The 65,201-nt window shown below is 33.7% G+C and overlaps 2 protein-coding genes across 3 annotated transcripts; both read left to right on the top strand.

Moving 5' to 3' along the window:
* Positions 1-29,082: 29,082 nt before the first annotated feature.
* Positions 29,083-38,297, top strand: LOC126972794 (chitin deacetylase 1). The gene is made up of 5 exons (XM_050819847.1): positions 29,083-29,222; positions 35,248-35,411; positions 35,660-35,909; positions 36,655-36,976; positions 37,146-38,297. Exons 1-5 carry the CDS (start codon positions 29,168-29,170, stop codon positions 37,972-37,974), a joined length of 1,620 nt encoding a protein of 539 aa, XP_050675804.1. The 5' UTR covers positions 29,083-29,167; the 3' UTR covers positions 37,975-38,297.
* A 21,312-nt stretch (positions 38,298-59,609) lies between these two features.
* LOC126972793 (chitin deacetylase 1) lies at positions 59,610-64,997 on the top strand. 2 transcript variants are annotated; one of them, XM_050819846.1, is made up of 5 exons: positions 59,610-59,797; positions 60,513-60,651; positions 61,828-61,940; positions 63,088-63,237; positions 63,528-64,997. In XM_050819846.1, exons 1-5 carry the CDS (start codon positions 59,746-59,748, stop codon positions 64,685-64,687), a joined length of 1,614 nt encoding a protein of 537 aa, XP_050675803.1. In that variant the 5' UTR covers positions 59,610-59,745; the 3' UTR covers positions 64,688-64,997. The 2 variants fall into 2 exon arrangements, with proteins under 2 accessions (XP_050675803.1, XP_050675802.1); XM_050819845.1 differs by lacking the exon at positions 61,828-61,940 and adding an exon at positions 61,533-61,663 and having other exon boundaries at positions 59,611-59,797.
* The last annotated feature ends 204 nt before the right edge of the window (positions 64,998-65,201 follow it).

The following is a 65,201-nucleotide window of genomic DNA, read 5'->3' as shown; positions in this document are numbered from 1 at the left end:
AAATAAGTCAGCTAAAAATATAGGAGACCTACCCCCTTATTCATAATAGTCTGCTAACTTAAAGCATTGATAATTCTCACTCTGTCTTCTTCTATTGACCTAAGTCAGAATGAGAAAAAACACTCTTAAGCGGCTGTTTAAAGTTAGCGGACCATTATGAATAAGGGAGTTAATCTATACTACATATCATTCTACAAAGAACAAACGCTGTAAAAACACCACGGTATCATTACCCATGTTTATAGTGGATGTTTTGCGATAGGCTGATAGCTCCACATATAAAGAATTCGGCGAAAAACATGTAGTGATATGAAAATATTCTTTTTGGCGCGGCGAGTGTACAAATTGATGTGGACAAAACCATATTAGAATGACGCGACACGTGAAGCTAAATCATAACGATTAAGTAATAATCTCGAAACGGGGTGTTTAACATACTCCAAGTACAAAATTGATTATAATTTTATATCTCATGTGTCTGTAATGTTTGGGGTGATATATTGTCACCGTCGGCAATGTTTAATGTGTCAACTATTTGTTTTATATTCATAACTAGCTGACCCGGCAAACGTTGTTTTGCCATATAAATAATTTTTAGTGTTCGACCGTTTTTTCTTAGAGTTTCTTTTTAAGCCGATGACCACGAAATAGTCATTTCATTTTTCGGGTTACTATAATATAGATAAGAAAGACACTTACAAAAAATGTGGCTTTCTATTGGTAAGAAAAATGTTAAAATCGTTTCAGTAGATCTAGAGATTATCATATTCGGAACGGAGACAAATTAAAAATCATGAAAATCAGTCCAGCTGTTCTCCAGATATAAGTGTTCGAACAACTGTGTAACGTATGTAAATTGGAACTCCACGCCTCTTCAGTATACGCTACGCATCACGCCAGCAGCAAATGCAGTTTCCACTTTGAAGCACTCGGAGCCAGTGGTACACCGTTGGACCCATTAAACATGAAAATATACAAAAATCATTTAAACTTATTTCATAAAATGCAATTAAACCGTAAATACATCGTGTCATGTTCCGTTATATTCTCTTTCGGTCGAACCTGACTAGTAAATGTAAAGATCTCACCAACTATGTCACCGATACACACATTCATGGCGAAGGGACATTCGCCAGTAGTCTTGAGCCTGACTGTATCATGCGAATACTATGCAATGCATCACGTGACATCACACGCTGTTCTGCACTACGCATTGCAGCACACTCGTTCAAAGGCTAAAAAAAAGCTTAAAGATTATATTATATTTGTGAACACTGGTCAAGAAATTATCGTACAATATTTTGTTCTTATTTTAATTGTGACGCGTGTTCTAAGTCTTAATAATTGTCTCATTAACTTTGCGCTGTTTTTTTAAAAAGCTTAAGGTAAGGCAATAAGGTTTAATTTACATTAATAGATGTTTATCGTGTAAATGTCGACAAATTTAAGTGTAAATTTAAATTTATTTTACTATAGTATTATGTATGTAGGGTAGTATCTGTAGGAGAACGAATTACCGACATAGCCCAAATGATTGCGAAACTGAAGTGGCAGTGGGCAGGGCACATGTTCCACGGACAGATGGCCGTAGGGGCAGTAATGTCCTCGAATGGCGACCACGTACCGGAAGACGTAGTGTTGGTAGGCCCCCTACAACCTCTTCGTTCGTGGAATGACAGTCTAATAATTAATCTTGATAGCTCAATTGATATCCAGCCCGCAGTGTCAGAACACTATACCTTACTACAGCTTATAGTTTACTGTGTATCGTGTTCTATTCTCTTTCGTCAGTCAAGTTGCTTGAAAAGGAGACTGAAGAAATCCGTATTAAAACAGGCCTTTTGCCGTTACCATTCAGATATAATGCAGGGCATTTATAATGACCAGTTCTTTGGATACCTATCTTCAAGCATACCATCAGACCGATGTCAGACCGATGGGTGGTGCATATGTGCATAAAAAATAATAATTTTGCGGCTTACAGTGCGGTTCTCAGGATTAAAAAGTGGAACGAACTTTCTTCCACAGAGTTTCGAGTCAGGAGCTCTATTACCAAAATCAAAATACGAAGTTTCGGTTGGCGGAACGTACAATTTCCTATTACGAAAGTGTTTCGGATCCGAAGATCGATACGATGTTCGCGATTAGACATTTTGTCTTTCGTTTACCTTATTCGCAAATTCACTTGACATTTACTTTTTCATTGTTTAACATTATTATGATCGTAGCTACAACTTCACTTTTTATGGTTATGTCTATGGTTCCGAAACGAAATCCATCCGCACTATTCAGATCCGAAGTACTTTGGTAATAGGATTTAATTCCAAGTTCGTCGTTCTTTCGTTTCGGAACGAAACTTCGGCTTTCGATTTTGGTAATAGACCTCCAGAGTCGTTTACAGAAGAAATGACAGAAGAGAAAATGTTGAAACTCGCTAATTATTAGTTTATTATTGAGTATGTGATTTTTTTTTTTTTTTTTTTTATTATGAAAAATATAATTACAATTTATTATTATATAACAGGCCAAAAACCACAGAGGTTTGTCCGGCATGTTAGAAGAAATACTATTATCGATTACAATTACAATAAATATTAATATTAACTTATAAATACACCATTTAATAATATAGGTACAATACAAACGAAAAAATTAATGTAGGTCAACAACAGTACTTATTGTAGCACGGGTGAGTCGCATGGCCTGCCACCGCAATGTATTGAATTTTTGAATGACCGTCTGTTTAGATATATTAATTAGTAAACAATACTCAACTTTATAACGAATAGTTAAGTACTCAATTGCGGATAGCACATCACGCTACGCACTAATCATGGCTTCGACAACGAAAGGCAACTCAAGACATAAAGTTGTGACCAATATACAGGTTGTTTAAAAAGAATAACTTTAATTTAGTTTTAATATTTTTGTATTTATCTTGTTTCTTATTTCAGGATTGATTGTATTAAGTAGGCGGGGTACTAAGTATGCTGTAGTTCTCCCACCGTATACATTTCTGGCTTTCACCGTTTTATAAAAGTTATTTGTTTGATTGCGTGTAATGGTTTCATGATTATATTTTTGTATAATGTTCTCATTGAACATTTGTTCTTTTAATATATTGTAGTAAAATTTAGATTGTACTGGTAGCACCTTACAGTGTTAATTTAGAAGACTTTCTCGTGTGGACCTGCATTAGATAATTGTATTAAAACATGACACACTTGTGTTTCAGCCTTCTGACGGTACTCTAGTGCGGTGGGCGCATCTAGCGTGTTTGGTGGAGTTCGCCCTGGAGCTGCAGCGAGTGTTGGCCGCCATTAACGAACAATCTTTCAACCATTTTGTACTCCGCATGGGCGTCAACCACGGCCCTATCACCGCTGGTGTGATTGGGGCGCGCAAGCCTCACTATGACATTTGGGGCAACACTGTCAATGTTGCATCTAGAATGGAGAGTACGGGCAAAGCTGGATGCATACAGGTAGCAAGATATATCAATATTTATAACATTTACCAATCATAAATAACCAATTATAGCCAAGCAATGACGTTCTATGTATTACTAAATCTACGTACCAGTGGAAGGCTCCTTTGCACAGGACGCCGGCTAGATTATGGCGCCTATTTCTGCTGTGAAGCAGTAATGTGTAAACATTACTGTGTTTCGGTCTGAAGGGCGCCGTAGCTAGTGAAATTACTGGACAAATGAGACTTAATATCTTCATCTCAATGTGACGAGCGCAATTGTAGTACCACTCTAAATTTTTGGGTTTTTCAAGAATCCTGAGCGGCACTGTATTGTAATGGTTAGGGCGTATCAATTACCATCAGCTGAACATCCTGCTCGTCCCTTATTTTCATAAAAAAAAAAAAATTGAACGTCATTGTAGCCAAGTAATGAAATATATATAGGTATGTCCCAGGGGCTGCTAACATGTCATTCTATGTGACAAAAATATTGTGTCTTTAGCCCGAGTGAATTATTTTATCGTGAGACAGCACTGGCGTACTTGATCGCCATCTTTGACTTATATTCATTATGGATATTTTCATTACGAGCATCTATAATAAAATTTGCAACGGAATGTTGCGAAGAATAAATAATTTGTTCGATCCGATTACAGTTTGTAAATCTACTGAATAAGATGTAATTTATACTGTAGTTTTCATGCACTACCACGTAACTTAAAACGTACCAAGTCTACCAATTAAGGATTTAATTAAGATAATTAAACATTCACAGCATTTCCGCTGTTTGTTTAAATTTTTTATATTTGTACAGAGGTTACAGTCCGGAAATTATTGAATTAAAATCATAGTTACTGTAATGCTTTAATCGTTAATTAATTTAGTATTCATTGTTACAACATTGTATACGTGGGTAACACTGAAAATGTTTAGAACTGGCCAGTTAGAAACATTGCTAATGAAAACTTTTTTTTGAATTTCAATTTTAGAACTTTTTGGTAACCTAATGTAGTATATTGCATTCATTTGTCATTTGTTTTTGTGAATTGGCGGCAAATCTAAAGCTCTTGTTACACGTGAAAATGAACCTAACGCGAGAAAATTTTTGGTCAATGATTTATTATGACTTTCGTTGTGGGCTTACTCAACAACAAAGCTATCTGCGATGAAATCTGCCTGCAATTAGCATTTTTTAATGAAGCCCCATCTCGTGCCACTAATTACAATTGGTTTAACGAGTTTAAGCGTGGACGTAGCAATCTCAATGATGATCCGCGTGAGGGACGTCCTTTAACAGCGACAGATACGGGCAAGCCTAGGCATTGGTATGAGTCAAGTTCAAAAAATATTACACGAACATTTAGGCGTCAGGCAGCTTTGTACCAGATGGATTCCCCAAAATTTAATCGACGACCAGAAACACCTTTGCATGGACTGGTGTCGCCAAATGTTAGATAAGTTCAACGGCGTTGACTCAAATGCTGCATTTGACATCGTCACAGGTGATGAAAGCTGGATATATTGCTACGAACCCGAAACCAAAAGAAAATCAGCTCAGTGGGTGTTTCCTTTCGAGGATCAGCCAACTAAGGTAAAGAAAGGAAGAAGTCAAGGAAAAAAGATGATTGCCTTATTCTTTGGTCGGAAAGGTCATATCACGACAGTTGTGCTAGAAGATGGAAGGACAGTTACTTCAGACTGGTATGTCAATCGCTGTTTGCCTGTTGTCTTGGAAGAAATTCAACAGCAGCGCCTTCGAAGCAGGATCCTCCTTCACCACAACAATGCTTCAGCGCAGCGCAAAACGGACTGTTGAATATTTGACTATGGCAGGTGTCGAGATAATGATTCATCCGCCATACAGTCTTGACCTGGCGCCCTGCGACTTTTATTTATTCCCAAGAACTAAAGATAAAATTCGAGGTATTCGCTTTGCGAGCCCTGAAGATGCAGTGAAAGCGTACGAAAATGTCATAGAAGAGACTCCTGAGGAATGGACCCACTGCTTATGTCAGTGGTTCCATCGAATGCAACGATCTATAGAGAGAAACAGAAATTACTTCGAAAAACAGTAAAAGTATTGGCAACTTTCTACATTAAGCCGTTTTTAATTTTCTTAACATTTTCAGTGTTACCTAGGTCTATGTTATCTATCTGTACATTTCAATAAATTATAATAAGAACCTTAAAGAAAACTTAATGTTACAGGTTACAGAAGAAACTTCTGAAATTCTACAGAAATTTGGCTATTACTTCGAGCAACGTGGCTTAGTGGCGGTGAAGGGCAAAGGACAACTCATGACGTACTACCTCCAGGGCAAGCATGAAAATCCAACTTCACAACATGATGCATCAGTAAGTTTCAAGCCAAGAATTTAAGAAAAACTTATACGTTGTGTTATTACAAAACAGTTAAACATTTGCTGTTTGAACAACGTTCTGTTACAATTACGCGTCTTTCTGTTGCTTAGCGTCAATATATAGATGTAGTTTAAATAGTAAGACACTGTTTAACAAAACACTTGTCTAAGCCATGTATAAATTATTTTTGTAATAACACCGTGAATGTTTTATAAATTTGTCCTTCTTTACTGACGCAATTTCACACAAACTCTCTCTATGTTCGCGTCTCGTTCATCATTTATAAGCGCTCTGTATGTTGGCCCTGTTGTGAGTGCCATCAAAAGTGATTCAACCCCATTTGTCGCATCACCGCTCTTCGACAACACTTCCCTTAAAGCCTAGCTCGAGATTTCCAGTACTATGGCCATCTGGAGTGCAAACCGGGATGATACGACATGGGTACCTTCAAAAAAAGCGCGTACACCGTCCTTAAAGGCCGGCAACGCTCCTGTGATTCCTCTGGTGTTGTAAGAGAATGTGGGCGGCGGTGATCACTAAACATCAGATGTCCCGTATTTTCCTTTGTCCTCCATTTCCATAAAAAAACCCGCGTCTATGAATATCATGTAAGTGACTATTTAGATGTAAACATTGAACAACTGTCAAAACTTAAAATAAATTATATTGCCCCAAGCTGAGCAAAATCGAGGACTATGTAACGCTCGTTCTGCTGAAATTGGATCGCGTTGACTTGTTAGTCGCTCTCTGTTGCTCGTTCTATAGACTGCGATCAGTCTGAGCAAAATTTACTAGAGTAATGTTAACACAATTAAAATAGTATACAAGGGAATTATCAAGTGCATGGCCAAATCCGAAACTATAGGGAATGGCGAAAAGTATTCAAAGAAGTCGATACTTTAGGAGTTTTAGGTTCTATCAAAATCAGGCCCGATGATCCTAAAACTGCTTCATTGAATCTTTCAAAAATCAACATTTTCTTTGAGTAACGTTAGTGATACATATTTAAGAAAAACCTATACTTATAAATGGAGAGCCATTTTTTTCCTTCGGTTATACTGCGAAAACTATTGAACCGATTGGAATAATACTTATACTTTAAGATGCACAGTGTTTCGGAGAGGGTTTTCGTATAATATGTTTATTAATGGATTACGTATCTGGATCCTATATTTTACTGACTTAGAAATACTTATATATTCTTCATACATATAATTCAACCAATAACATAGTTACATATGACAATTCATACGATGACCGGGCGCGGGGTACTTAATATATATGGCAAAATAACGTTTGCCAAGTCAACACATTTGTCGTATCAACGAAATTGTAAGTGCACTTTTGTCTTTTTACATAAGTTATTTGCGGAGAAGTTCACTCCCCTCTGAAAACGTGCTTCTGCAAAGGTCGCGAAAAAACGGGTTAATAAACTGTAAAAAATAAACTTTACGCAAAGTACTTATGTAAAAAGTGCAGTTATAACACGCGTTTTAATCCTTTAAAAAGTATTTTATTTAAATTAATATTTTTATACCAGGAATCGCACTTCTACCTAGGAGTTTTTGGCTAATATTTGCCGCTGAGTACTTTTCGGTCTTCTTCATAGTTTCGGATTTATATAAATGTTAATGATTTATGAATAAAGAACAAATAAATAGTTGTATTTCCTATCATTAATCTCACCTTGATAAAGTATTGTGTGATATTAAAAACAAGTGTGGTATCTGCTAAGGCAATACAATGAGGTAAATAGAAACATTTTGAACTTAGATATATTTTCCAATAGTCTGCAGTAATTTAAACGTAACCTAAGAAAACATCCCAATTGATAACAACCCATATTTATTTATTATCTTTTATTATTTTTAATGTAATAATTTTAGTCTTATATAACTTATAAAGTCTGTAATAAATTCTAAATAATTGTTATTAATTTTAGTTTATATTTAATAATAGTTAGTAGTAATCAGTATGTAGTAGTTATCGCAGCAGCAACTATGAATGTTGTATACATCTCTTATTGGTACTTACATCAGTTAATTTAATTTCTTATAATACTATATAATGTAATTCTTATATATGTGTATTGTTGATGTATCTATAAGAATAACCCCCTTATTCATAATGATCCGCTAACTTTAAACAGCCTCTTAGGAGTGTTTATTCTCTCTCTGACTTATGTCAATAGAAGAAGACAGAGTCAAAATTAGCAATGCTTTAAGTTAGCAGACTGTTATGAATAAGGGGGTAAATATATAAATAATACGTACGCCTCAACATCTGATTACTTATCGAGTCTATAGTTTTAACGTAAATAACTGATTAATAAATTTTAAATACAAATTAAATATTATATTTAGATTTTCAATATAATCACGATTTACAAATTTATGTGAGAATTTGTTTAGTTGTATTGTAAAGATTTGGTTATTTATAATGACTTCTGTAACTTTGATTCTGCTACGGATCTCCTCATATCGGATTCGATCTGGCAGGGTAACTCCGAGAATAGCTCCATTGCCCTCTGAGTCTTTTTGTAAACCCTGAACTTGCCGTGGCCGTATGATAAAACATAGAAAAGTCACTGCGTCAGTTAGAGGTTTTAAATTAGAGAGGCCAATCAGGCGAATACCTCATCTGATGGAAATCAACATCATCAATACTAGTAGGAGAAGGGAGTTTGATTTAAGGCGACACTAAATGCCAGCGACCTTGAGCGATATGTGTTCACGGCTGCCGGCCCGCCATCTATGTAACAAAGCCAATATTTTCAAAATTCTTGGGTGGAAACCAGTTTATATGCTTACAATCCTCGTTATTCACTACTAATCTGAATAAATGAAGCTACACAAAAAAGTACAAGCTATAAGAATAACTTTTCTGAGAGAAGTACCAAAAAAATGCGTCACGCCATTCCAAAAAAATGGTTTAACTTCAAAGAAAAGTGGTAGTTCAAAAAGGCTCGGCAGTGTTCACTATAACCAACAGCAAGCATTAGTAACCTACAAATAAGACTTAAAAATATGTGTAACAGGATTAAGTAGTGTTCATAGCTCGAAATGCTATACTTTCAGCACAAAACTTGTTTAAAAACACCATGTTTGCGTGTTTTCTACTTACTCTTCGCCTTAAACTTGAAGGCCCCAAAGTCCTAAGTCATTTCAGATATTTCACTGAGTAATATATTTTAAAGAAATAGAAAGACAGAACGGAAGAAATTTGCGGCTGCTTACAGGCAAAAAATTTGTAGTGAAAGCCACGTTTGTGGAATGCCAGACGTCAACTTTATACGGCTGGAATTTCGAATCTCATGTGATAATGCTAAATAGGAACGCATACAATAAAAATATAATTTTCCAAATATTTTAGCTTGACTTCGTAAGTATAGAATAAAGCGTCGGTTACGCAAAGTTAGAGTCAATGCTTTTCAACTGGGAGGCAACGGTTTGATCCCCGCCCGATATGTACCAAAGTATTTTCAGTTTTCCGAATTCATATGAAGTACATTTATTTGAATATTTTATAGCGAAGCAAAGCATAGAGAGGCAACCTATCACCAACTGCAAATAAATTCATAAGTAGTGTTTAAAATTGACCAACTTGCACTGGCATACAAGGGCTTGGACTGTGTTATTCCAAAAAGGTTAATCACTTGTTTTAAATAAATAATAGTTAAAAAAAAACTAAAGAAGACTGTAGAAGAATTATTATTTTAATAATATATTAAAAAGCACCCCACGCCTTTTTTACAATAAAATATATTTTTTTACACTATTTACAATTTAAATTTATTTTCTATTTTTTAGTTAAATTTTCTATAAAAGCGTATTTTTAAAACTATTAAGTAAGTACTTTAACATCAATTATCCTTATCGACTATAGATGAAAATTATATAAATTAACAAAAATCATATTTTGCAAATTGAAAAATTTAATAATTTTATCAAATTCGTGTAATGTCATCGGTCCTCGATAAATCTACAAAGTTTGAACGAAATCTAGCCGTTTAAAGTGGGTCAAAATCGCGCCCAAAGAAGTCGGTTACAAACATACAGGTGAAGCTAATATAAAACGTATAAAAAAGTTCTATTAGAAATCTGTCTCTCTGTTGTTAAGCGTTCAACAATCTTCAGACATTGCTTATATTCAAACACGAGTCGAAGGTTGTCTAAGGTGTGTCTAACGGATAGAATATATTCAAGGAGGATTTAGATTATATGATGACAGATAGATGACAGCTGACAAATATTGCGTTCCATTTCTTGAAATTGTTCCTGTACACTTCAGTTTATGTCGTGTTTAACGACGTTTTAGTTAAACACAGACGAAACACTGATTGTCGTCACTGACGTTGTTATAGTTAGATCACTGTCTAACAAAACACGTGTTTAGCTAAGCCATGTTTAAATTATTTTTAAAGTGAAACTTTTATTACATCGTCTCAAACTTTTTCGGCTGTGTGTTGCATGTCGCGTGACGCTCGGGCGGCGCCTATAGTTCACAGCAGCTGACCGTGTAGTTTATAGACTATTACTCATTTGTGCCAGTGCTCCACGCTATTTTGTTTGTTTTTCTCAGTGTTTAATATAAATGTCGTTTGTCAGTGTTTAATTTAAATGTTGTTATTTATTAAAGTGAAACTTTCATTTGCTTTTGGTAAACAACGACACAGCTAGTGAGTCCAAAAAACTGATCAACGAGGAAAAAGCAAAAAATAGTGTTTAATTAGTTAGTTTCACTTTTATAGTGGCTGAGTGACCTTTATCTTAATTAATGAATTAACCACTGCACTTGTTAAACTCACACACTCATAATTAACAATCTTGCCTATTCCTGATTACAAAACAAAAATCCGCGGCGTAGTTCTGATAGTCACGCGCTCTTTCTTTCGTTTCTTTCGCAAGGCACAACCGCTTGTTAACTTTATAAGAAACAGTTCTCCTTACAAGATATTACGTCGCGATAGTTTAGTAAAATTATCTTGGAAAATGTGAAACACAATGGATAAAAACTGAATAAATATCTAATAAGCTACTTAGTTATAACGTTCTATTAGTATGAATATTGTTATGGGAGCAGTAAATACTAATGAAAAAAAGGATTGCCGTAAATATTAAACTTACTGAAAATTTATTGTGCTAACACAAGGTAACCATAAAATGTAAAAAAAATAATTATCTCTACAACCTCTCCCACTTAACATGAGACGAGAGATGATAACAAAAATTCATGGCGGCGACGTCGGGCGGGTCGTTCCCTTCCCTAAAATATGGTCGAGGGAGGCGATGGCTGGTCCATGCGTCATGCTCATGAACGGGTGCTACTCATGGTGGCTGGATGATCTTGTTACCGGGAGGTCTGCTTGATGTGTTTTTTTATTATTTCCTTTAAAGTTAAAGTTATTATATATTTTATTTTATGAAATGCTCACATAATGCCTCTATTTATTTACGGTATGTGTGGATTGATGCATCTACTACACTAAATAACTCTTGTGTTTATAAGTATTAATTTTCTTTTTTTGACTTACTCGTGTAAGCCTTTCAGTTTTTGACATTTGAGTATTTTTTTGCGTCACTTTGCATATATTGTAATTAAAATGATTTGTAAAACAATTAAAATGTAAATCTTGACTTAAAAGAGTGGCAATGAGTTTCTTGCTACTTCTTTTCATTAGCTCAACCCTTTACGAAGTAGCGATAAATTCTATAAGAAAAATTATTTTAATATTTTTTTTGACATTCGTGTATCATTGATATTGACATAAGTGTCGTTTCCGTGACCTACAAGAATAAGTGTTTCTTTTTAATTTGAATTTGAAAAAAGGCGCATTCAACTCAACTAAGTGTGAATATTTCAACACTTCGGAGTAGGAAATGTATCTCATAAACAAACATACTATTTTAGCGTTTCCACATAATTTCAATCAGTTAGTTACATAATGACTAAAAGCGATTTCTATCCATAAATGCGCCAGGGCATGGAATTAGAAAATATATGTACCTATGTTAGTCAATTACACATGGAAATATAAAATTTGTAGAATTTCAATTATTACAATAATAATTTCCTTTTTTCTCTGTTCTTTTTTATTCAGTAGTTTTAGGAGTTTATCGCGGACAAACAACGTGACGAAGTTTTTATATATAAAGATATATCATAATATAGTTTGTTTAGATGTTTTTTATTTGATGTTTATTCATCAAGTATTAAATAGAATTAGGCGATATTATATGGATATTCATTGCTATTTAAAATGTTATAAATGATAATCGTTTGTGTTAATTCCGCAAAGTTTCATAAAAATTACTTCGACACGTATTTCACCTCTACACGAGGCGTAGGTCTTCAGGAGATGTTGACTCGCGAGAGCTCCCGGAAACGAATGTGAACTCAAGTCATTTAAAATATTTTCAATAAAAAATACCTTATTAACATTAATAAATGTGTTAATGCAATTCTTTGCTGAGAAAAACATATTAAGTATTAGAAATACATCAGATAAAGTGTTTTTTCGATGCGAAATTACGAAAATAGTGGCGTTAGATTTGGTTACATACATATTTATATAAGAATAATGTATAAAACTCCATAATTGTGTTTATATATAACTGATCTAAAATAAAGAAGTATATAATATAAATACAACCTATTTTACTTTGTTCATGAGCTTCACAGTGCATTGTATTGGTAACATTAAGTACAGTAACTATCGTTAACTTTGGTATAGTCAAATTGTGATCGAAGAACATAAAAGGACTTAGCCACTGGTTACATATTTAACAAATATCTACGTGAGTTGCACTATAGATCCAGTAACCGACCCTTAGTTAATGATAGTTAGTTAATTCTAATGTTTCTTAAAACATAATGATAGGTCATATTTAATTTGGTTCTCCGAATTACTAATAGCTGTAGTATGAAGTTATGTAATGTAAAGTTTTTCTGAGGCCACTTTGTAAAAGAAGCTTGTTTTTATCATCTACACCATAATGTTTGAAAATTAATGTCTTGTAAACGAACTGTTTATGTGTTATCAGTCTTATTCACCCTTGGTTAGCTGTACCAACCTTATTTCTTTTAAGTTACATTTAAAAGTGAAGTGACAAAGTATTTTTAAAAAGATTTATTAAACGTACGTCTATTTCTTTGTGTTATATTTGCACTATTCATTATTTTCTTATTTTAACCTCGAAATACTTAAAATTTCACGTTTATTAAAAATAATTAAAATACTTTCTTACTTTACTTTCTTAGATTGTTATTAGCTATTAATGCTTTCAAGTGAAGAAGAACGAAGAACGAAACCATCGAAGCTATGAGTTGATCTCGACAGTCTACCCGGACAGGCCGACGTACTCTGTCGCCCTATCTCGGTAGACGGCCCTGATTGCTCTATTATTACCTCTCAGCAACCGTCGGGGACTCTTGCAAGAAATTCTGCAGCAACAATTGTTTTTTTTTGAAGATGTTTCATTTCATTTAGGCCATTTTCATTTAGGAGTAACTTTAACATTTCGCCAACAACGCTCACAACCAGTTACATGTAACTTACAGCCGTTCCATTGGTATATTGATACTATCTACAGATAGAGATAAATTACTTCCTTCTACTGTCAGTAATTAGCTGTCAATAATCTGAAGCTGTCCCAATATACCCGATAAGTCATTCGTATCGCCTTATATTGGGACTCGTGAATTGCAATTTCCGTACAAACTTCTATCGCTGGTTAGCTATACGTCATCCCATTGACAGACATCGTGTACGGATAAAGTGAGTTACCGTCGATAAGTTTATTGGGACACAAAAGTGAACGATAGTTACAATTTTTATCTCAAGTAAGAGATAGACTGAATATAGGGAACGGCTGTTAGAGAAACCGTGCAGATATCAGAAGCAACTGTCAAAGGAGTGTATTGGTCATCAATGCAGTATGAAGCTTGGGCCCCATACAAGTATTTGCCTTTATGTGCGTCGATAAATCTTATTATTAGCTATATCTTATGATTAGCTTAAAATAAAGCTTGATAATTCTATTTTTAATGACGAAAATGTTTTTCTGGTTGGAATCCCAGATACAGAGAAAAACGATATTAAGGATGTAAGGTTAGGTTGGTAAGAAGTTACCGCTCGTTTGCATGAACATAATTTCCTATGGTAGGTTATGGTAGGTACCTACATAGTTATTTTGAACCAACATGTCTCATCATGATTTAAAGAATGGTGTAAAAGCTATGTACCTTTAAATAGGTAACAAATCGCATTATAAAGTAAGTAGTTAGGTACAATTCTTAGTACCACGTAGTTGTGCATTGATACCTCGCACTGGTATAAATTCTTACTGATACAATTAAATCTATATAAACTATTATATCGGTATGTATAAAACGTAGGAGTGGGAGGCTCCTTTGCAAAGGAAGCTAGATGATAGAAGCTAGAAGGCTAGATTATGGGTACCACAACGGCGCCTATTTCTGCCGTGAAGCAGTAATATGTCAGCATTACTGTGTTTTGGTCTGAAGGGCGCCGTAGCTAGTGAAATTACAGGGGCAAATGAGGCTTAACATCTTATGTCTCAAGGTGACGAGCGCAATTGTAGTGCCGTTCAGAATTTTTGAGTTTTTTGAGAATCCTGAACGGCACTGCATTGTAATGGGCAGCTGAACGTCCTGCTCGTCTCGTCCCTTATTTTCATAAAAAAAAGCGTTTTGTAAAACGTGAACATTTTTACGTGAAAAAAGGGGTGCATTTTTATATCAGTCGGCTGTCGATAGTTCACAGAATCGATTAAAATAAAATATAACTGATAAGACAAAAATAAAACTCTATTGTTTAAAGTGTATTTCCTTTTATTTCACTTATTAAGGACATAGAATATCATCTAGATCTTAAGTTCCTACCTATCGAAACATGTTATTCATAGTCTTGTTTCTAATTCCAATTTATAGTATTTTAATCGTGCTACCGCACTGCCCAATTGAAAGTGGTCCTCAAGCAGCGCAATACTTGGAACGAGCATTAAGTTCATGAAAAAAACTACTTGAAACGCAAAAGACTAATGGCCTTACAAATAAAATTGGCATAAAGTTATAACTAAGCATAAACCAAGAATATGTAAAATGTTTACAAATAGACATTTTGCTTACGAATGGTTTGTTCGGGCGTTTGACGTTTCCCGCGTTTATTTGCAAGGCAGCTTGTCATTCGGAATACTTCAGAATTATCATTGTATTGACAGTGTTGTCAACGATAGTGTAAACATTTTGCATTTGCTTTGTTTATCATCAGTTATAACTTTATACCAAGTTTATTTGTGAGGCCGCAGAAGTGTAAAATGACTAAAGAGTCAATGAGCTCAAGCCTCAAACACGTAGAAAGTAGCATATACATATAGACCCACCATAATATGACGAGTTTTTCTGATTCGATTTTAATTGGATTAGATATTTTAAAAAATATATATTTTTTTTTAATGTAGGTAATATGAATATGACAGCTCATAATCGATTATGCCTCGACTAACAACGATCCATTTGTTTATAACATTACCAGTCACATGTCTACGAATAAAAAATGGAGTCATGTTTTAGTTATATAAAGTACTTTTAAAATGAAAAAAGAACTCGGGATATGAAGCAATTCATTTTTAGTCCCAAACTGAATGTAACTAAAATTATAAAATATATTATCGTCTGTCACAACCTGGGCCCATATATGGTCAATCTCCTTTGTACTATTTATTTCTGGTTAGCAATCATTATACACATACTTCCCCATCATTCAAGTGATTACACTTTGTGTGTATTCCTCGTAGCGTCACTTTTGCTCGTACGTATCGTTGTACAACCAAGTACCTACTGCTTCTTTGATATCCTCACTCACTGTTTGACCATGATTTGTAAAGTTTATTTAGATTCACGGCAGTCGTAGTTTTGCGGTCGTCGTTTTGTTGCTGCAAGTGGCAGCAAAAAATTTTGTGATAATATTGCCATACTTTTACACACTATCTTTTCCCCAAACTAGGCATAGTCTGTTTGTTCTATAGGTTCTTTATTTAATACGATTTACATACATAAAAATATAAACACCCATACTCATCATATTACTAATGTATGCACCTCCTTGGATTTGAACCCAGGACTATTAGCTCGGTAGACAGCGTTACTAACCACTGAGTTATATGGGTCGTCAAATAATCATTCACAATTTCTTCAAATAAATCTCTGTCTGTGTAGCAGATCGTGCGGTTCAATCAAAATTATAAATCTAATCTCTCGGAAAATCACTTGGTATCGTCTGTGATTTATCTAAGGCATCCGATTCAACATTTAACGCTGGTCGGGAAGCTATGCCACTACGGCATAAAACGATCACTATGGAATTAAACGAAAATGCTGATTTCATATTTAAACCATAGAATTCAGAAATGAATCACATGAGATTTGGAGCAGATCTCCTGGGACTCCTCTCAATATTAGGGTACTACAAGGGTCTATTCTGGAACCGATCCTCTTCCTTATTTACATTTGAGATCTACCTAGCCTTACAGAAAAAACACAAGAAACCCTGTTACGTATGACGAGGGAACTAATGCTCTATCAAACATTATATATATGAAAATTACCGCGCCAATTATTGCAAATATAGATGGAAATGTTTTGTTACACGGAGAGATGCTAAAAGCGGTGGAATCTCCAATAATCTTGATTCCAAATTACAATGTGGCACCCATATTTAAGGATTGAAATTTAAGTTTCATCTTTATCCAAAATTATATTTGTGATTTTGCATAGTAAAATCAATTTTTTTAGTAATATTAAGCTATATATTAAAACGAATGATATAACTTCTACTTGCTCTTTTGATAAACTACTGTACTAAATTAATAAACTACACTGCATTGCACTGATTAATGTTCTCTAATAACGTCTAATATAGCATTATATAATGTAATTACATGTTTGGTCTGAACATATTCTTAAAATCTGCTATCTAGATGAATGTAATATGACGCGATATGCTAATTTAATTGTTTGTGCAGATTGAAGATGCAACGGAAGCTGATGCCAGCGATGCATTATTACAGACCCCACAGTGTTCGACAGCTGGCCCCGGAAATAAAGCGAGCGAGGATGTTAATCGACCCTTACTGCCATAAAACCCAACGTTATTAGAACAATTAAATTATTAAAACTTTCGTGAAACATTATTAACTTTATGTATTTAAATCGGCTTTACTCACGATTAATAAGTAGGTGTTGGTACTCACTAGTTCCACACTGATGAAGGATTTACACACTGATGAAGGATCTCAAAATTGCCCGAAATTAGTCGATACCGACACCGATTAATTGCGAGAAAAAGCCTATTTAAATGAATAAAACTATTGGAATATTTAAAAAAAAACTGTTAAAGTGCGGGTCGGCCACGTACCTATACTACCGTACCATCGTAAAATATAACAATAACACTATATATACTTTTTGAAAATTACTTTTTATAATGTAATTGCGTGGCGGCCATTTTGGAAAACGCCATATTGATTTTTATATCAAAAATTCACGCGTCGATCTATTGCGGTCCGGTAACACATCTCTTGATCTCCGTTGATGTCCATGGGCGGCAGCCTTTTTTAATTTTCTATTAGCTGAGACACTTGGGCGTTTGCCCCCTCTAATATTAAAAAAAACCGCTGACCGATGGTCGGACTATGGGATAGTGGAGCCTTAGTAATAGAGTACCTCTTAGTTCTTCTACGAAACACTAAAAAAAGACTGGCCGACTCGCTATTGAGATGATCCTTGATATCAATCTATATTTTTATTATCAAAAAAATTAACATATAACGTTGAGACGAAAAAGCAAGCTATCTAGTCTTTCTTTACAATAACAATAATGAACACAGAATAAAGAAGAGTAGTTATTACACATTGAGTTGCTAAAATAACATGACGTCATTTACAGTATTACTACAAACCCATTCTACAGTTATTTAAAAGAATAGAATAATATTATGTGAACTATTACGCTTAATATATTTATTGGTTCGGTCGGGTATTGGAATAGCAACTCGTGAATATGTGAATCAGTTAAGTAACATTAATTTTAAGGTAAATAATGAGGTACCTAGCCGTTTTCACATCTTCAAATCTTTATAAGTAGTAATGTTGTGATATTCGTATTAGAAAGTAAACCTTGCTTAGTAACATTCTTCAATGTAGATGGCTTGGTATATAATAATTGAAAATCATAATTATAATATTGTTAATAGGAATGTGCTTACAATGATTGATTCGCCTAGAGTGTTAGCCTAAGTATTAAATGTAGATTTAGATCTTAGTTAAAAAGTGCCGTAACAGACATTAAAAAACCTTTAGTGTATTGGAAAGCAAACGATATAATTTATTTTTAAAGGCTTGATATTATATGTAGTAAGATAATTATTACAAAATTTATATAGATACTTAGTATTATCAATGGTGATATTGTATTTATTACTTACTATACAAATAACGATTCTACTTTGTATATTTTTATTATTCTGTAGTCTTACACTATCCTGTGATTTGTGATTTAATATTATAATTTTTTAATAATTTAGCTCAAACTTTCGAAGGTTTAACCTTGTTAGCAAATCTGTACTGAAATTATTCTATATCCTAAATAAAGCAATATCTATAAAAACATGATATTTTATTTACTTTAAGACGAACAAATGTGATTATTTAATATAGCGTAGTAACAAATTTAGGTACGTGTTATTTTTTTGAATAATATAAAAATATAAGTTATTCAAAGATGTCTAAGTAAGTAAAAAGCATTTCAATAACCTATCTTTGGAAAGTTTTGGTGATATTATTTCAATCGTGTATGGAATGACGTACTGGAAATTATTATTAAACTGTTGGATATTTTAGCATAATACTTGTTTGAATATCGCAGATAAGCACTTAATAAAGGTTTTTTTTATAAATATCAGTGGAGGCAAACAGACAAGAGGCTCACGTGATGGGGAGTGGCGAGGTAACCACCCATGGACATTCACAACAACAGGTGTTAAGAGATGCGTTGCCTGCCTTTAAGGTGGGAGTACCTATGCTATTTTTTTTAAAGGTTCGGGAAAACTGTAGCCGATAAAGGATCCCACAAAGTTACATATGACAAGTATAAAATTACAAAATCAATGGTCACAAAGCAAGCCCACAAATGATTGTATATCATGCAATTATAATGGATTCTATATAAACCAAAACAAATAAACAAAATACAATCTTATATTATTATTAGGTGGACCAGGAGCATGTATTTTCCATACTTCTTTATCCTCTATATTTATATTCTTTAATCGTATAGTAGGCTTTATAACTTTTTTGAATTTAGAAGGTGTTAGACACGTAATATTATTTGGATTTTTATTAAAGAACTGCACCCTGATTTTTGTATTTTGCCGAGTCTCTTTTTTGGAATAGCGATTTTATTTTTATTTCTTGTATTGATGCTAGGTATATCTTTATTTTGAATGTATTAATTCCTTGTTAGAATATCTATATATCTAATGTGTGTGGTGAAATTCAGATTATAGAAATAGATGGCCCTAAATCGCCCTTTTTTACAAAACAAATATTTGTAGGATATCAGCTGCTTTCCCCCATAGAAAAAATTCCAAATGGCATAATGACTGAAATAAATCAATCTTGCTATGTTAGTACAAGTAAGATTTTTAATTCTTATGATAGTAAACGTAGCAGCACTGACTTTATTTGAAATTGTCTAAATATGAGGGTCTATTGTAGCTTTTCATGTAATACCAAGAAACGAAGGAGAATCTACAAGTTTTAAAGGTTCATTTAATATTATACTACTTTATACTTTTTTAAATTAAGTAGGGAGAATTCAATACATTTTGTTTTGCTCCCGTTAAGTGACAAATTATCCACTCAAGGTAAGAATCAGTATGATTATTGCGGAAGCAGATCCAGGGATGATGCAGTCAGCATTGACCTAGCTGATCTTGTGATTAATAAAATGGATAATAAATTTAAATACGCTGGTGTTTTCCCGGATGTAGCCAAGGCTTTCGATACCGTTTCCCAGCCAATACTTCTCAAAAAGCTCGATAGGCTTGGGGTTAGAGGATAAGCTTTAAACTACTTTACCTTGACAATCGAAGACAAAGGATAACTATGGGCCTACATACTAGTAATTTAGCAAATATCTGTTATGGGGTTCCTCAGGAAAGTGTTTTGAGACCAAGACTCTTCTTGATATACGTTAATATCCTTTGTTCTATGACTTGCATTGCGCAAGTATGTTTAACTTCGCAGATAACACTGCAGTGATACTTTATGCAAAATGATGAACTATGTTGTTTATGTGACCAGAGAGCCAGCCAGTCTGCTCTGTATTATTTAATGGGGAGTCTCAATGAAAACCATACCAATAAAACTAGAAAGAGCCCAAAGAGCGATTAAAAAAAAATAGCATACAATAAGTCTTGGCGATATCCAACACAGAACCTTTACTCAGAGTTTAACCATCTTTTCATCATCTTTTTCATCTTTTGCTCGAAGAGCATAGTATTATTTCCTGGGGCCTCACAATTCTGGAATTGAGAGTGAACGCATCAGTAAAACTTTAATACTTTAAGTCAAAAACTTTGATGTTACAGGAAAAGCTATAAATGTACTAAATTAAAAATCGATATAATAATTAAATACGTATATTTAATATTTTCAATGTTTTTAAAATTGTTTGTTTTTCAAACATTGACTTGTTATGCCTACTACTCGGTTAAGTCGAGTTAGTAAATCTTTTATTTGGGTGATGTATTTATATGCCCTGTGATCCCAGAAAATGTACAAAACAAATGTGTTGCGAAATTTAAAAGAATTGTTAAAAACGTTTGTGTGGGAAAGGCTTCTATAACATAACTGATTTTCTTAATGACACCTACCATAGATTGGGAATGAAGCGGACACCCTCAGGCTACATAATTATAAACGATTATTGTACGATACCTAAATATATATACCATATTTTTATAAAAAAAAGCCCGCTGAGTTTCTTGCGCCCGTTTTTCTCGGGTCTGAGGATTTTGAATGGGTGGTAGTTTAATATTTGAATTTGAATTGTAGCAGGGCCAGTAGCACTGATGATTTAGCATGTGCTCAGCTTTAGTTGCACTGGAGTAAGGGTGTTGCGTAATCTTACTGGTTTTGTCAGTAAAAAATATTCTCAAAAACACGAGCTATTTCATTTTTTTCATTAATTTCTGTACATGTCCTTTTTTATTTATTTTCAAAATAGGTCACTCCGTGATCTTGATTTTCACCATCATTCAGTTACTTTTTGACACTCAAGTTGACACTATTTAAATTTTAACTTTTTGGTCAGGACGTACGTAGGACCTAGAATCGTCTCGTCACTTTTTCTCATAAAAAAAATTGGTTTCTAAACAAATTTAATTTGTATTTTTCAAATTGTACATTCTTAGCATTATTAAAGTAAAAACTTCTTTAGGGGCGTTGAGCATTATTCTTGGAATGGGTATAAAATATTAAACTCGCGTCAGGACACGTGGCCTGATCAAAAATTCGTAAGGCAGTCGGTGAAGTTGTGGATGAAAAATTTATACAAATTATAATTCATCTATTTCAACTTAATGATCATACAGTCATTGGACCAGTGGTTGATTCATTGTGATTGCGAAGCCGAAACACCGCGAGGTCGAGGGAATCGAATCTCAGCCGTGAAATATTTTTATAGTTTAATTATTTGGTTTTTAGCTTTTCCATTAGCGAAGGCTCTCCCTAAGGCGATAGTTATACTTGTAATTCTTCGTTCTCATTGCCTATTGTATTATTGTAAATAAGAGTTATGACTTCCCCGTTGTTCATACAACACAACTTTAATGTTCAAGTTCAGTTGTCACTTCTGCCAGCACTCCCGGAGTGCAACCCATATTTTTTTTTAATATTGCAGGGATTTCATTGTTTTAAGCAATTACAGCTTATTTTTACTATAATGTTGGAAGCTTTTTAGTGAAACTTTCCCTTTTTAGTACTAGATATTATAGATTTCTATCACTCGGGATACGGTAATTTATTACAAAAACTTAAACTAAGAAAAAATAATAACATCAAATTCCCTCATCCTGTTAATCATTATTCAGATGAGTTGCCCTGTTTAATTAATGCTAGTCCGTTTAAATTATCATGAATACTAAATATTAATTTGTTTAATATTTCGACAGCGTTGACAGAATATCAAATAGTTGTTTGTTACAGCATGACATTTACTTTATAAATAATTTACCTTATATATGTTTAACAACTTTATTATAACACATAAGCTTGTACTCAATAAGTATTGAACTATATATTAAACAAAATATGTTGTCAAAATATCAAAGGATTTACTAATTTAAAGAGTTTTTGATTTTTATTTTCAGAGACGTATATATAAACGTGTGTATTAAACGTAAGTGTTAAATTGTCACTTTACACTTATTGATAAATTCACATAGACTGATAAACATGAGTTCCATATGTATCTATTAATATCAAAGTGATACCTTCGCCTATTCCTGAGCTTCTTGACATTCGGACAGCAGGACAACGAGTTAATTCTGTTTTCATTCTGATATACGGAAGTAGTCCTTTTTTATGACAGTAAGGGATAAGACGAGCAGGACGTTCATCTGATGGTAATTGATATGCCCTGCTCATAACAATGCAGTGCCACCCAGGATTCTTGAGAAACCGAAAACTCTTAATGACACTACAATGGTAGTCTAGTAGGTAGTCGTCACCTTGAGACATAAGATGTTAAATCTCATTTGCCCAGTAATTTCACTAGCAACAGCGCCCTTCAGACCTAAACATAATAATGTTTACACAGTACTGCTTCACGGCAGAAAAAGACGCCGTTGTGGCATGATCTAGCCGGCATCCTGTGCAAAAGAGCCTCCCACTGGTAGTCCTTTAAAGAAAATATGAAACGTTACCTATTTGAAATGAACTTATTCTGTAATATAGGTACGTGCTTGACTCAACCCTTTAATGAGTGGGTATGCTGACGGACTCCACAAACCCACTTCCACCCCAAAGGGAATAAATATGGATTCATCACAAAAGGGATACCTATTACCTCCGTTTTGAATAGATCTTCTGCCTTTAACATGCTTTCAAGATGAAAAACCACCAGACCAAAAAATCAACATCGTACCATCAGGGCTCTTGCCATCAAGGCTCTACCGATGGCGTTGATGACAGGTGAGACCTGCGGCTTACGGCAACAAGATAGACCGTGATGACTAAGTTGCCAGTGGCATATATAAGAAACTGTTCCCAGAGATGCCAAGCTACTAACCTACGTCAGTCGAAAAGCATGAGTTATCCAAATATCTCTACAAATCACGAAGGAATACCCTGACTTGCCTTAACTAGTAGCAAACCAGTTGAAATTATTCAAATTCAAATGTTTTTATACAAATTAGGATGAAATATCACTAATTGATAGTCAAAAACTACGACCCATTCGAAAAAGTATGCCTCGAAACTGACAAGAACGGAAGAATCTCAGCGGGTTTTTTAAAATAAAAATATGGTTACAGTGTAAAATTGCAGAATAAAATTTATTATTAATAGACTGAGGGCGGTGTTGCTTCATTCTCAATCTGTGGTATCATTAAGAATGTCATTTATGTAACTATTACCACACAAACGTTTTTAACTAATCTTTTTAATTACGTTATACATTTGTTATGAATATTTTCTGGGATCTTTTTGTAAAAGCATATACAGCGCCCCACAAAAGACTTACTAAATCGACTTAGCCGAATACTAAGCATTATAAGTTTATGTCTTTTACTTTACGTTATGGTTATGGCTGTTTCTAGCAATTCACTTATGCGCCTATGTACATACATAACATTATCCAGAATATTAGCAGTGAATCTGCAATTAAAAAGGATAACTAGTTCAAATTACTACTTACCCGCAGAATTTAATAAATCATGTAATCTGTGAAAACTTAATAGGCGCATGTAATAATTAGACTAAGTGAAACACATGTATTTTGTTGTATAATGTCCTAATAAATAAAAATAAATATATAGAATCGGTACTTTCTGTCATCTAGAAGATTATTTTTGTGTTGAAAGTCGACAAACAGACAAAGGATGCAGATTCTTGTGTTTTAATGGAAGAACAATCAATAAATTTATATCACACCAATTATTAATTATATTAATACATATTTTTACAATGTTTATATAATGTTCCCCCATAGTGCCCGTACAGTATATGTGCATTGAATTAACTACTATACTCAATCGCTATTTTGTTTTTATTTTTCTTCTTTCTTTCTAATTTGCATTTTTTTTAATTGCTCCTTTAAATCATGACGTTTGACCTTTTTTCTTGCTTGTTCACGTCACCTTGATATAATAAATAAAATTATTTTTAAAATGATGAAGCTGTCAATATTAATTTAAAAGAGTGGTAATGTGTTTTCTTGCTACTTCTTCTCATCAAATGTCAACCTTTTCCAAAGTGGTGGCGCTTGAATGATAAAACGTACTACTTTTGGCATTCATAAATATTATAATTAAAATAATAAATTTGATTTGATGCACGCAATCATACGTCATGAGAAGTACTATCTGCAGCAAATCATGCAGGTCATGGCGGACATCACAGCTGAAAAACTGAGTGTGGTTTGGCTTGAGGTTGTTCCTTGTTCCGCGTGCTGCAACCAAACTGAAAATAACTATATTATTCGCCAACGTCTGCTCACGAGATATGAAACGAAGAAGATGAGACGAGCACAGTCAGAAATACAGATACATGAGAGTAGGACACTTTTTCGAACAATTTAACATAAGGGCTTCCCAGAGATTTTACGAACATAGGTTTAAAGGAATCCTGATCCGGATGGGCTACTTTCCATGAATCTCAGCACACAATAATTGGTACAGGCCATAATGACACTAGGTAAATAATCTGTGATCAAAAGTAAGGAATACTGATAAATGCACCAAAAATTTTATCAATGTAAGTAATTTTGTACTTTTCTTAAAGAATTTTGAATGGTTTCGTCTGACTTGTGACTTGAACTATTATTCCATTTTGATAATTTTTTGGTAATAAGATAATACGGTTTTTTATTTATGTTTAGTTTATATATGTTATTTATTTACTTCACTTGATTATCAAATATATTTAATTCTTCTGTACGTGTGTTGACAGTGAACTCCTCATAAACGGCTGGACCGATTTGAATGAAATTTTCTGTGTGTGTTCAAGTAGATTCGAGGACGGTTTGGATTCACAGTTGAACTACCTCCTAAACGGCTGGACCGATTTTGATGATTGTTTGTATGTCCCAGTGAATTTGAGAATGGTTTAGATTCTCAATTCTGTCTATATATGTCCTGTCCACGTGTATGTATGTTAGTGAGCTATTCCTAACGGCTAGATCGATTATTCAATTTTGATATATATGATTTGTAAACTTCATAATAATGGCATGTTGATCTGCCTTAAAACAAAATACATTAAGAATAAAATTTAGAATTAATACTGTAGTAATTATGTATTTCATCATTGTTGGATTAAATAAATGAGTTTTTTTTTATGGAAAAGGAGGACAAACGAGTGTACTGGTCACCTGGTGTTAAGTGATCAACGCCGCCCACATTCTCTTGCAACACCAGAGGAATCACATGAGCGTTGCCAGCCTTAAATGAAAGTGTACGCGCTTTTTTTGAAGGTACCCATGTCGTATCGTCCCGGAAACACCGCAGAAAGAAGTTCATTCCAGAGCTTTGTAGTACGTGAAAGCAAGCTCCTTAAAAAGAGTAAAAAAAAAAAAACAATAATATCCGTGTAAATTTATTTTTTATGGATGATATTCTAGTATATCAGTGATGGATAGTAACTATAAATCAATCCTTATTACAAAATACATTATATAACTAAGCAAAAATAAAAAGCTGTCATTAATTAACAAGCCTATAAATTAATAGGAAAGAAAGTCAGGTGAAGTATTTAGTAAATGGGTCAGATCATTAGTAAAAAGTTAAAAATATCATTTATATTAATTTACCAAATAAATAACATTTCAACATTATCACTAATGGATAGTTAAGTCTGCTTTCAATATTTGAGATGTTGAAGCCAAAGTTTTATATTTTACTTCCTGTGAGACATTCAGACTATACTATACGAACTTTTATACACATGTATTCGCTAACAGTCGTTCCATAAATAAAAAAAATAAATTAAGAAAAATATCAATTTCGATTTGAATATAAAAATTCAATAAGAATATTTATGAAAATTTATCGAAGTAGGCGTTACTTTGCGGAAATCCATAATTATACAAATACAATAATCCATAAAAATACAAATAGCCAATATTTGTCTTTAAACAATTCGACAAGTGTATCGCCTCTACACGAGGCATCCTCAGAACGTGTTGTGTCGCCAAAATTGGCGGAATTAACACTAAAAAAAAACTGTACATTTTGGATAATTATATTTTTAAAAATTATCATTAACTTTAAAAGGTTTCAGGGAGTATGTAATTTTAATTTTTGTAACCTTGTTTAAAAATTAATGTTTGAAACTGTAAAATATTAATTAAACACTTCTTATTTGTTACAATTGGTATGTACGAATATGGGTATATTCATAAATACCAATCTCATAACAATTCTAGTAAGACACGAGAAGCCAAACACGAGAAAATGGGAGTTTCAGTACTTATCTAGCAGCTTATCAGATCAGCTTTTTGGTATTTTATTAGAACTCAGAACCATAACCTTAACTGTGTTTTTTTTTTTTTATAAAAAAAAGGGACGAGACGAGGCCCTACGCATTACAATGCAGTGCCGCTCAGAATTGTTGAATACCCCAAAAATTCTGAGCGGCACTACAATTGCGTCTTCACCTTGAGACATAAGATGTTAAGTCTCATTTGCCCAGTAATTGAACTAGCTACGGCGCCCTCCAGACCGAAACACAGTAATGTTTACACATTACTGCTTCACGGCAAAAATACACGCCGTTGTGGTACCCTTCTCGCCAAACTTGAAATACTTATTATTGAAAATGTATGGTTTCTTACATGCATGTTATTGTAACATGGTTTATATAAAATTTAATGGCCTTTGTATGATTTATTTATTAATCACATAATAAAAATATTTTTAATCACTAAGCACGTATATTTCCTACAACTGTTATTCTGGCAGAGTTGCGGAAAGCTGTGAGCACTTATCGCAACAAAATTAGTATCAGAATATCTTAAAAAGATTAAGTAGCAAATATCTCGCAAAGTTTAATGGATTAATTAGCCTCAATAAACACATCAACCATACTCAGCAGAACACAATAATGTATATATGAACATGCCATATGAACTAATACATGTATAATACATACATATGTATATTAACATAACTATCCCTTAATATTGCTATAATAACCCCTTTTACCTTTAATTTCATTCTATTTAGACTTAGACAAGATTATTTCACCATATTGTTTATTTATTGATAAACCAATTTCATTGATTAAAAAAACTTTTTAAATATATTGGTGGCAACTGTCCTCGTAAATCTACTCTTAGAGGTGGAAAAAAGCAGTTTTTAGAGAATTATCATTTCTTCAAGACCTAAACAATCAATTTACATGTAATATCTATTAAACAATGTGTTCCATCAATAAACGAATCCCCATTTCTAAGAATGCGATAAGTAAGCCGGTAGGTCAAGGTTTACTTGTGTAGGCTTTCGGTGGCACTTAAGGTTGATGGTAGAATACTTTAAGGCGATATAAATGTAGTATAAAATTAAATTAAACACGCTGCATCTTATGGTGTAAGAAAGTATTATTCTGATCGGTTCAATAGGTATCGCAGCATAACCGAACCAAAAAACCGGTTCTCCATTTATAAATGGATAGTACAAGTCAACTAAATTGCAAATATTACATTGTTTAGTAGGAAATCGGTAAAAATGTCTCGCAAAGTTTAATTGTACTACGATGAAAAAAGTAAAAAAATATTGATAAGTACTTCGGTTCTTATAATATTCTAAATAATATAATCAAAAATGATATATTGAAAATTAGAATAGTCAGAATACCACATAATGAGAAACAGAAAATGAAGATCGTTCGAAGTAGCCCCTTAGGGCCCTTACATACCACATTTTTAGGCGTCGTTTTATAACTGCGGTTTATCTGCGCTCTTAAATTTACACAACACAGATTACTTGTGATTGTATCGCTGTAAACTTTTTGAATAAAACACACGTGTCAAGCGCGACTGACATCGAGGAAACTATTTATGTACGTGAGTATATTTTGCAGCTACTCAAACACGCAGCTACGACGCGTCAGTATCGCTGTAACTGCGGCGACAGCGCGCGAAAAAGTCGTCTGCATACAACAATTTTTTTAAACTTGTGAATAGGTAGTTCCGACAATTTTAAGTTCGCAGGGCGTTCTATTAACAAGAAACGCGCGGCAACAACGCCTGAAAAAGCGTGGTGTGTAAGGGCCCTTAAATGTTAGAACAAGCAGATTATCCACTAGATCTAAAACAAAACTTACTCAAATCCTGACAGTATAATCTAAGCCCCAAGGCGTATCACATCACAAAAATACCTAATATGAGTTACCTGAGATTTGCTCGTAATAAATAAAGTCTACAGTTCAATAGTACCTAAGACGTGATCATCTGTGTCTACTGCCGCATGGTTTTCATTAGGACGTGCTTATATCATCGAAGTATTTTCAACATGTATTGACCACGTCCACAACAAAATCACATACCTAACAATAACCGAATAATATAATAAGTAGGTACATTAAAATGTATCGCTCAAATTCTCTTATACTATTCAATATCAATCCGTTTAATATTTCGTATGTTTTTATAATTTCTAGGTTGTCCACAGAATAAAGAATGCGTGATCTTATTAACATTTAATTGAATCCATGTAAAATGTTAATCTATACTTAATCTATATTTTATATATTAATATTAATGCAAATGTTATGGTTTACTGCTATATATTACAATGAATTATCGCAAGCGCTTTGCCAATACATGGTATAGATAAGAAACGTGAGCAGGTATCAGAGACGATAAGCTGGGGCGGCAGCAGAAGGTCCTGAAGAGATGCAGAGCTGATGAGCGCAAAGGGTGTTGGCAGAAGTGCTAGCGGCGGGCGGGTAGCGGGGAGGGGAGTGCGGGGCGCGGATTGAGGCCACTATTTAACGAGCCGCCGGCCGCGCAGCGACCTGTTGTGATCCCGTCATGGCGCGCTACGCCCGTGTCACTACTTTGGCCGCGTGTCTCTTGATCGTCTGCGGTGAGTCCCAACCTTTATTATACCCCACAGGCTCCGTCTATTTCGCGACGTCACAGGTGACGCGCTGTTACAGCACATCTCAACATAAACAGTGATTAATGACAACATCTAGTGCCGTAGCGAAGTGAACAGTGAATTACAGAGTTCTAATGTCGCGAAATAGATTGTGTCTTTATTCAAAATATACCTTAACTTGATTTCCTTGCATCAAAATATCACGTAAGAATGTAATGAATGCGCTGCAAGCCTTTCAAGGACAGCATCGAGTAATAAACCATACTGACAACTATCGAACCTTATTATGCATGAGTGCCGGTGTGTGTCAACCTTAAGGTTTTATTTAAATGAATAATATGATGGTTACTTACAGATCAATATGGTACAGATCTCCTAAGTCGATTGCAGCGATTATTACAATGATGTAAATCTGTAACGATGCATAAATATTTTAATTTGAAATAATATTCAGTCTCAAATGAGGGTAGTTTAAAATTCTATTTTATCATTTACTGTAATGTGAATACATAGTATATGGACTTATTAGTTTATGTCGATAATGTTTTAATTATTTAAAATACGCCTCCGTCTGTACATTGTGTAGTTGTTCGAACTTTCACATTCGATGTATTGCGTTGTGGCTGACGTCACAGTGTTGTACCGCGCTGCAGGTTAGCTGCTATTTTTGACCGTCATATGATCAACTATAATGTTACATAGGCACTATTTTATAAAATCAATTTCAATTTAAAATAAAGAAAAACGGCAAAGAGAGAAATAACTTATTGAATGTAGATTCACGTTACGAAGTTACTGTACGAAGGTATTCTCGAAATTGCAGATACACATTTTTACAGGCAGTACGATTTCGACATATCGACATAACATGCATACGAAAGCCGTGTTCAAGTTCAAAATCATTGGTCGTACTAATTAAATGCGGAATGAAATAGCATCTTTATATTTTCTAAATGTATATCTTATATATTTAAAGAAATTGCTTGTACACTTATGTGTATCTCCTAAATCAGTTCTGGCGATTGGGTGAAAAACAGATCTAGTGACGTGACATTTCAGGGAACAATTGTTTTCCCGAGTTCTCACACTAAGTAGTGATGTGTCACCCTGTTCCTCTTATATATGAGCAAGATTATATAGGCATTCGGAAGCAAAAATTTGATTCAAATAGATCACATTTGATCAATGAGTAGAACTTTGGTCACACCACTCCTATATACAATAAATCGGAATTTAAGTAGTTATAGTAACAAATCTTGTTTAGTATTGTACTGGGCTAGGTGTAATTACAAAACTACATTATTAAGGAAGTATGAATCATTACAATTTGTTACCAGTGACAGGCTTGCTAAGCAAATCTGTGACTCAATACAGTTTCATATACATAACACTATAACCATTTATATAATTTAAGTTTATTTTGATGTTAACTAGCCTCGTTTTAGACAATCTAGCTAGTGTGCGCGCGTACTTATATAACTTTGTAAAGGTCGTGGGTCAGACAGAAGATGAAATGGACCGGGTGATGAGCAGGTCATGACAATATAATTTACAAATTACTGAGAACTCTGTTAAGTATTGCCACGTTTTGTTAAATAACAGAGGTCAAGGTTGACACAATCTCCGAACATTTAATTAGTTATGAAGACGTGCGGTGAATCAATAACATTTGTAGAATCATATCAATAATTAGCTTGCATGCGGAATATCAAAAATTGAAGATATTATAATAGTAACAGTATCAATATATAGTATGTATAGAAGAAGATATATAGCAGAAGCTAAAATTTGAATTTGGCTCATTTTATTGGCCAATGTTCTGGGAAGTTTTTTAAAAATAGTTAGAAGCCATAGGCACCCATTTTATTTTATTTTTGATACCTTGAACATTTTCACGAAGTTACGACTCAATTCTAAACTAGTTCCACATTGTCTTAACTATTCATAGTTTCTGATGTGGTTATTGCAACTGTAGTTAATAATTATCAACAATAAAATCAACTTAAAGTGTTCAAAAAAATTAGAAGAAAGTCCTAAACCACAATTAGGTTAAGAAAGCGGATAAAAATTATTATCTCCTAAACTACGCAAAATCGTAGAACATACATAGGGGTGATTCGGATACTCATCACCATGAGGCCTTCAAATTTTAGCTTTGGGCGTAAACTTCTCGGCCACGCTGTATCATATTTTACCGCAATCGTCAGTTTGTTTGCATGAAACTGATATCGTGCAACCAGTGCCTCATTGTGGCTATTTGTTGTGTAGGTAGTCAAGTTATCAGTTATAACAATGTAACATAATACACCGGTTTCGTAAATGTAACTGGAACTATTAATAATTCAGATTTTAAACTTGGCAACTTTTTTATATTTGCATCTAACTTTTAAATCGTTTCATTCTCACGAAGCTACTTACTGTTACTTTAAGTTCCTCATAAGTAAACACTGCTCAAACAGCTACTTACAAACTCTTAATATCAATCCAAATTCTTGCTGCCTCTGCACAGGATGTCGGCTAGATTATGGGTTAACGGCGCCTGCATTACTGTGTTTCGGTCTGAAGGGCGTCGTAGCTAGTGAAATTACTAGGCAAATGAGACTTAACATCTCATGTCTTAGGGTGACGAGCGCAATTGTAGTGCCGCTCAGAATTATTGGGTTTTTCAAGAATCCTGAGCGGCACTACATTGTATCGGGAAGGCGTATAAATTACTTAGCTGAACATCCTGCTCGTCTCGTATTAAAGGTATTCGAAAATATATAAAAATATCTAAAATAAGGGTATTTTCATAAAACAAAACGGGCCCGCTTGGGACTGATGCGTATCACTATTGTTTTTATCATAATGTGGACTTAGCCAAGAGTGTGATTTGCTACAAATTATAAGATAACGAATAGCGACTAAAGTATCTAAAGTAGTTTAAGATCTCTTAACCATAAATGCAAAATAGAATATAGTATGCATTAAAGGTTTTAATAATTTTGAGCAATGATTCATATTTTAGTCGTCGTGAGCCTGTGAATAATGCATTCCCGTTATAATACCAATAAGTCATGTCTCTACATGGAACGTGTGCAATAGAAATATTGATGAGTTGTTTTGTATGCAGAGGCCGTGGTAACTACAAGATTCCTCCTCTAGGCCATTGCCCCGTCTTCTTCTATGTATTTTTAGTTTTAAAATCAATGGATAAGAATAATAATAATAAGATCTTTTGAATTGCCATGAATCTATGAGGCTTCACGTGTGTAATAAAAATATTCATATATTTTGGAATTGTATTCATAACTATAAAATTATAAAATTACTAGCTTATGTGGTTAAATACGTAACATTAATTGCGTTATCGTACACAAAAATAACAATTTATGACATAAAAAGTTTACACTTCAGAACTACTTATTACAAATATTTTTCGACTGTCTTACGAAATTTCGATCAGGTCACCTGACGCGAGTTTAACATTTTATACCCATCCCAAAAAAGTGCTAAACGCCGCTAAAGAAATTTTCACTTCAACAATGCTACACACTGTAAGTGATTCAGTTCGGAACTAAGTATACGAAGTTCGAAAATAATTGTCTTGTTTTGTACTTAAATTAATTTCAAAAATATCTTGTGACGTTTCTTCTTACTCTCACTTGACGAACACTATTACTAATACAAACTATTTTTTTATTCAGAATTATATCCAAGCTATAATATATAAGCAAGAATTATAGCCATGTTTTGAGCGAATATATTTTATACCTTCATACAAAAGACATCAACGCGCTCGTCTCGCAGTCTTGGAGTAAAATGTGTTCAATACACATTACTATTTACTGGCATAAATATTAGAACGTTACTTATTTTTAACTTTTTTTTTAATTCTCGTGAATAATAAAAATACCTTAAATGTCAACCAAGACTAAACTTGCGTATGGTATGCATTTATGTTTTCTTTGTGTAAGTTTTACGTTTTATTTGTACAATCAATATTCTTAAATTTTAATTACGAATGTTGTTATATTACGGCTTATGTTAAAGGCTATGAAAGGATTTCAAATACATTTATTTTGTAATAATTTAAATAAATTTTGATAATAGATAAGAAATCAAGTCTCGCCATGATGATGTGGCCCAGATACATCCGGTTCAATTTAGGAACTAGTTTTATGTTTATATTTTTTTAAGGTTCAGTATTACTTTGTATTGAAAGTAATCGAACCATGACTGGTTGTTAACATAATATAAACTGACATTTAAGATCCATTTCATAACTAGGCTTATTTAGTTTATTTTTCAATTTTAATTCATACGGAAATTAAAGTAATAAGCTTCAGTAAATTGTATTTCACAAGGTCAGCTCATTTCTGTTAATTGAAATAATTAATAACACGTTTGTACATAATAAATTGACGGTGCACTGTTGTCTTTTAGAAAATGATTATGTTATAATGCAATATCAGCACCGTAAGAGATCTGAGAACTAGTTCTTGCTAATTAATAGACACGAGAATGTTGTATAATATAGTTTATAAAGGTTGCTTCATAACGAGATCAAACGGTCAGTTTTGAGGGCAATGTTTTAATATCACGTGGAGTCGGGTGTATGATTAGCCTTCCCTTGTGGTTGGTATCTTCAGGCTGAAGAGATATTTATATACTTTATTAATTAAAAGCTTTTGCACGCAATTTTTTCCATTTGGATTTCATAACATTATAATAAAGGTGTGTGTATCCTTTTTTTATAAACCGATTGAAATGTTGTCTGAAGCTTACCTAAACACACATGTGAATACCACATTAAAATTGGTTGAACCGCTTTTTATAGAAAAGGAAAAGCAAGAAGCACACTCTTTTAACACCAGACCAATCGCAAGGTCCTTGGCGACCTTAGAAAGCGTCTAAAAAACATACCTACATTTTAATTTCAAAATTGAAAACCAATTGTTGACGTGTGAAAATGGAATCGCTTCTATAATTGGCGGAAAAACGTACAGAAAAAATCGAGATTTTGATAAAATCATTTTTGAAGTTTTTCTCTAATACCTTAGTTGTTTATGTGTAGATAAGTTATTTTATCAAAGTTATCGTTCTTTGTCAAACTCTCACTTTAGTTATCTATTGATTTACACGAAACTTTCTTCTCGAAACTCTATAGCAATAATTATATAATAGGTACCGATATCATTCTTTCCTCGTATTACGAATGAGTTGGTTCATGAAAAATTTACATCATTCAGTGAATACTTATTCATTGATTTAGTCATTGAAATATTTATATAGAATATATTACCGTATCATACGTTCCGAGTAATTTTTTTATCGATACTTTTATAACTTGTTTGAAATCATGTATTGAGCTGACACCTATCTACAAACTACTTAATATTTCCTGAATAATATCGCTGGCGGTCAAGGAGATCGAGTATTCCACGACCTTTTCAAATTATAATAATTTCGACAACTCCGTTCGATTGACACGGACGAGCTTAGAGACGTCCTTGTAATTTGCTCAAGCACTGACATTTAAGACAGTCAAATGTCGTGCGCTCACCCGAACTTTGACATTTATCGAGTGTACACCATCGTGTGACATTTTACATTAAACTATTAAAAGTAATGTTTCACTATTTTGTTTTTTTATTAATTATATGTTTAGGAAACTTAAGCCTAAATATTTTAAATTATTGATCAATATAATCGTTGGCACAATTTATACATATACCTATCTGTAATTATACATTGACACTTCTAAAAATTTGATAAATATTAATGTTGTTTAAATGTTATTTATATCATGTCAATATAAAGATAATAAAATACATAGCTCTGTATTAGGACAGACATGTCCAACCAGAACCAGGCCTGTGTTTAAAAGCTTCACGAAAGTACTTCTAAAATATCATAGTTGTATTGATTTTAAGCTAACTTTTAACCGACATCTGGCATTGACGTAGAAATATTAATTATTGCAAACTATTCGGAGATCAGAATGTTAAATAAGGTTGTTATTACACAGAGGTTGCCCAGGGGCACCGTTGGCGGCGGCAAGCTGACGACACAGCCAAGAAAGACGAGAGCCTGGAGCAAGAGCTGTGCAAGGACAAGGACGCGGGCGAGTGGTTCCGTCTGGTGTCCGGCGAGGGCGACAACTGTCGCGACGTCATCCAGTGCACCGCCTCGGTCAGTGCAGCAGGCAATTACTACTTTTACACTCGCGCCATTCTTGTTTATGTTATAGTATCGGTTTCAATGCCGTGTACAATCTGCCCGACATCCATTTACGGCCATAACATATATGCATCACAAGATTTATTAAAATTTTGCAAGTAAATCATTAACTTACACAACATTTATAGCATCGCTCACAATATGTTTTATCTATTTCTTTGAGCGCCGTTTTAATTTTTATTCATTACAAAATTCAACAGGGTATACAAGCCATCCGATGTCCCGCGGGTTTATTCTTCGATATTGAAAAACAAACTTGTGATTGGAAAGAAGCCGTAAAGAACTGCAAGCTGAAGAACAAAGAACGCAAGGTGAAGCCCCTCCTGTATACAGAGGAGCCCCTGTGCCAGGATGGTTTCTTAGCTTGTGGCGACTCCAACTGTATAGAGCGAGGACTTTTCTGTAACGGAGAAAAAGACTGCGCCGATGGTTCAGATGAAAACTCCTGTGGTGAGTGTTCGTCGAATAATTTTAATGTTTTATTAGTCATCATTCATTTCAAAATACCACTCGTACAGGCACGACGAACACAACAATAAATGCCAATCACTTGGCCCAAAAAAACATCTCAGTGTCGTAAGATAATGGAATGCAAATACATTATAGTCATCTCCCGCCTTGTATTCATTGGATAAAGATTTTAAGTCGATAAATCTTTTAATGGACAAGCAACTCTGGAATGTACATACCCTTTTTAAGTGTAATAAATCGATGTATCATAATATGTTAGTAACAGGTTGTTAGAAAACAGTAAATTACTTTATTTACTTCAATTATTGAAAGCAAAACAAATTTTCTCTTAGTTGCGAAAAACCAGTGAACTTTATAGTCAAACAGGTATATGCAACCGACTTAGCTGTTAACATTGTGCAAGCGACCGATTGTAATTCAATATGCCAAGGAATTTGTTTCATTGAAATAAATCTACGATATCTAAAATTCAACATTATGGAAGTTACTTATTAGAAATGATTTCTTTCCTACAGTATAATTCTAATTGATATTTATGTGGACGCGTGTCGAAAAACATAATCAAGCGAAAGTACCCATACTGGTTCTTGTATACATACTTCATTACTTGTGGGACTGGCTTACGAATCACGTTTATATAATATTTCAACTTTTCCCATAGCGGTTGTAGTGTAATAGAATATTAACGACTCTTTGATATTTGAGTGATGTTATTTTGTTACAGATATCGACAACGATCCCAACAGAGCCCCACCTTGCGACCCGTCGCAGTGTGTGTTGCCCGACTGTTTCTGTTCAGAAGACGGCACAGTGATCCCTGGTGACTTGCCAATCAAGGATGTACCTCAAATGATCACAATCACTTTCGATGACGCGATTAACAACAACAACATTGAACTGTACAAAGAGATCTTTAATGGAAAACGTAAAAACCCCAACGGTTGCGATATCAAGGCCACCTTCTTCGTATCTCACAAGTACAGCAACTACTCAGCCGTACAAGAAACACACAGGAAAGGACACGAAATTGCAGTTCACTCTATCACGTAAGATTAACTTCAAATTTTATTTATTACTCACTTTTATGTACATTCACTGAATAAAATTTTTACTACTGAAAGTATAAAGTCTTGCCTGTAATTAATAATAAAGACTCTTTAAAACGTTTATTAGCAACTTGGCTTGAGAGTATACTAATTTAAAATTTCTTCACAGACACAACGATGATGAACAGTTCTGGAGCAATGCCACCGTCGACGACTGGGGTAGAGAGATGGCTGGTATGAGAGTCATCATCGAGAAGTACGCCAACATCACCGACAACAGCGTCGTAGGTGTCCGCGCTCCCTATCTCCGTGTCGGAGGCAACAACCAGTTCACCATGATGGAAGAACAAGCGTTCTTATACGACAGTACCATTACCGCTCCCCTTTCCAATCCGCCGCTGTGGCCTTACACGATGTACTTCCGCATGCCACACCGTTGTCATGGTAACCTTCAGAGCTGTCCAACCAGAAGTCACGCCGTTTGGGAAATGGTAATGAACGAGCTCGACCGTCGTGAAGACCCCACCAATGACGAGTACTTACCTGGTTGCGCTATGGTTGACTCTTGCTCGAACATTCTTACTGGAGACCAATTCTACAATTTCCTTAACCACAACTTCGACCGCCATTACGACCAAAACCGAGCTCCTCTTGGCCTATACTTCCACGCTGCTTGGTTGAAGAATAATCCTGAATTTTTAGAAGCTTTCCTGTACTGGATCGATGAAATCCTCTCCACACACAATGATGTATACTTTGTTACGATGACTCAAGTAATTCAGTGGATCCAGAACCCACGCTCAATCTCAGATGCGAAGAACTTTGAGCCGTGGAGGGAGAGGTGCGCAGTCGAAGGCCAACCAGCCTGCTGGGTGCCCCACTCGTGCAAGCTTACATCGAAGGAGGTTCCCGGGGAAACCATCAACCTACAGACGTGCGTCAGGTGTCCACTCAATTACCCATGGTTGAACGACCCCTCGGGTGACGGCCGTTACTGAATAAGATCTCGCACCAAAGGTGGTGCAAATAGTCGATAAAATAATTACATTTGACGAGTTGCATGGACATCGTTCGTGTTCGAAAATTTAATATGTATTTGTTATCAGGGTCGAAGTGTAATTCGTAGCCATCATGACATGAATTAGTGTCCTTGTAAGATATATGTACCGGGTCGTAATCCCGTTTATAGTCTAAGAGCCTACCTAACTGTAATATAGACTCACATCAATATTTAATAGGTCTGTTTTAATAAATACTTTATGTGATTTTTATTGTAAGTCTGTTGAATAAAATTTTAATACAAAATAAAATTAAAAAATAATTATTTTTTTATTTTTCACCTCATGTTTTCCATGAATAATGGAAAAGTTTAGCATATCTAGTTTCCCACGCTGCACGTTAGAACACATTGAACATTCATATCACGACTGGCTGTGTAGTGTACAATAAATAAAGCGACTCTTGATAGACCAGACGAATAAGTTTCTATACATTATGATACCTACCTTCTTAATTTCCTTGCTTCGTGTAATGCAAAGGGTTAATTATAGGTGTAGGTACAGACAGTATATTTTACTCTAATTACCGACGCGGCTACAATAGTCGACTCGAGCTAGCTTTACTCGATTTGTGTTACACATCCGAGCGTGACAGCTCGCACTTATTCAATGTCATTTTTCATTTCATTTATTTATTCATTCCTAATAATACTTCAACAGTGCACATATTACAATTAAATAAAAGTATCTAAGAAAGTTAATTACGTACTGGGTAGCAATAATAAGTAGGTAATAAGTGGGTACCAATAAATGTACACAGCATTCATAGTTGTTGCCATTTCGATTAACTACTACATTCTTATTACTACTTAACTATTAACTTTTATAAATACTAGCTTCCACCCGCAACTTCGTCCGCGTTGAATAGTTACTTTGGGCATTTTTTTTTTATCTTTTAGGATACTTTTCAAATAATACACATACAAACTGCTCTTTCCGCTGGCAGCGCTCTTCTATGATTTCAAAAAATTAATGTTCGAACAAATGTTTATAAATTATTTCGTATCAAATGCCTACATACAGAGTTTAATGGTTTTATCTTCGATAATGACAAATTTCCATCGCCTATTTCAAACCCTCCATTTATTTTTTGCAATAAAAGGTAGTCCTGTTTCAAACTCGTCTACGTCTACCTCTGTACTAAATTTTATCAAAATCGGTGGTTTAGGCGTGATAGGTAGGTAGATTAGGTTTAGCGACCGCCCTCAGGCTATTAAATAATAATTTTAATTGTACAATGTTACTTTGTTACTTTGTAAATATTACTTTAATTGTAAAACATATTTTTGATGAAAAAAAAAAGCCCGCTGAGTTTGTTGCGCCCATTCTTCTCAGGCCTGAGGCATTCATTTTGGAATGGGTGGTAGTTTTTTTTTGACTTTCAATAAGTGATTTCACATCCTATTTTGAATAAAAATATTTGAATTAGAATTTGATAGCATAACAAACAAACTTACATTCACATTTATTATTATACATAATTTTATACATAATTATCATATTACACATAATTTAGAATTTATTACAGACTTTAGAAGTTACGTTACGTACACATTCTTGAAGACTGTACTTAATATGATCAATAGCATATTATATACGTTTTCAATGGCAAAATACTAAAGTATCACATTGAAAAATACAATTTGGACGATATTTAGATACTGGTATACGGATACTTATCCAAACAATACGAAGGGAATAATGGATTTGGCAAAGAATTTTCTATTAGAGAAACATTTTCGAATATATTTCACTTTATTATCATATTTTTAGCCTTTATTATATTATAAGTAACGTTATGTTTATCTTTATATATATATTTCTTCTGTGCGTGTGTTTGTTACTGAACTCTTCCTGGCTGGACCGATTTTAATGAAATTTTCTGCAGATGGATTTGAGCATGGCTTAAGTTCTCAATTCAGTCCATATATAATTCTCATGCGTTAGCGAATTCCTCCTAATGGCTGAACATATTTTTCAAATTTAAGACTTGTGTATTTATGAAAATAGCTTATTATCACCAAGTCTATTTAAATGCAACAATTCACACAAAACATATTATTTACAAAAAATTTGAACAATTTTATTTGCAAAAAAAGTCTGGACCATTAAGTTGTATGACCACTAATGAGTAATGGTTTGACAAAGCGAAGGCGCCAGTTAATACTATTTCTATTTCTGTCGCTCTGAGGATGTCTAGCGTAAACTGTGCTTCTCGCACCCTCTTGATACTCTAAGTACAATATCCAGTTCGAGTATAAACTCAGTTCACAATTAAACTCGCAAAATAAAGTGCTTAATGCGCTCAAATAAATTTTCACTTCGGAATGCTATTGTAGCTATTTTTAATTCCTTAAGGCATCATCTGTAGGTTTTCTTTATGAAATCACAAAAGAAAATTTTCGCTCAAACAGTCATATGTTATGGGAAATCTTTCGGTTCGGTTCGGTTGGGTTCTCAAAAAGGTTAAGAATATTGTTGGGAACGGGGCAGTAAAAGTCTAGATAGAGAGTCTTTATACAGAAGAAGTACAGACAGCAAAAACTTATAACATTGTTACATGTGTGTGCGTTTACTAAAAATAGAGGTTAACAGTTCGCCGCTTTTTTTCAACGTGTTCACAGCCGTCACAGTCTTATCTAAACGTATAGATTATCTAAGATCCTACAATGTTAATTATCAGAGATGAATATATTATGTAACAATATGTTATTTGCTCAAAATAACAGTAGTAACTATAAACATATATTCTGACTATCATAACAGTTAAGGTCTTACACATGCATTTCAAAATATATTTCGTTATGCCAGTAAGGGATGAGACGAGCAGGACGTTCAGCTGATGGTAATTAATACTTCCTGCCCATTACAATGCAGTGCCCCTCTGGATTCTTAAAAGGCCCAAAAACTCTGAGCGTCATAACTGCGCTCGTCACCTTGAGACATAAGATGTTAAGTCTCATTTGCCTAGTAATTTCACTAGCTACGGCGCCCTTCAAACCAAAACACAATAATGCTTACACATTACTGCTTTACGGCAGAAATTGGCACCGTTGTGGTACCCCAAAAGCTAGCCGGCATCTTGTGCAAAAGAGCCTCTCACTGGTAAAACTACTTAGATAATTCGATAATGGTTTACATTCAGTGTTAAATGAACAGCCAGAAAGTCAGATAAAATGGCATGCGACACGGTCAATACTAAACTAGTATTTTATTGTTCTCTGCTACTGATCAATAAACAAATTATAAACAGTATTATATCTAAGGAAATTATGAATTATGGTCGAATTCTGACCTACCTACCTACCTAGGTCTATTAGCTTTAGACTTTAAATTTTATTTTCTATCCAACGTGTTAACAAGGGGCAGATTAATATCTGGATAGTATAAATTGTCCCGCTGTGAAATTGAATCAGAACTGAGAACATCCACAATCGAACAGCATTAAGTATAGGTATTAACCCATATGGCCCGAAGGATTGCAAAACTTAATTGGCAATCAGAAGTTCGGGTGGCCATAATGGGGCCAAGCCATATGGGCTTATATAAACTTAGCCATATAACTTTGGAGATACATAAAGATATTTAAAAAGATGCAGCCATATTTTTTAAAATCTTAAAATATTAACTTCCAAGAACTTACAACAGAAGCCTTAAATACGTGTAAAAATCAACTAACTCAACTATTTTCTAGTTTTTTTTTTACTTTACATATCGCTAAATGTGACTAGGACTTAAAAATGTCTATATATATTCCTTTATGTATATCTTATAACGTATAATGTATAACAAAAGAACATCTAAGTAGCAGTACCTAGTGCGTGCCTTAATCAAAGTAAGATGATATTGCAATCACCAGCTTTTGTTTCTTTCAATCACCGTACCGTTCGCTAGTTCATAAATTTGGGAAATAATTTAATTATAAATAACTTTTTGATACTTTTTGCATAATTGTTACACGAATTAATGAGGTTCGTGTCTTGTACGCGTGTGAGAGTTTACATATCTGAAACGAATCCTTGTAGCAGCAGTCAGGAAGATCTACGTACGTAACGTACAATTGCAACACCAATGCTGTGTGCAGAATTAAGTATACATACAAACCTACATTATTATTCTGATTATTGAGATAGGTGATTGTAGCACTTAAATCTGTAAATAGATCTATGATTGATAATGATTACCATGCTTTTTGTGGTGAATAGTTTCGGGAAATTGCTCAATCGGAGTTCTTGTTATCTCCAAATCGCATCCTAAAGTTTAAGAGGCGCAGAATCCTCAGAGAGCGGAAATGGTTAAGTCGTCTATCTGGAGTGAGAGGATTTTAACTTTGAACCCCACTCTCGATCTCTCACTCGATGGCCTCACAATCCAGTGTTTATAGTCGTCGTAGACCTTTTGGCAGAATCGGCATAGGCTGGATTCACTGAGGACAATTTCGGCAAGGTGTCCTTGAAACTTACAATATTCGGACAGAAAACCAAACAAAGGGTTCGTAATTGAAGTTAAGCCTTCATTTAAAATATGCTTTTAGTTCAAACTTTAGTTGGGTTTCAGCAATTATACGGATATTAAAAAAGTGTTTATTCATTGACATTTTAGCATAATTTAATAGCATTTTTATTAGAAACACTCAATTAAGAGACTGCAACATCTCATTTTTAAGTGTGCTAACGATTTCATTCGACTTGGATTTATAATTACCCAATATAATGTGTCACAGATTCATTGTAACTGTGAAGTACGCAATCTCTACCAAAGACAATAGACGCAGGGTGCTACAAACATCAGATCATCTGAATGTAGGCGTTACATTGCACATTATCTCACCTTCAAACTCCCCTTTTGCATATAACGACAGCTGCGTCATAATATAACTTTCCATTTGATTTTGCAACACGCGGTGTGAATTGATACACGAATAAGGACAATGAAAATCAATCGCTGGTATTGTTAGCGCGTGCATCAAAGTAAATAGAGAGTTGAGGTTTCCTTCGGTGTTGATACAGAATGTAGTATCGTAGAGAAGCGCAACACAGCCTGCGATAGTGAAAGCAGTGAAAGTCAAAGGCCGCGCCGCGTCCGACGCGGAGGACGCTCGCAGTGGACGAACGCCGCGGCTTTCGCATTTATCTCTATATACTTCAACAATCATTGGTCGATTAACTGCCTGGTCGCATTGCCAACTAGTAAATAAAGGGGATATATCTGTAATGAGTAAGGTGCGTAATGTATACGCTCCTATCGTAATGTATAGATTTAAAAAATATTGTCACGTTTACAAATTACATTATATGTTATACAAATTGCACTTTAAAAGCCAGAAGAGACGGCCTCAAACATGAAAAGAACGGGCAAAATAATTCAGCAGGATCCTCTTTTTATATTCTAACTAGCTGACCCGACAGACGTTGTTCTGTAGATAATAAAAAAAATACTGTTTTGTATCTCTATCGTAATATTTCAAAATATCAAGAATTATTTCGTAGCGTAACGTAAGCTCCTTGTTGTTATAATGAAATTGTTTCACATCAGAATTGGCACACCGTGCGTCAATAAATTCTCTCACAGAAAATATGTCCATATAAAACAAATATTGTAAATAAAAATAATTATGGGTCCCAAATCGAATTAAAAACTATCACAATATCTCTCAAGTTGGACTGAACTGCACTCCATGAAGTAATCCCCATTTAAATCCGTTCATTAGTTTAGGAGTCCATCGCGGACAAACAACGTGCCACGTATAATTTATATATATTAAGATTGCAAGTTTTAGAATAATTTGTATTTTTTAAAGAGATTGACAGTAATCGCCTTTATGTAAGGTGTGTTACGATTTATGCTATAGTAACCTTTATTAAACAATTTTTTTATTTATTAAGTGGTAACCCGAGAGATCGCACGGAACGCTAGAGAACGCGAGTCCCACATCGTTCATAAGTTTTGTTTTGAAATTTAATGTGTAATTAATCCCAGAAGTGAGGGTTATCACTTTAAAAAAAATGTTTAGATTTAGAAGGGCGACGTCTCTAGTCAATTACCTAATATGCAAATATTGGGGTTGAGCAGGTTATGAACTGTAAAGAAGATGAAGCCACAACCTGAGAGTTGAACAAAGACATCAGGATTTATGAATTTTACGTTACTCGAACGATACGAACCCGAACTCAGTGGAAGAGCACTCGCACAGAACGCGAGAGGTCGCGGGTTCGAGTCCCGCATCGTTCATAAATTTTGTTTTTAAATTTAATTTGTGTAACCTTTACTAAACAAACATTGCTTAACAATATTTTAAATTACGAATAAAATGTAATGATTAATGCACAGAACACAGACCTTTCTGTGTTTTGTTGTTTAATAACATCACCAAAAACATAGCTGCCAGTTTCTTGCCATACCAGTATCTTCAACTCATTCTGTCACGTGAAATTGATCTAAATGATTGAAATGAGACACTACAATTAATGTGTCTAAACAACTGATCGATTAGTGAGCACCTTATATGCTTAATTAATAGGAAATTAATAATTGAGGTATGAATTAATTTATTAATTCATGGGTCCGTCATCACTAACCCTCTCCAAAGAGTTTTTCAGGAAGTTTAGCTGTAAACACGTTAAACAAAATAGCAATGAGCAGTAAGCCCCTATTTTCGTATCGCGAGTGTAAGACATAGCTGTCATGTACACTAAAGTAATAAGCCTGGCCTGTTGTCATGTGTTAATGTGTTAGCTGACATAAATTATCCAAGCCAGGCACCTAATCAATTTGACAAGAAATCTGTGATCTGGCGGAAATCTGTATCACATAATAAGTTTTGCCTTTCGTTTTTTTTTATTTATAGCACGGAATGCAAGTCCATTCAAACTGGTGACTTTGTCAACTTCTTGGGCACTTTACTGCGGTAATCTAAAATAAGTTTATTTTTATTATGATTCGATAGCTTGTTAATAGTTTATTAAAGTTTAGTATTATTATTTCTCTAAAATATTGCAAGATAAAAATTCTTAGTTATCTTGTTATTCATAGATCCGAATTCCGATTGATTCAACTAATCATTCACTGTGAAAGAAATAAAAGCATTGGCAGCATTTTTCATTGCAGTTGGGTGATTCACCTATAAGAACACTATTGTACAATTTATTTATTGTGTTTATCATAGTTATGGTTTCTTTGTAAAGCGGTTTTCGTACAGTTCAGTTCAGCCCTGTTTCACTGCGACCAGTGTGATCTATTATTAACACCAGCTCACTGCTAAGATTGATTCCTTTCATTAATCTTATTATATATTTTACAGTAAGCTGACATATCTCACTTGTGTTTATCATGGTGTAAACCTGAACATTTCTATCGATGGTACACATAAGATATTCCTAAATTCTAGAAAAGACGGATATGTTAATAATTGATATGTATCTATGTATATGTAAGTAAGTTGACCTGTTTTTATAAGCAGTTCTATTAACATAATCTAATGATTAACATATATTTTTAAAAGTTTTACAACATTGTTTATCGAAATACTTTTTAAAATACGAGACACAGAGGATTGTATTTTATTATTATTTATTACTTATTGGGAACATTGTTCTTGGCAGATAAGTTATTAAATTTCTAAATTGTGCCATGCATTTCAAACTATCTTTAATTTACAACCAAATAAGACTTTAATTACAAATGTAAATATTTACAATACTTAATTACATGTATGTAGTAGTATCACTACGTGGATCTAGGATACTGGCAGGGTATCAGCGTAGATGTCCAAGCTAGGCGGATCCGTTGACCGTACCGCGTATGAGACCCACGAGCAAGTGTCTCGGCACCAAATGGCATAAAGTGTGCCGTCGATGCAGAAACCCCAGACCAACCAAATCACCAACTGAAGATGCTCGGACATCAGAAGGAGTCAAAGGTTTGACCCAAGTATATAGGTACTTGTACCAAAGTGCAATTAAAGTTCCAAGCCGGTAATCCATCTCTTAACCCCTAGTGTTGCGGATGTCCAAAAGCGATATTCTCACCACTTCCAATCATTAAGCCTGTTTGTCTCCCACTTATATAAAAAAATCATGATGGCACGAGGATCTGACTGACGTCCTGGGATAAGAAATATCATATAACCTTTATCCAAACTCCTTTGTACGTCGTTATTACCAAGGTAACTGTTGAATAACAAACCATATCGAACCAAATTTCATTCAAAACGGAAAAAAAGTATCATAATATCTAAACTAAGCTTTTTAATAACTAACACATTTTATTTGCAGCTTTAAAATGAGTGAATGAAAATAATTATCTTATAGATGAGTATTAATTAGGTATTTCTATGTTCAAGGTATATTTTAAAAGTTTATTTCGTAATTTAGTTTTGAAACGGATTCCACCAAACTCATTTTGAAATACTTTTAATTATAGCAACTTAATATTTATAAATTCATTCGAGTGATTTTTCAAACACAATTACAAAATGTATACGAGCATAAAACATTTATTTTGTAGTCGACATCGCCTATCATTGTTACAATGTTAAAGAGTGGCCGAATCTTTATGACTGCATGCATTTTTTGATTCGATGTCTATATATCTCTGATGATATAATAAATAATGCTCAATTTTGGAAGACAATGTATTTTTAAATATTAATATCAATAACTAACCTGGCCATTTTATTATAGATTTGGTTTTAAAGATTTTTTTTCTTTTGCGTTCCTGTGAATTCGATATAACTGTTCCGTTGTTCTTTAAGATGAAGAGAAGCCATAAATGGCTGGAATTTACTTCCGTAAATCTACCTTACATTACACTTTAGATTGAAATGTGCCTTTTAAATTAATTATAGCTTGCCATTGGAACCTAACCTTCATCATATAATGTTATACTAAACATATAAATAGTAAAATAAATAAAAAGCCTTTATTTTTGTTAACAAGTTTTACACAGAGTAGTTTCGTGTGCCTTAAATTAATTTACTTATGACTACTATCTAAACTAAACACATTTTGAGTATTAACTAGAGTTAAACTAAAATACTAACAATTTTAATATCTATTGATTATCGGCAAACAGTAGTTCGGTTAAAACTTGTCTTCCGACAAAGGCCTCCTGCAAAGCTCTCCAGTCTTTTCTCATTTTTGCAGTGCGAGTCCATGTTGAAACCGCTTTTTTCTTAACGTCATCCTCCCATCTCTTAGCCTGTCTCCCTCTTTGTCTCTTTCCATCTAAAGGGTACCATTCTGTGATAAGTTTTGTCCATTTTTCTTGCTTTTCTCTCATCATATACTAAACATATAATAAAGATAAATAAAATAGAAAATTAATAGAATTGATCAAAGAATGTAAATAATGATATATGCATGATATGTATGAGTAAGCTTCACTTCATGATATTCAAGTAGGTACTTAAACGTAGGTATGTTGTATACTTGCATTGTCACAAGTGAAAGGAAATATCTTGAAGAATCCTTGACTGTTGCGCGCCTGCCGTGTACGCGTCGTCACTGATGTTGTATGTTATATTATTATTGTCTGCTAGAAATGAATAAAATTATGTGTAAATGTTAAGCGAATATCCGTCTGTATAAAATATAATAATATTTATTTTGATGTGCCGAAATGACCCCATTCGTGGTAATGATAAATGCTTACGCTACGCGTGCTTGAAATAAAGTAACTAATTATTAAATAGAGGGTTAGTCAGCTTTGTGCGTCACAATTTGCTAAAATTCAGATATTTTTGGTGAACAAAACGGTATATTTTGTAACAAAAGTCATCAATAGTTAAAAATCTAGTGTCAAAGTGATTGTTGATAGTATTCACATAAAGCAGTGTTAATCTTTATCAACAAAATTCATACCAACAGTTTTTTTTAATAATCGAGCAACAAATGTGCAAGCATTTGGATTACATCATAGCAGATAATATACTGCCTTATGCCCAAAGCATGCAATTTAGATTCATCATAGAAATGTTAAATTCCAAAGATAATCAATTTGCAAGATCTAAATTTTTTAACAGTTTCAAAATGATTAGACTAGATCCATTAATATTAATTATATATATAAATAATTTTTACTGTCTTCATGGATATTTTCCACCAAAAATAACAACCGATGTATCAAAACTCTGTATAAACAGAATAGTTAATAATATATTAAAAGAATTTCGATGGGCTTATTTTAAACAATATTAATATATGTGCACATTTACATATATCTTAATCTTATATATATGTTATTTAGTATTGAAATCTTATCTAAAGGCCGGTTATGCTCTTTGTTGACGGATACGGGAGTGATGGTGGTAAATACCAATAAACAAGAAAATTCACATATTGACCTTAAAACAAATAGTTAAAGAAAGTTCATGATATGAAGGTGTTTTCCTTCAAAAGAACGAAAATAATAATGTACAATTAAATTAATAAATAACTACTTCTTCCGCAACTTCATCCGCATATTTTACAAAACAGTGTTGTTTTTTAGTAGTAGTATATTGTATATTAATATATAAATGTATAATAATAATAATAAAAATGTAAAGTTACAACTATATATAAATGTATAATATATAGTTGTAACTTTATCTGTTATCTAGAACCATTCCTTGAAATGAGACTTGCTCAGTTTCATCATAAAATAATGTAATAAATGCAAATCTATACTAATATTATAAAGCTGCAGTGTTTGTTTGTTTGAACGCGTTAATCTCTGGTACTACTGGTCCGATTTGAATGATTCTTTCAGTGTTGAGTAGTCCATTTATCGAGGAAGGCTATGTTTTTTTTTTTTCAAAATTAGGGATCCGTAATAAAATTGCTATTTTGTAACACAAGGTGTAATTTCATTAATCGAAAACCTATTTTTGCGTGCGCTGCAAAAACTATTGACAATAGAACAAAATGATGTACAGGCTATAATATAGGCAATATTTTATTACTTATAAAACTATCGCGTGAATTATACTTTATAAGGCAAAACAACGTTTGCCGGGTCAGCTAGTAATAAATAAAACGTCTCAGCGTTCGCTACAATATAATATTAATTATGCTAGCTGTTATGATAATATGGAAAATATCCATTTGCAGTACGGTATTAAAAGCTGAAGACTAGGAAGTTTCTAGATATTTCCTAAATGATAATACAATTCCATTAAATGCGAAAATAGAATTTTTATCATTTTTAGTAAAACTTTTACTTCTTACACATCACTGCTTCACGGCAGAAATAGGCGCCGTTGTGGTACCCATAATCTAGCCTTGCTTGTAAAGCTTGTTTTTATAAAATGATTTACATTTAATTTCTTGTTATTCTTATCAGCAATTCCTTATTTGATATCAAAATGTGTCATTAAAAATGGCTGTTGTTTAACAGCCGTAAGTATGGACAAGTAACATTGGCTTCCATATTTAAATGCGTACACAAATTTCGTCTTACTACGGCAGACTGTTGAAAAATCCATATATGTGGAACTAATTCTGTATACAATATAATTTGATATGTAATAATATTTTCATAAAATAAATCTATTGAAATTGGGCCAACTTATTCAAATAAATCGGTATAATAGATTCAAAATTAAAAATGCTTTTAAAGAATCCTTACAGCATCACTTTACTAGCTATCTGTTAGAGCCTATTTTCCAGGAACCAGGTATGGAGTTTAAATTAATATCAATATGTAGTTTTGTCTGCACTCCGTGGATAGGTGTTAAATATCAAGTTTACTGACATTGTGTATATATATATTTGTTTGACTTGTTAGTAATTATTATTTGTAAACCACAGCATGCGGGCAAGGAATGGAGAGCTTTTATTGTGATTTGTAACATCTATATCTACCCATGACCACAAATAAATGATCTTATCATATCTTATATTTTCGAACCCACTGTGAATCGTGTGCGACCCAACACGTTTTTATAATTTCGACGTACCCTCCATTACTTATTTTATATTTTAGTACATAGATAATAGAGATAATATATCCGTACAACATATTCACTTCCTGTTATCGTTACTTATAAATTGAATTCTGTTTCCTGACTTGTCATTGCATTCCTGTTTAATCCATTGCCATATGTTAGAATGCTCGATTTGTTTCCTGAAAACTATTTATAAAATTGTGATTAACATTTGCCCTAAAGTCATATATTAGACTTATATTTAATGTCATACATATCTATATGAATTCGAATGAAGGTAACAATATGTGTTCATGTGGAGAAACATACTTGAACTGTTGTAGGTGGGATTCAAACCCGATAACATTCTGTCGGTGCGAATAGCTTTTTTTTTAAATGATAATAAGGGACGAGACGAGCAGGACGTTCAGCTGATGGTAATTGATACGCCCTGCCCATTACAATGCAGTGCCGCTCAGGATTCTTTTTCTGATAATAAGGGACCAGACGAGCAGGACGTTCAGCTGATGGTAATTGATACGCCCTGCCCATTACAATGCAGTGCCGCTCAGGATTCTTTTTCTGATAATAAGGGACGAGACGAGCAGGACGTTCAGCTGATGGTAATTGATACGCCCTGCCCATTACAATGCAGTGCCGCTCAGGATTCTTGAAAAACTCAAAAATTCTGAGCGGCACCACAATTGCGCTCGTCACCTTGAAAATAAGATGTTAAGTCTCATTTGCCCAGTAATTTCACTAGCTACGGCGCCCTTCAGACCGAAACACAGTAATGCTTACACATTACTGCTTCACGGCAGAAATAGGCGCCGTTATGGTACCCATAATCTAGCCGGCATCCGGTGCAAAGGAGCCTCCCACTGGTAAACTCGCTCTCACCAATAGAGCCACCGCGACACCCCAAAAACCTCGTAGATGATAACATCTGTTGTTCTTACTGTAGGCTAATGGTAGAAACTTTCACGCAGTGTGCTATTAAGTTACGTAACATTTCCGAAGATTTAACATTTAAACTATCGATTGCTTGTATCTTATGCAGTCGTTACGTGCATATGCGACCTGGATACTTGGCCTACATCTCAATTTTGCTCACAGATCATAGAGAACTCTTTTGAATCTAGTTTTTATGAACTCTATTCCAATGACTCAATAAATTTCATACATGCTAATGTTATAACTATTTGACCTTTATCTACTCGGTGGGTGTCTTATTCTAGTGGTAAAAAAGAATGTATTTTACAATGCTACAAAAAAAAAACATCACATTATAGAGTTAAATATTAATAAAAAATTATTACTTTATAATATCTATTATCTAATGATTTATTAATATACTTTATAGTGACTAAAAGATGAAAAATGACTTTATAAGAAAAAACTGATGAGAAACTGAATGCATGTGTTTTTAAACTGTATATTATTTACACCGTTTTAATGAGAGAAATGTTCCATGCTTGATATAATGATCCAAGTCAATGACATTGCTTTTTAACTCACAAATCGTTAGAAATATTCACAAATATCTTAACAAGACATGTACATACTCGAATACCGATATACAAAGTTAACGGTTAAGTACACTTACAGTCAAATATTATGACGAGATTTATGAAACTTACACCTATTTCATTATCTATTGATCCCGGGTTGGAATCCCGGTAAGTGTAATATATATGCTTGTTATGTATGTTCAAGTATAATATTGTATTAAATATGTCGTTCTCTTGTATCCATAGTACAGGCTAGGCCTAGTTTGGGGCAAGATAATCTGTGTAAAAGTGTTTTTTTCACCTTTTTTATTTGCGCGACACGCATTGACCTATTATCAAATATTTAATGAAAGCTTGTTTTTGTAAAATGATTTACATTTAATTTCTTGTTATTCTTATCAGCAATTCCTTATTTGATATCAAAATATACCGTAAGCATGGACAAGTAACAATGGCTTCCATATTTAAATGCGTACAAATTTCGTACTACGGCAGACTGTTGAAAAATCCATATATGTGGAACTAATTCTGTATACAATATAATTTGATATGTAATAATATTTTCATAAAATAAATCTATTGAAATTGGGCCAACTTATTCAAATAAATCGGTATAATAGATTCAAAATTAAAAATGCTTTTAAAGAATCCTTACAGCATCACTTTACTAGCTATCTGTTAGAGCCTATTTTCCAGGAACCAGGTATGAAATTTAAATTAACATCAATATGTAGTTTTGTCTGCACTCCGTGGAAAGGTGTTAAATATCAAGTATTGAAATCAACCCAATCAAAGTATACGACCACTGAAGCCTAACATTACAACACGAAGGAAAATCAAAACTTACAGGGTACTGTACTCACTGGCCCAGAATCATGAAATTTGGTGAGTCGCCAGCTTACATAAATTATAACGAAATTCCAATTTTCACCCATCTACGATCAACACTTACTTTTGTATCGCGATTTTAATATTATTCTAATCCATCCACAGACACGATATATGGTTCAATATGGCAATCGAATATAATGATTATTGTAGTACGATAAATTTTATGCATGATATATTTGGTAGGTCTGAGAATAGTTCGTCACCTATTTTTTATACCCCAAAAATTTTAATTGTTGATTTTTCATGACTTCATATGGCAATACAACGTTTGCTGGGTCTGGTTTGGTTTTTCTATAAATATACGGAACCCTTTATGCGACAGTCTGACTCGCATTTGGCCGATCTTATGAAACATTATTATTATTAATATATAACGTCTTAATATAAACCATAAAAAATGTTTATGAAAGTTAAAACTAACTAAACACTTTATTTTGTTGGTATTATTCAAAACTCATTCGAGACAGCTCACGTTCGGCATGTAACATTTATTAGCCTTGCCGTGGCTTCTTAAGGTGTAGTCTTACGAAAACATCATTTATTTACTTTTTTGTGGAATTGAGTGACAGAACGAGCATACAATTCATTTATTTATGATACACAGTTGACCTAAAACTAAACATTATTAAATTAATCATAATTTTTTCTATTATTTCAAGTGTAAACGTTAATTTTGCGTTTTTTTAACTTTGAGTACTTATTTTTTCATATATTTTTTTTTCCTTTATTGATTTAGGGAATTTTATACGTATGTAAATGTCAGCCCCATTATAATCGAAGTACATTAAAAAGACAAAAGAAAAACAAATTTCTTAACTTAACAAACTAAAAAACAAAGTTAATAAAACGAAAAGTAAGTTATATCTATAGTGTTCAACAAATAAGACTTATGGCATTTCATATATTTTAATGTTATATATATATGTATGATAATCCAAAGAAAATTACTAATAAATAATTTTAGATAGGTATATAATTCACAAAATTAAATTTATATCAAAACTTTATTAAAAATTTTATACAATTTGGTCCATTAATTTTGACAGCCCTAGCATAGGCTACGGTCTAATTGAACTGTCAGTTGCAATCACCAGCCTTAAGTTTTATGCTAATGCTTTGGTCTATAAATTATGGTGTAAATTATGTTCACATTTTTAAGTTTGGTAAAACAAAAACACATTATTCTCTAATTAAAAACTAAGTATGTAAAATTGATACACAATTGTTAAATTATTATTAAATTTTCATTTTTGTTATTATAAAAAACTATTTTATTTTAGTGAACAGTACACATATAACACGAATCAGCCCAGACTGCGCCCGTCAAATGTAATGCCTCATGCGTCTGTAAGCCCGGCATTCATTTCGGCATCACCGACATTCTTCAAACCTATGTTTTAGCAGCAAGAGATGAGTTAGTTAGATGCAGTTATTTCTACTGCTACTGTATAATATACTTTGGATAATTAAAAACAATAAAAAATATCGCGCTTTTAATGCTCGTGTTTTTAACAAATTATAAAAGGCGACGTCCTTTTATTCCAACGTTGCTCATGAATTAAAACTACAATAATACTACATACAACTAATAGATTCAACTTTGATTTAGTACAATTGTATTCTTCCTAGTTTTGTATAATATATAATGTTGCTGTTGTTATAATGCACTAATAATCATAATATATTGAACTAAATAAACTATCACATACGTGCCAACATTATTTATTCAATAAGCAAGTATTTAAAGAAATGTTTACACATCACTCAACTTTGGAACGCGTTGAACTCTAATGTATGGGAGTCTCCTGAATACGGCGGTCATTCCACTCTTCAATCACTTATTATTAATTATGGTCAATTACACGTGAACACTTGACGTTAATGTAATAATTATCTCTTTTATTAATTACTAGCTCTGTCACGCGGTTTCACTCGTGAATTATGTTTATTAAATTTATTAAAACGATGTGTATGAGAAACAGGCATTTTTGCACAACATTGTAATTACACATCACTAATCATTACACTGGTGGCTATGGCAATACGGGAGCACTTTTATTCCGGCTCTTCACATTAATCGATATTAGCTGTTAGCTGTGAAGTCTAATGGTAGATGCTCTGATAGATACGTGCTTACGAGTTTAGCTATCATACACATAAGAATAACTTAATTCCAACGGATTTAAATAAGAAACAATCTCTTCAGCTTTATAATATAAGTATAGATTTGAATCACATCAGGATTACAATGTTTGAAATAATTATACTCTTTATAACAAATATATACTTAGTCCTGCCATAAATACTGTTACAATTAAAAATAAACAAAATATTAAATTTGAATTTGGAATCTGTCACTTTTATATGATTGTTCATTGAATTTTCTCATTATGGCGCCAATACATTGCACAATATTGCGATAAAGTGAACCGAACCGCTGTGATTGCATTACACATAGTAGGTTTGGGGCCAAGTGCAATTTTTAAAACTCTCCATACGATTAGTAAAATTAAGAGGTACATTGAGACCTCCTCTGTTTGTGACACAAAAAATCTGGCCGTCCACGTAGTATTCGTATGAAAAATGTGGTCAAAGCAATAAGGGAAAGAATTCGAAGAAATCCTGTCCGAAAGCAAAAGATTTTATGTCATACAACTCGGTCTACACAGTCTTGATTGTAAACGAACGTTTTGGACTTCATCATAGCTGAAGACTGGCAGTCGTCTAAACCTGATCTTAATCCGCTGGATTATGATTTATGTTCAGTTTTAGAGAGTACGGCTTGCTTTAAAGGCCATGATAATTTGGAGTCCATAAAACAATCCGTACGTTTGCCAATGAAGAATTTTCCCATGGAAAGAGCATTCATGCTTCTATTGATAACTGGCTTCAACGTTTATAGGACTGTATTGCAGCCAATGGAGACCACTTCGAATAAGCTTTTTATATTTTCAATTGTTTTACATTAATGTATTAAACTAACACACTGACTGTAAAGGTAATAAATGTTATTTGCAATAGAATTTTTTTTCTTTGTTTCAGTAGTTATGGCAAGACTAGGTACACTTTTGTAATATACAGGATGTAATCGTTAAGTATGACCAGGCGATTATTCTGTAACTATTAAAATTATCTCAAAATTTTAACTGATATCGAAAAGCGTTACCTAATCAGAAAAATAAAATCAATAACTTTTTAAAAATGAAACGAGAAGTATCCAAACTTTTGATTTTAATATCAATATATTTTGTATGAGATTAGTGGAAAGGTTTTCCTTATTTAAAAAGATATTATTAAGATTAAGATTAAGCTGTCAATGTCAATCAGTACTGATATTTAAGGAAACTGTTTACTAATCCAACAAACTAGTAAATCTATCTTTTAATTGAATTATATTTATTTCTTAGTAAGTACAAAATTTTGTATTCAAAGCAGATTTTCGAAGTGACGTCCTTCTTGTACGATACAATGACCTTTCTATTACACACCCATACATTTAGTATGGGGGAGTTTAATATCAAAATTTTGAATAATTCTCGTTTTTTTATAAAGTTATTGATTTCATTTTACTGATTAGGTAACGTTCTTTCGATATCAGTTCAATGTTTTTTGATATCTGTTATAGTTATATAAAAATCACCTGGTCACACTTTACGATTACAACTGCATACAATTATTATATTTACTAATATGTATGTCCTGATTATTAATTCAATGGAATCATACACATATATGTTTTGCTTACGGCGTTAAGTTACCTGATTATAAATGTTTCTTGTCTGATTCTTAGAAAATCATGTATCATATTATTACAACATTCAATACATACAGCTCACAGTATTTACATTGTAATAAGAATTTGTTATATTCTTCCATTAAAAGTTGAGTATCTTAACACCTTGGTTCCAGGGGATAATTTATATATCTCAGGTGCTCAGAGTCTACCGTAGGATCAGTACTAATAAGAATAACGACCCTACATATCATATTCATGACATTATTACAATCAAGTTAAGTGTTTCATTATATGTAAGTAAGGAAGTTACAAGTAACGGAAATGATTGACATAAGGATGTTGGTTAACGTATGTTTAAATTATAGTATTAAATATAAATAATTTTGTTTTTTTTATGAAAATAAGGGACGAGACAAGCAGGACGTTCAGCTGATGGATATTGATACGCCCTGCCCATTATTGCAGTGCCGCTCAAGATTATTGGAAAACCCATAAATTCTAAAAGGCACTACAACTGCGCTCGTCCCCTTAAGACATAAGATGTCAAGTCTTATTTGCCCAGTAATTTCACTAGCTACGGCGCCCTTCAGACCGAAACACAGTAATGTTTACACTGCTTCACGGCAGAAATAGGCGCCGTTGTGGTACCCATAATCTAGCTGGCATCTAGTGCATAGGAGCATCCCACTGGTTATATATTTTTAATTTAAAAATACTTTAAGTATCACGAACATTCTCCAACAGGCTAATACTAAACCGATTAGAACTACTCTCCGTGCAAAGAAGGATCGGGTCGCTGATCGCGTTCTCTTAATCAATTGTAACCAGAGTTAGTTACAAAGTTAATAAAAAATATAGATACAGATACGTTTTAAAAGAAATTGAGGCTGAAAGATAAGTAGATTACTATTGCAGCGTGATTTTTATTTTTTTAAATATTATAAAAGTATGAAACCAACTAAAAAACAACACACAGAAGAAATTTGTGAACTACACACCGTTTTGTTTTAATAATATCAGCTGATGGCGTTTCACAATTTTAGACTTCGACTGACACATTTTACCTTGTACGCCTGAGTCAGAATTCCTGTAAGCTGTAGATATCATAACTGGTATTAAGTACCAGAAACCAATGCCAGTGTAATGAGTTATTTTCATGCTACTTATATACTTTGTGTATAAGTAATACAAATTAGAACTAAGTGAGTGTTAAGAGACCGTGTGTAAAACGACGAATAACAAAAGGTAAAAATGTTTACATGTGTTTGTTAGCCACTAGCCATATCGAAAACAATTCATTATTAAAGCGTCTCTCAATCTATCACTGTTATTTACGCTTAGGTCAAAACTTGAAAACTCGATTCACGAATATTATATAACATTATCCTCCCGGACACGCCGCAAGGCCGAATGATACCTCGTTTAACTTTCTTACATAAACTTGCATTTTGTTCATGAACAATACAAATATGATTAACTTAGTATATATTTGGTAAGCCGATCTTTTGTAATATAATAAACCTATGTTGGCTTTAACGAAGGATTAAAACCTTGATAATACATTATTATTACTACTTATGTGGTCGCTAGATACTTGAAACCCTGTTTGATAATTTATTTTATTTAATAATAATCTACAAAATAATACTAAGCGTAATATTATCGATGCGGATAACATTCAGCCATGACACGGTGAGCCTATTTTTTACACAAATTAATTAGGTAATATGATTCAGTTAAATTCATTTCATAAGAAAAAATAAGGCGCTCTTGCATTTTATGTGGCATCCTCAACTCATAAAATTAATTATATATTAGGTATGCTAATAAATAATAAACTTTGTAGCTCCTTTTTATCTTTATGTGACATTGACATAAATTTTAGGAACTGGTTCGTAAGATAATCGAAAGTGAACATTTTAATAATAAGATAAAATGCAGAAGCTTCAGGTTAGCAAATGTTAATATATTATCTTTTTTGCTTATTATTGTGTAATAACTGTTGATTTTTTCATTTTCATTTGACTAGATAGGTAATTTATATAATTTAATACATTTAATAATACAAATATTCTATTACAAATATTGTTCTGTCTTATGTGAGGTATTTTTATTTAATGAAAATGATCTATGTTTGAGGCTTTTTCACGCCTAAACCACTGATCGTATCGACATGAAACTACCACCATTCGATGCGAAATTTATCATAGATTATTAGACTTATTTTTCGAATTCCAACGTTTCTTCGTTAATTTATTGTTAAACTTCGCCCAGCGAAGCGGGCCGGAACGGCTGATATTACTATATGAATTATGTGGTTCATAATAAAAATTACACAACGAATCCCTGTATCACACATTATTGTGGGAGAACAGAAAAAGGCTAAAATGAGCCCGACTTAATGGATAAATTAACAGAAACAACCGACTTCAAAAACACTATTCCAAAACAATAGATATAATATGCACAAAAAGTATAAAAATAATTGCGTATTTCTATACAATCTAATTAATTAATCTTGTTCTAGTTGCGATTATTGTTATTTTTGGAATTTGGATGAAGATTCGGCCGCGTATCGTTAATTTGCTCCTAAGAATTGACTAGTTCCGTTACTTTGTCATGGATTCCGTAATCATAACCTAACCAAACTCTCACCAAACTATCTTTGAAGTATATCCTTTCCAATAAAAAAAAGAATCATCGAAATCGATTGAATCAGCGATATTGAGTTATTAGTAAATTTATCATCCACTTTGCTATACGTATGTATAGCAAATTTAAGGCTTTTATGGTTTTCTCATGGATGCCATTGTCAGATCTGGACCAAAATACAATGGGACCACACGGGAAGCACCAGCTTTTAAATTAGAATTATCAACAACGGTTCACCCAGTCGAAAGTTTTGAGGTAACAAAAATAAAAAATAAATAGCGACGAATTGAGAACCTCATCCTTTTTTGAAGTCGGTTAAATAGTTAGGTGATCTTACATCTGTTCCGTGATGATAAAATTATTTTAGTTGCCAAAATAAAATTTCAAATATTATTTGCTAAGTAATTATATAACCTTCAGTTAAGATATCTACTGATTTTGATCCACCGATAAATTAATTATACTTTTACTAAGCAATTAGTTTGGGTCTTTCTTATAATATTTTTTTAATTTACTAATATATTTCTCAGACTGGGGGTGAGCTTTTGCAATTCAAAGGCAATTCGAGTAGTTTGTAAAAGATAGTTCTCGTTTTGTATTATACTATTACGTTTAAGTACATAGCTCAAAATTTATATAGTCAATGTTTCTAAATTATTCCTTAAGTTACTGGGATTTGATACAAGTTTACAATTTTAATATGTTAGTGTAATTAATTAGTGTATCAGTGTGTAGGTATTTAGACAACATTGAATGACTGAGTGATTGTTAAGACTTTCGATACTTGTAACAAATAACGTCACCGCGTGCTTAATAAGCACTGCTTATTAAAAGCTTTGGCGTCGGAGTGATGATTTATACTGGCGAGAGATATTGTGTGTAGAGGACTGGCGTGTTGGCTAGAGTCGACCGTAAGCTGGCTGCTTATATAAATAGGTGAAGAGGGGCAACAGGCACCTCTTGCACTTTCTTGCGGAGTCGGAGCGCGACAGAACGGCCAGTCCTTGTCGAGCGCCATGGCTCGCCACGCGTACGTCTGTCTTGGGCTACTGCTGCTCACATATACGGGTTAGTACTCATGATATTATTCATTTCTACCAAATTATTTCAATATTTTCATGTTTAATTAATAATCAATCAAATTACTCAACATTAAATCACCAGTTTGCGTAATTATAAATTTTATATTATCAATGGTGGTAGTTTTAAATTTTAATGGCGTGATTGTATAAATATTAAAGTTTTGTAGTAATATAATTTGGATATTATGTTCCGAATGATTAAGTAAATCTTTTTCTTACAACTTCTCTATAATATTATTTAAATCAATTCAATTGACATTAACTTTATCGGTAAATAAAATAACACCGGTTATCTACGTGGCTGGTGGTGACCTCGATTTCTTTTTACGTTTTACCTTTCAATGCCTTACGAACTTGCTTTCAGAAAACGCGATTCGTGTCAATATTAACTATATAGCAGTCTTGTAACAAGTTACTTAATTTCTTCATATTTTAACGTAACCACTTCGCTGCTCACGAATCATGCGCGTGCGCATTATGGAAATCGACTCCAAAATAAAACGGTATTACATTCCACTCCCGCGCGTGTTGTAACCGCGGCTTACGTTTAGCTATTGCCTAATACCTACACAGTTATGTCTTGTAATAAAAGTGGCTCTCATACTATCGTGGCAAAAACTTTACCCATGCTCTCATTTTGAAAACAATTAAGACGAGATTATGTAACTGAGAGCTGAGCTAATGTTATATTCCGTTTGCAGTGATAGGTGAAACGAGAGTAAAACGACAAGAAGATGATAATGGTGCTGATGAAGTGAACCCGGAACAACTTTGCGACGGGCGTCCCGCTGACGAGTACTTCCGGCTGTCCACCGAAGGCGATTGCCGTGACGTTGTCAGGTAACTTACCAATTAAGTGACCTCTGCATAGTTTCAAAAACATTTATAATTTCATCTGACATTTTAAAGTTCTTGTTTGTATATTGTTAACTGTTTCATTTTTATATTTAATAATGCACTAATGTTTTTATTTAGTCCTGCGAAGTCAGCCGAAGGGAAAAAAGCCTTATTTTAGAACAAGGTCACCTAGCTATGGATTTATTTGTCTAACTATGTACGTCGTTAGGCATTCAAGAACTTGATATTCCACAAGTGAACGGAGCTGTCTACAACTTCATTTGAATCTACACATCTACACAAATGTATTAAGCATAGTACATACGATAAAATACCTACGGATTCAATTTGTATTTTCGCCTGTAATTTTAAACAATCGTTGGCACAAAACATTTCAAACTTATTTAAGTTATTTCTAGGCTTAATTATACACCTTTAATTTTTTAATTACCAAAAAAAGGTTCGACTGTGTATAATAGTTAAAAGATCGTAATTATGCAGTCACTTTTTAAGTACTGTAAAATAAATAAAGTATGTATATTAATATTTTCAAATTCCTACCTAAAATCATTGACACTGTATCAATGTAGGAATCCGGAAAAAACCGGTGAACTCGACCGCGGCGCGCCGGCGGTATCGTGCGCCCAGGAACGGGCAGGAGACGCTGGAATAAGTTTGCTACAAATAAATTTGAAATATGTCAATGATTTGCTATTTTCATGGGATACATTTCTTAAATATTTTTTTTTTATAAATGTGGAAATAGCTGAGTAATATTGATTGGTAATTTTAAAATAATGGTGTATAAAAACACAGAGAAGTATATAAGAACGTTCGACTCATGTGTGTCAGAATTTATGTTCTGAAGGTATGGCTGTGTACAGGTGCGACAAAGGTGCTGAAAATGGCGTGACCCGACTCGCTTCCGTGAAGTGTCCCGGCGGCCTGGCATTCGATATCGACCGTCAGACCTGTGATTGGAAAACACATGTTAAGAATTGTGATAAATTAGAAAGTAAGTTCCGTTGAATGCGGGAAGTGTGTGTGCGAAGGGCTGACTTCCTTCTAAACGTGTCGTGGAATATATATATAAGCTTCATGCACCTATGACAGCGTTTCGCACGTCCGCTTCCTGGTTGATGAAACTTTATCATAATGTTATATTTCTTATCGGTACAGGTGCACTAGGTCAGGTCTGAAACAGATCACTTGCCCATCAGGCCTGGCTTTTGATCTGGAAAAACAGACCTGCGACTGGAAGGGTAAAGTGAACAACTGTGACAAACTTGAGAGTAAGTGCCGACAAGTTATGGGCGAGTAGCCAGCAACCGAGCTTGGGTGAAGGGGCCGCGTCGCACAGTAGATAATTGTTATTGCATGAGGCCCCGAACAAGGGAGCGGCCCGCACAGGACCGACCTTAACTACACAGTGGACACAATTGATTTGCAACTTATATACTAATCCTGCTGTATTTTAGTGTTTATAATAGATTTGTCCCTGGAAATATGATGTTATGTTTGCGAAATGTAAACAAAATATGATTTGTAAAATACAATACGGCGTATAAAATTAAAAGTCGTTTAAACATGAAAGTCATTTCAACACTTTATTAATATAATTCAATTCATTCATAATGTTTCTCGATCACTATATCTAGTTCTTTCCATGCTATCCGCTTTAAATTAATAATTTAAACTAATCCCGCTCTATTGATCTACAGTTACTAATTTTTCTTACATTAATTTATAATTAAAAGCACTTTTTATGTATCATACACAACAGCTTCACTTATACTAATAGTATTAATATAAAAAGCATAACTAAATTAACCTTGGATAGTTGTCCCTTACACTGGCGTTGTGTAAACAACAAGTATACATCAATAAAAAAAAACGAAATAGCGAGAACTTAATTTGTATTTTGTACAAACACTTGGCAATGTAAATACCAATGGTGAAGGGATAAATTGTAAATATGTGTGAATAATAAATGAGTTCTCGAAATTTCGTTGAACCTCATCACAAAAACCTGGAAAAAATCTCATTTTCTGTTTTCTTCTCTTAACAGATTTACTTTGGTACTTTGATGTTATATTAATTATTCATATCTTTTTCATGTGATAAAAAAAATCTACGTTACATTATATTCTTTCATTCGTTAAATTCTTCCCTAATCTATATTTTCAACCAATAGAATGCTTATCTAGTGACTAATGAAGGTTAACTTTATCTATTCATTGAAACAATTTCCTTTATTAATTTTATACTGATATCTATCGTCTATTCATCCATCTTTCATGCTTAGCCGAATCTTGATCCATTTTCGACTCATAACTCAAAAGTACCAATACTAATAAGCAAAAAGGAAAATTCAACTATCCCAAACAGTTTTTTAAAAATAATGTCAAGAAAAATTCTAATCTGAATGTGTAATTTCAGAACCAAGAAAAATATTACCTATTCTAAAGACAGACGAGCCAATTTGCCCCGAAGGCAAGTTAGCCTGCGGCAGCGGTGACTGCATTGAGAAAGAACTGTTTTGTAACGGAAAACCTGACTGTAAAGATGAGTCTGACGAGAACGCCTGCAGTAAGTTTAATAATTCTCATAATTATGTAGCTATATAAAACATTATTGGGCTACTGGGAAATTTCTAATGTTTGTTTAACTTTCACAGTGAATGCAGGTAAAATTGCCAGAAAATACTACCTACTTATTAAATACTATTTATCCCAGTAAAAAATATCAATGTATAATTACTTCAGTTGGCCCTTCACGATGTCTTTCATATGTCTTATATAGGCAATATGTTATCCGACCGTTATCCGTATTATATTTGTAAACCATTTTTAAATAACCTTTAACTTTATCTTTAACAGCTGTCGACGTGGATCCCAACAGAGCGCCGGATTGCGATCCCAACCAATGTGTTCTCCCCGACTGCTTCTGTTCTGCCGACGGAACTCGCATCCCCGGTGGAATCGAACCCAACCAAGTACCCCAGATGATAACGATCACATTCAACGGTGCCGTCAACGTGGACAACATTGACTTGTACGAGCAAATATTTAACGGCAACCGCCACAACCCCAACGGTTGTCAAGTGCGTGGTACATTTTTCGTTTCCCACAAGTACTCAAACTATGCCGCTATTCAAGAATTACACCGCAAAGGCCACGAAATTGCCGTTTTCTCAATCACTCACAAGGATGATCCACAGTACTGGACAAGTGGAACTTATGACGATTGGTTAGCTGAAATGGCCGGTGCTCGTCTCATCGTCGAACGCTTTGCTAATATTACCGATGCCTCCATCATTGGCGTGCGCGCTCCATACCTGCGAGTCGGAGGTAACAAACAATTTGAAATGATGGCCGACCAATACTTCGTTTACGACGCTTCCATCACAGCTCCCCTTGGACGTGTCCCGATTTGGCCTTACACTCTCTACTTCCGTATGCCACACAAGTGTAACGGAAACGCTCACAATTGTCCTTCAAGAAGCCACCCGGTATGGGAAATGGTCATGAATGAATTGGACAGGCGTGATGACCCAACCTTCGACGAATCTCTTCCTGGATGTCACGTAGTAGACTCGTGTTCCAACATTCAAACTGGTGACCAATTCGCGCGTCTTCTTCGCCACAACTTTAACCGCCACTACACGACCAACCGTGCCCCTCTAGGTCTTCACTTCCACGCATCCTGGCTGAAATCTAAGAAGGAATTCAGAGATGAACTCATTAAATTCATGGAAGAAATGCTTGAAAAGAACGATGTCTACTTCACTTCTCAAATCCAAGTAATTCAATGGATGCAAAACCCAACTGAGCTATCGTCGCTCAGAGATTTCCAGGAATGGAAGCAAGATAAATGCGATGTTAAAGGACAACCTTTCTGTTCTCTGCCAAACGCATGTCCGTTGACAACGAGGGAATTACCTGGAGAGACACTGCGTCTCTTCACTTGTATGGAGTGTCCGAATAACTACCCTTGGATCTTAGATCCAACGGGTGAAGGGTTCAATGTTAAGAAGTGATCTCTTAATTTAAAGTGAAGAAAAGACTGTGAGCAATATGTAAATAATACTCAATAATATTATTAAATACAATAATTATGTCTTATATGTAATCGTAGGACGAAAACACCAAATCGAGGTACCTAGTATTGTTGATAAAAAATTATCTTATTATCTATTTATAAAATTATCTCGAGGTGTTTGATAGATACATTGATGAATCTGAGGCATGAGCCACTTTACTGTACACTACAAAGAGACAATGTTTTGTTTCAATAAATGTAATTTAGGTTGTTACAATTTTATGAACAATAATAAAAATAAAAATTCATATATGCTTTTATTTCTCATAATACCTTATTACATTACCAGATCATAGACACCCTAGCCAAAATTATATACCAGTGGGAGCAAGGGCGTGCATAATATTATATAGGCAATTAGGCAGTACCTACCTCGTTATTAACCTAAATAAATATTGCACTAGCGTTAAAGTAAATTGAGTTTAATTTGGTGCCGTTATTTTATAACCAAA

This window comes from Leptidea sinapis, chromosome 27 (genome assembly GCF_905404315.1).
Source record: "Leptidea sinapis chromosome 27, ilLepSina1.1, whole genome shotgun sequence".
Classification (NCBI taxonomy): domain Eukaryota; kingdom Metazoa; phylum Arthropoda; class Insecta; order Lepidoptera; family Pieridae; genus Leptidea; species Leptidea sinapis.
This window is presented reverse-complemented; position numbering and strand designations above follow the sequence as displayed.

Bases quoted from the DNA above. Each gene is read 5' to 3' on its own strand.
- LOC126972794 (XM_050819847.1), top strand. From the start codon at position 29,168: ATGGCGCGCTACGCCCGTGTCACTACTTTGGCCGCGTGTCTCTTGATC. The intron at 35,910-36,654 runs GTGAGTGTTCGT...ATTTTGTTACAG, and splicing joins TTCAGATGAAAACTCCTGTG to ATATCGACAACGATCCCAAC. The intron at 36,977-37,145 runs GTAAGATTAACT...ATTTCTTCACAG, and splicing joins ATTGCAGTTCACTCTATCAC to ACACAACGATGATGAACAGT.
- LOC126972793 (XM_050819845.1), top strand. From the start codon at position 59,746: ATGGCTCGCCACGCGTACGTCTGTCTTGGGCTACTGCTGCTCACATAT. The intron at 59,798-60,512 runs GTTAGTACTCAT...TTCCGTTTGCAG, and splicing joins ACTGCTGCTCACATATACGG to TGATAGGTGAAACGAGAGTA. The intron at 61,664-63,087 runs GTAAGTTCCGTT...GTGTAATTTCAG, and splicing joins GAATTGTGATAAATTAGAAA to AACCAAGAAAAATATTACCT.